The 72,089-nt window shown below is 32.8% G+C and overlaps 1 protein-coding gene across 1 annotated transcript; it reads right to left on the bottom strand.

The window, feature by feature from the left end:
* Positions 1 to 46,522: 46,522 nt before the first annotated feature.
* LOC127546259 (serine/threonine-protein kinase RIO1-like) lies at positions 46,523 to 71,544 on the bottom strand. The gene is given in 4 exon segments (XM_051973472.1): positions 46,523 to 46,734; positions 47,080 to 47,174; positions 70,023 to 70,460; positions 70,462 to 71,544. Coding segments are annotated over 4 exon segments (1,635 nt in total). The 5' UTR covers positions 71,352 to 71,544.
* Positions 71,545 to 72,089: the final 545 nt, after the last annotated feature.

Genomic DNA, 72,089 nt, shown 5'->3' with positions numbered 1-72,089 from the left:
GCTATGTGACCCTGGGCAAATCACTTAATCCCAATTGCCTCAGTTTAAAAAAAAAAAAAAAAAAAACGTTTTGCTACTGACCACTCCCTCCCTCAATATGCCTTCTCTTTTATTATCCCTTCCCTTTCCATATCCATATTCCATATCCATATCCATTCCCCTCTCACTTTCCAGCAGGGTAAGATAAATTTCTATACCTCTATTGAGTATTTATGCTATTTCTTATTTGAGCCAATTCTGATGAGATTAAGATTTACTCACTCCCCTTTTCCTCCCCTCACACCTTCCACTACAAAAGCTTTTTCTTGACCTCCTTTTTTAATGGCAGATAATTTGCACCATTCCACTTCTCATGCTCCCTGTCTCCCAGTACATTCCTCTCTTACCCATTAATTTCATCACTTAAAAAAAATATATATATATAATCATCCCTTCACATTCAACTCACACCCATTACTTTTGTCTATATATATTCCTTCTAACTCCTAACATAATAACGAGAATTTTCTAATGAGTTATAAGCATCATCCTCCGATATAGGAACAGACAATTATTAAATCCCTTATGATATCACTTTTCTGCTTATTTTTCTCCAAACTCCTGTATTTGAAAATCAGATTTTCTATTCAGCGCTAGTCTTTTCATCACAAATGTTTGAAAATTCTCTGTTTCATTGAATTACCACATTTTCCTTTTAAAGAAAAACTCTGTTTTGCTGGAATAGATGATTCTTGGTTGCAATCCTAGCTCCATTTTTCTTCAAAATATCATATTTCCAGTATTCCAGATCTTTAATGTAGAGCCTGCTAAATTTTGTGTTATCCTCACTATGGCTCCACTATATTTGAATTGTTTCTCCCTGCTTGCAATATTTTCTCCTTGATCTGGAAGTTCTGGAATTTGGCTATAATACTCATGGGAGTTTTTTTTTGGGACCTCTTTCAAGAGATGATCTGTAGATTCTTTCAATTTCTATTTTACCCTCTGTTTTAGAATATCAGAACAGTTTTTCTTGGTAATTTCTTGAAAAATGATGTCCAGGTTATTTTTTTTATCATGGCTTTCAGGTAAATCAATAATTTTAAAATTATCTCTCCTGGATTTATTTTTACAGGTCACATGTTTTTCCAATGAGATATTTTCCATTTTTTTGGTTTTGTTTTATTTTATCTTGATTTCTTATAAAATCATTAGCTTCCATTTGCTCAATTCTATTTTTAAGGAATTATTTTCTTCAGTGAGCTTTTGTACCTCTTTTCCCAATTGGCCAATTTTGCTTTTAAAGGCTTTCTTCTCCTCCTTAGCTTTTTGTATTTCTTTTTGCACCTCTCTCAATTCTTTCCCTAATTTTTTTCTCTATCTCTCCTACTTGATTTCAGAGTCCCTTTTGACTCTTCCATGGCCTGAGCCCAATTCTTATTTTTCTTGGAGGCTTTGAATGTAGGAGCTTTGAGATTGTTATCTTCTTTTTAATGCATGTTTTGATTTTCCTTGTCACCATAATAACTTTCCATGGTCAGAAACTTTTTTTTTTTTTTCTGCTAATTTTCCTAGTCTATTATTTTATTTTAAACTCTTTGTTAAAGTAGTTTCTGTTTCCAGGATGGAGGATAAACTCTCCTAAGCTTCAGAGATTTTGTGCAGCTGTTTTCAGAAATCCTTCTAGGAATCTGACCATAGGTACTCTTTTCTGCCTGGAGTTGTTAAGTGTGTCTCTGCCCTACTATAGCTGTGAGATCTACTATGCTGGCAGAGCCTGGGTCTCGGGTGATTCCGGCTGTACTGAGACTGCACACCAGACTCCCACCCCTTTGCCACAGACCCTCTCCATTGACTTTCAAGTCCTCTTTGGTGACTCTGGGACTCTGGAAGGCATCAGTACTGCAGCTGATTCAGAGATCAGGCCTGGGCCAGGACTGAGGGTAGTCTGAGGCTGTGCTGATATGCCCTGAGGGATTGTACATTGAATTCCCACCCTGGTATCACAAACCTTTTTTGCTGAGCTTCTATGTTGCTTTCATCTGGAAAATATTTTTCTCCAACTTTTGGGATGTTCTGATGCTCTAAAATTTGTTTAGAGTCATTATTTAAAGGAATTAGGAGCAGTTTGTGGGAGATATTCGGCAAGTTTCTGCTGTTACTCTGCTATTTTGGCTCTGCCTCTCATGTACAGAGCTTAAAAAACTAAAGAAAGGAATTATGTTTTCTCCATGGATGTAATAAATCAATGGAGTTGATTTAGAATCCAGTTGTGAGAATAGTCATATTCTCATGTCAGTTTGAAAGAGTTTTATCCAAGCATGCTTCCCCAAGTCTTCCAATACATTTCATTCTTCCTCCAAAGCTTCTGTCCCTGACAAGAATAAATAGAGCTGATTTTAGGTATTTGACCCACAAACTAAGAAAATTCTAATTTCTAATGTAATTCTAAAATTTCTAAGAAAATTATTTCACTGATTGACTATTAGAAGAACTGAAATGTGCATTCCAAAGGAGCTGTAGTAGTGCCCATTATCATTTCTAACTATTGATAGCTGTAAATTCAACTATATGAATTAAATCAGTCATATTCAAAAAATACTCAATTGTAATAAAAACATATCAAATGGATGTCTATAGAGTGAATGGAAATAGTGGAAGATTTTAGATTTTTAAAAAGGATCAATTTATATTTTGTTGGACTATATGTAATCTATATATATATATATATATATTATATGTCTCTCTATATATTTGTGTGTATTTAAATATATAATTTATATTCTTAGTATGTACACACATATCTTGATATAGGTCACACTACTTAAATTATTTTTGAAATACATATTTATGTATTTCTTCTTTTATGTGGTAGGCCATCAAAAATTATATTTGAAATAAACCAAAAAAAACCTTTGGAATGAAAATTCATAATTATAAACAATTGCTTTTATTTTTGTTTTGCTTTACAAACCAGATTCACTATCATAATAAAATGTATATCTAAAGCAGGAAGGTATTCTAGAGGTCATTTAGTCTAACTTTGCTTATTATAGGTAAGGAACCTGGATCCCCCTAGTATTAAGTGCTTTTGTTCAGAGTCTCATAGGTTTTAACTGATATAATTGATATTTATTCTCAATTCTTACAATCCAGTTTTAACATTCTCTCCATCACAACATTCTTAGGGGAAAGCCTATGGATATTGCAACAATAATAACTTGAAATTTTTGCTTCATAAATTCTTTCCAGTTTAGGAAACATTTAACCTCATTCATTATCCTCTGAAAACTTCTTCGGGTATTGTTTCCTGAAATTTTTGATCTTGGTATTTTGTTCCTTTATCATTTTTTGATAAGTAATTTATAATAAGGAGAAGAAAAAACCAGAATTTTATTTCTCTTGCTTATTTTGCAAAAATTTTAATGAATAAAAGTATTCAAATTCTTATTCTCTATATCACAAAAAAGTCTTTGACCAATTCAAAAGTGTAACATCCTTATGTTATTTGTATTCATATCATTACATTTTGAATCCTAGAGATAGAAATCATTATTTATTTTTTTATCATAGCAATTATGCTTAACAAAAATCAATTGTAAAAGCAAGATTTTAAATTCTCACATTTCAACTGAATATCTTTACTCTGCTTCATCAAGACTTGCTTGTTAAAGACTTCTATATCTTTGTTATCTTTTACAGGACATAACAGTTTAAGCTACATCTCTTGTCAGTAATGTGAAAATTACCAAATGACTTAAAATATCATCTATTTAATTATTTTTAAGTTGGTCAAGACAATATTTCTGGAATTTAATGGAAAATGTTGCTGAAGGGAAAGTGTTGAGAAACAGAGAAGCAGGGTAAAAGTGATTTTGTTTCATTATTAATACAAAGATTACTTCTCTGCTTGAAATTACCTACATTTGTAGGTACAAGGTGTAATTACTCATGGAAAGGAGCCACCTTTCATGGAAATTTGAAATAGATTATTTAAGCATTTAACACTAAAATTAATATCTTCAAGAGTAAAATTTTCCACTCCACACTAATTACCAGCTGACATCTATTTTAAAGCAAGAGCATACTTTGGCTTTTTGTATAGTTAGGTGAAATTCCATGACTCTTTTATATACAATATTTCAAGAAGCTGTGATTTTATTAACATAGGTGTTCTTTTATTCAAAGCAGATTACAACTCTTGTATGATGTAGGTAGACAATCTGAGAGAATTGCAATTTTAGAGATAAGAGTTTTGCTGCAGCCTGTCTAGTGAGGACCAATTCTTACCTATGCTAGGTTAGTCCTAATTCTTTTGTCAAGAAATCAGGGAACTTTCTTTTCCACAAGAAACATGATTTTAGATATAGTAGATTTTTTTCTTTGAAGGTTTGATTAGATGGCTTGTGATCCTAATTTGAATTTAGTGACTTTGTATGTAGAAAATTCTCCATAGCTGCTTATCCCATTCCTACTTTGGAGCAGCTAGGTGGTTCAGTGGACAGACTGCTGGGTCAGAGTGAAGAAAATATGAGTTTAAATTTGACCTCAGACATTTAATAGTTTAGTTGTGTTACTCCTGGGATTTTTAGATCCCTTATCTAGAGTTTGTAGATAACGCATATTCTGATATAGTACCAAATACTAGCATGTCAAGGAGAATTCCTAAACTATACTTAGGAAGGAACTCTTAGATCTGGCAGTACAAAGAACACAGAGCTAAAAATTAGATAAAACAAGAAAAAAGACTTCCTGTAGAAAATAGAACTTTAGCTAGGACTGAAACGAGCCAAGGAAGCCAGTAATCAAAGATTAGAAAAGAGAACAGTCCAGACATTGGGGACGGCCAGAGAAAAATGTGTGGAGCAAATATTGCTTTGTAGGAGCAACAGCAGAGGCCATTGTCACTGGACTGAATAATGTATAGTAAGTAATGTATAATAAAGTATAATAAGGTATAACAAGACTACAAATATAGGAGGGGACTAAGTTATGAATGTCTATGAAGATTAAGGAGAAGATTTTGTTTGATTCCAGAGGTGACTAAGAGCCATGAGAGTTTGTGGGAAAAGATGAGGTGGGGGAGATATGGTCAGACTTTTGCTTTAGGAAAATTTGGTGACTGAATGGAGGATGTATTAGAGTGAGGAGAGACTTGAGGAAAGCAGACTCATCAACCTTTTTAATAATCCAGACATAAGGTGATGAGAGCCTGCACCTGAGTGGCAGGAGAGTCAACAAGAGAATACATGGTGCATTCCAGAGATGTTGCAAACATGGAATTGATATTCCTTGGCAAAATAAACAGGTAAGCTTGGTACATAGATTGCAAGCCTGAGAAACAACAATAATGATATTGTTTTCCATAGTATTATTATTGAGGAAGTTGGAAGAAGATTTAGGGGAAAAGATCATAAATTAATTTGGATACAATTTAAGTTCTAGATATCTATTGGACATCAAATTTTAGATGTCTGAAGACACTTGAGATTTGGTGTGCAGAGAGGTCAAAGCAAGCTATATTAATTTTGGGGTCATCAGCAGAGAGTTGATAATTAAATCCACTGGAGCTATGAAATCACTGAGTGAAGTAAAATAGTGGAAGAAGTGAAGAGGGATAAAAAGAGAGCTAAGAATCCTGTGGAACAAATATATAATCATTTTAGCTTCCTTTTCTACAATATGAGATCAATTATTCCTCCTGTATGCATTGTCCTATAACCTGACATTTACTCTATGTTATTTCTCAGTCAATCATTTCTTTCCGTGTAATAAAAGCAGTGTAATTGAATAGGAAGATTGGTTGACTTGAAGTCAGAAGAATCTGACTTTTAGTCTTGCTCAGTCACAATTTGACCATAGTCAAATCACATCTCTTTCAGACTCAGTTTCCCTAATTGCAAAATGAGAATAATAAAGCATCTTTTTTGCAGGATTATTGTGAGAATCAAATAGTTCAAAAAAGTTCAAAAAGTAGTTTGAAAACTAAAAAAGTTTTCTAGTAATGTCTGCTATAGTTTTCAAAATTTTCCTGTAACATTTTTCTTCATTTACAAACCTATTTATATTTTTAGGTCTCTGTGTGTTCTAAAAGCAGAGCAGAAAAAGCAAACAAAACAAAACAAAACTCATCTGCTCTGTCACCCTCAAGTAAATATTTCTTCTTCAATGCCAAATACTAAGAATAATTTATACTTGTTGTTATCCCTTATTCTCTACTCACTTTATCTTTTGCATTTGGAATTTGTCTTCTGCCCAACTCTGTAATAACCACTGACTAACAAGATAAGCTTTTTTCAGTCTTCTTATTCCTTGACCTATTTCAAACATTTGACCTTGATGACCACCTACTCATTTCAATTCTATTTCCTTGATATTCTCTGATATTCTTCCATCTTGATTAAAAAAAACCCAACCATTTTGAATATCTCTTCACTGATTCCTTATAATCTTTAAACATTAATATTTCCCAAGATTCTTGATAAAATCTCCCACAACCAACAATGATTTATTAAAAGCTACTATTGATTCAACAGCAAAAAAGTGCTTATTATTTTCAGCTTTTGCTTCTATGTCTTTACTTCTTGCCCTTAACCCATATAATAACATACTTTCAGAATGAGTTACAGAAGTTGCTCATCCTTGAGTTAAATCCATGTTTTAAAAACAATTCATTTTATAACTTGCTAATAATTTGGGGATCTAGGAGAATTCAAAAAGACTAGTACCTCTGGTGCAAGGGCTGCTGACCCTTTTCAGGGCTGGTTTCTCCCTTTAGCATCCTTCTCATTACCCACATCTTAACTGTGACTCTAAGAAACCATAACATATACTGTAACCTTCTCCTGGTAAACTGTTCTGGCAGACAGAAAAAGGGAAGCTAAGGGTCTCAAATACATTTTTGAGTTGGGTGGGATGTTTAACCCAAGCATATAGACTTCATCTGGGAGAATGGGCAGATGAGAACAATTTCTTCCAACAATCATGAAAGAGGATGAAACAAGTGCTGTGAAGTCCTTAGAGCTTGGCTGAACATTGGAGATGATAAAATAACCCACTGTGTACCGAGCCATCACCAGTTACCTTGACTTTTGTACCAAACTCCAATGACTCTGAAAAAAGAGAGTTTGGCTGACAACTTTTTGCAACTCTGTCTCATTTAAATCAAATTTATGTATGAATACAAAAATAAGACCCATAATTTTTATCTGTCTCAGGTTCATATGGTGACAAAAAAAGTGATGAAACAGCAGGTTCAGATACACTGGGAGCTTTATTCACAATTCAACACACAGGTGACCAATGCCTTCATTTTACTAGACTGAAACAACAGTAGGATTTGCTCTCTCCTTGAATTTCTGAGAAACATTTCTTTAAATAAACTGTACTGTTTAATCTCCTAGAATGAGGAAGGAGTTTGAAAAGGTACTCTAAAATTATTTGAACCATGCAACTTAACCAAGGCCTGTTTTCTGTGGCAGGAAGGCATATTGTCCTGTTGTTGCAACATTCAAAAAATGTACAAAAAATTTATGTAGAAATGATTCCACATCATTAATACATGGAATGTGCACATGCCATGGATAACAAGAAATCTATTAGTCCTGAAAGATGAATAGCTCTTGTTGTGAAAGAACTCAGTAGCTATCACATCCAATAGCATCCCAATGTGAAACAAGGAAATGACGACCAGGTATAAAAATTGGAGCTGGATAAATATTTTTCTGCAATTACTACAATGAGGGGAAGTACTGAGAAGCTAGAACAATTTTCACAATGAAAACTAATCTATTCAACAAATTTGTATGCCTCCCAAAAAGGAGTGAATGACAAGTTCTGAAAAAATGATTGCCATTTTTCGGAAAGCATTGTGACATCATCATCGGTGTATCTGATTCCACATAAGATAAGATCAAGGAAAAATTCATGAAAATCTGGAGATCCTCATTATTAGTATATAGAAAGAGGGAAAAATAGAAAGAAAAAATAAACAACCACAAAAGGGGGAAAATAATATAGTGTGATTCACATTCAATCTTCATAGTCCTCTCTCTCTGCTTGCAGATGGTTCTCTCCATCACTAGACTATTGGTATTGCTCTGAATCATTTCACTGTTGAAAAAAGTTAAGTCCAACACAGTTAATCATCACATTATCTTGTTGTGTACAATATTCTCTTGGTTCTAGTTACTTCACTTAGCACTTAGCACTTAGTGTTTCCAGGTCTTTCTGAAATCAGCCTGCTATTTGTTTCTCATAGAACAATAATAATCTATTGCATCCATATAACATAAATTATTCCATTGTTCCCCATCTGGTAGACATCCACTCAGTTTCAGTTCCTTTTTTCTCCCAAACCATTTTTGCACATGTGGTCCTTTGTCCTCTTTTATGATCTTTTTGGTGTATAGACCCAGTAAAGACAAGGGATCAAAGGGTATACAGAATTTTATTTTGAACATACTTCCAAATTGCTCTCCAGAATGGTTTTCACAATTCCATCAACAATGTATTAGTGTCCCAGTTTTCCCAAATCCCTTCCAACACCTACCATTACATTTTCTTAGCCAATCTGAGAAATGTGGAACAGTACCTTAAAGTTGTTTTAATTTGTATTTCTCTAATCAATAATGATTTACAGCATTTTTTAAACATTTGACTAGAAATGATTTTAATTCTTTTTTTTTTTTTTTGCTGAGGCAATTTTTTTTTTTTTTGAGTTAAGTGACTTGTCCAGGATCACATAGCTAAGAAGTATTAGGTATCTTGAGTCCACATTTGAACTCAGGTCCTCCTTAATTCAGGGCTGATGCTCTATCTACTGGAGTACTTAACTGTCCCTGGTTTTAATTTCTTTATCTGAAAGTTGTCTGTTCATATCCTTTGACCATGTATCATCTGGGGCATCGCTTGAATTCTATAAATTTGAGTCAATTCTCTATAAATTTTAGAAATGAGGCCTTTATTAAAAACATTGAATGTAAATTCCTCCCTTCCTCCCAGTTTTCTACTTCCCTGCTAATCTTGGTTTCATTGGCTTTGTACAAAATCTTTTAAATTTATTATGGTCATAATTATCTACTTTGCATTTCATAATGCTTCTTCACATTCTTCTCTACAGATCTGACTATCTGTAGTCAGATAGAGGTAGACTCCCTTGTTTGCTTATAATATCACCCTTTATAAACATTGCCCTTCAATAAAAATTGTGGCCTAACAATTTGTAGTTAGATAAAAAAAAGTTCTAAATCATAATTGATTAGAAAATGCAAATTACAATAAGCTTGAGATGCAAAATTGGTTAGAGTGATAGGATGGGAAAATGGTGGGATGTGGAAAAATTGGAACATTTATAAAATTCTCAAGTGAGCCAATCATTTTGGAGAGCAATATGGAACTATACCTAAAGAGTTATTAAATTACCTAAATACTTTGATCAAGCAACACTACTAATTGGTCTATTCCCAAAGATGATTAGGGAAAGAAAAGAACCTATATGTTCTAAAATGTTTATAGCTCTTTTTATGATGTCAAAAAACTGGAAATGTCAGGGATACCCATCAATTGGGGAATAGCTGATCAAAATGAGCTCAATGATTTTAGAAAGAAAAAAACATGGAAAGATGTTCATGAAATAATAAAGAACAAAGTGAGCAAGATTATTATATAGAGGTACAACAATATTGTTTAAAATTATTGTTTAAAAATTTCCTTTGAGCAAATAAATTATTTCAACTATTATAAATATCTAAATTAATTCTAAAAGACATATGAAAAAAGACACTTTTTACATTCAGAAAAAGAACTGATAAAGTATGTATAGACTAGTTTTACATATATATGTAATATAAACATATATACATAAAATATGAATGTATGTTTAATGGTAGCAGTCTTTAGTTTGGGAGAAGAGAAAGGAAGAAAAAAATTTACATGATAATTTTAATGTATATTTAAAAGGAATAGCAAGTTGTGCATAGCAGATCTGCAGTTTCATGTGCAATCATATTTTTTTTTTTTTTGGTAAATTGTACTGTCCTAGAAATGCTTGTTTTATTCCACAAATTGAAAGTAATTTTTTAAAAAGAAAAAAAAGAAATGGCATGAATTAGGTGATGGAAATGTGGAATCTGAGGAATATCAGTGATCAGTGAGGAACTTACTCCACACATCAATCATAAAAGCCATTCTTTTGAACCTTCAACACAATGCTTCTAACTAATAGTTATAAGGGAATGTTTCTTACCTTACTATATCTCTGTAGCAAAGAACAGAGAAAGGAATCTTCTTCAACCACCCTCAGAATACACAGTTAATCACCAACTTGGGAATTTGTATCTGCCTTTCATTACATCTGGAGGAGGAAAATGTGGCTGAGCTCAAATAGGTCCTTATCTACCTTGCAGTCAAGATCAATGAGTATCACAGGCCTTAGACTTAATAAGAGGAAATCAGATAGTGAGACCAAGGAAAGACACATTCAGACTTTTGTAAGCATTTATTCATCATGTGGCAGCTACATTACAAAATAATCCCCTTTCAGCTACAAAGCCATTCATATTCTTTGTCACATTAATAGAACCACTGTGTCTGTATTCCCAAGAGATTTTTTTTTTAAAAAGAAAGAGAACTTACACGTACAAAAATATTTATAGCTTCTCTTTTAATGGTGGCAAATAATTGGAAATTGAGGAGAGGCCTATCAATTCAGAAATGGCTGCAGAAGTTCTAGTGCACAATTATGATGGAATACTAATGCAGTAAGAAATGGCAAGCAGGATGCTCTCAGGAAACAACAACAACAACAACAACGAGGAAAGACTTACACAAACTAATACAAAGTGAAATGAGCAGAAAAGGGAGAAAATTTAACACAGTAATAGTAATATTATATTACAATCAACTGTGAATGACTCAGTTATACTTGGAAATATAATGGCTCAAGACCTTCTCAAAGGAGCCTATAATGAAAAACACTATCCCCAGAAAAAAGAACTGATGGATTTTGAATATATATCTCAAAACATAATTGATTTTAAATAAAAAAATTGGTCAGTGTTTTCTTTTACAACATGACTATATGGAAATATGATTCATATTATTCAATATATATAGCCTATATCAAATTACTTGTCTTCTCAATGAAGATGTAAAGAGGAAGGGAGATAATTTAGAATTTTAGATTTTAAAAAGCAAATATTAAAAATTGTTTTTACATATCATTTAGATGGAATTACAATATTAGATAAAGTAAACAGAAAAAAAATTGATGACTCTAAGCTTTACCTTCTTTGCCCTTCACTTCTGCTGATTGCTCTGTTTCTTCAATGCATTACTATTTATGCTATTTCTAAATTTTGAAATCAGAAGCATCATTCTAAGCCCAGTTAAAGTGAAACTTCTTTCTTGAAATCTTTCTTTGTCCATAACTTGTGAGCTTTGTCAACATGCAAACTACTTAATTACTCTAATCTTTAGTTTACTATTATTTCAAAGGAGAATTTTATCTGAATAGAATTATTCAAGACCCATTGATTTAAAGTGAATAGAGTATTTGGCCTAAAAATTCCAGTTTAGGAATATCTGGTTTAACTTATCCTTATCACACACACATACACACATACATACACACACACACACAACTTCTGAGGTCTAAAGGCCTTTTTATTTTTTTTTAAGTATAAATTATAGAGAAGTTTCTAAACTATATTAGTAGAGGGAATTTCCTCTTCAGGATTTTTCCATATCAGTGAGATAAACTCTATATTAAAAACAAACTGCATCTCTCATGTCAACGAGTGCTATGAAATTCAAATGAGATAAAATAAATATATGTGATGCTTTTAAACTTCATAAAATATTATATAAATCTCACCCTTTGTTGTTATTTATGCCTCTATCTATAAACAATCTTCTCTCTTTGAGCTTTCTAAGTAAATTGCAGCTATTGCATCTACTTACTTTATTCTAATTTATATGTTAGTTGGGCAGATACCTGATTTTCACTAAGGAATTAGAAAGCTCTTTGAAAAACAGCACTATGCCATTTACTATTTCAAATCCTGCAATACATATCAGTATGCTTTATGCACAGTAGAAATTCAAATTACTTTTTTAAAAACCCTTAGATTTATGGATAGTTTTATCTATCTATTTATCTATCTATCTATCTATCTATTTATGAGATCTGTCTGAGTATTACCTATCTAGGTAACTTTATCTAAATATATAGGCATATATCTATATTTGTCACTATGTATTTCCTTTACTACATTTTTTAAATTAATGAAATAGTTGTATGTCACTGTTACAATTTAATGGCTGTTTTCAGGATATTTAAATTATAAAACAAGTATAGTGAGAGTAATATCACATAGTTTCATGAATAAATCCAATTGTCTTAATGAAATAAAAATGAAAATGAAAAGTAAGTGGGGAGAAAGATCAAGTTCTTATACACATCAACATCCAAGGAATTATTAGGTCTAGAAAGCATTTCAAAAATCCACTAGATTTTTTTAAAGTAGTATTTTATTTTTCCAAATACATGCAAAAATATTTTCAGTATTCCTTTTTGCAAAACTTTGTGTTCTGAGTTTTTCTCCTTCTCTTCCTCTTTTCATCCTCCCCAAGACAGCAAGCAATCTGATATACATTGAATTCTTCTAAAAAATATTTCCATATTCATCATGTTGCATAAGAAAATTGTATCAAAAGAGAAAAAATCATGAGAAAGAAAAAAAAAACAAACACAACATGAACAATAACAAAAATGTGAAAATACTATGCTGCAGAGAGCTGAAACTCCAAAAAGGTATCTTTGAATCAGACAACCTAGTTAAGACTAATTACCTATTAGATGTGAGATAATGACTCTATTAGCAAATATTTGGATAATGGCTCTCCTCACCATTGGTGTTTGCTGAATGTTTGGTGTTAAGATAATCATAGTTAAGGATTAGAAGGCTGGGGGAGAGAGGCCAGAGGCCTTTGGTGGTAGGACAAGGAGGAGAGAGATTGGTGACTCCAGAATCTAGAATGCAGGATTCTGCTTGCCTGTCTCTTTCACTTCTCGCCCTAAAGACCAAGGACTTTAGTTTATCCTGACTCTAGCTAACTCCAAGGCCCCCCAGGGAGCTAGCCCACACATTACACTAAGCTTTCATCCACATTCAGTCTCCATATTTCTCTCTCTGGCACATTCCATCCCAAGGCTATTGAAAGTGTCTTGTGTTACCTTATTGTTGAAAAGAATCAAGTCCATCACAATTCTCTTGGTTCTATACATTTCACATAGCATCAGTTCATTTTCAGGCTTTTCTGGAATCAGTCTGTTCATCATTTCTTATAGAACAATAATATTCCATTACATTCATATACTATAACCTAGTCAGCCATTCCCCAACTGATGGGCATCCATTCAATTTCTGGTTCCTTGTCACTACAAAAAGGGCTGCTACAAACATTTTTGCACATGTGATAGACTGACTTTGTAGATAAGGAAAAGAGACTCAGATGGATTAAAATATTAAATGAATTATCAAAGATCACTCAAAATATTAATTAATTGTAATGTCCAGACTAGCTTTTTGGAGGATCTCTGGGCGGGCCTTGGTCTTAGGTAGAGAAGAGATGAAGGGATGAGGATGTTCAAGGATGGAGTCTTGAATCTGAGATTGAGCTGGAGCACACACTCTCATTTCCAGTCCTCTCAGCCCTTAAATACCTTAGTATGATTACAACACTATAACACACTGAGCCTGTGCCAATTATAGAACCATTACATCACCAGAGTACACTAAGTATATGCCAACTAGAGTGACTACATCATTACATCAAAAGCAACTTAAGCAACCGTGGGAATTTCTGACAAGGGAGGAGAAAGTGAAACAGGAAAAAGTTGGTGTGGGGAAGGAAAACAAGAAGTTCTATGAGCTTTATCAAACACTGAAGGAGATGGAGGCTAAACAGGAACTACAAATCATGGAGGACAAGAAAGAATGGGAGACCATTATGTCCACAGAGAGCAGATTTCTAATTGACATAATCGTTCAGCTGGAGGAAAAGATGCAGAAGCCAGATGTAGAAATGCTACAGGATGTGACAGAAACACTGGAAAGGAGATTGGTTTGGCGAGATTTGGAAACTTTCCTACTGAATCTGGATGATTCTATGTCAATGCCGTGGTGGAATTTATAAAAATGTTTCACAGACATAAACTGTCAAAGAGAAGCACTTTCTACAACTTGTGTGAGGAGAATAAAAGGGCCATCAGAATTGTCCCTGGCTTCCCAATTAAGAAATGCCTTGCTTATATATAAATGGAAGTTTTCAAGTTGAGGACATTGCAGTAAGCCTCATTATCAAGGCTTATTCCCAGGATAAAGTGTTTAAAGAAGACTATGCCAGAATTATCACCTCTTTCAGGATTGCCATAAAGAATGATTAATTGTATAGCAAACCTTTTCCTTCAATCAAAAGACAACATGGATAAAAATGCCTTTACACAGTAGTTACATTGAGTCTACATGGTATTGAATCTATTGTATTTAATAAACTTCATTATCTTGTCAAACAACAACAAAACAAAAGAAAGAGGGAACCAAACCAGACATTATCAGAAGGTTCCCTCTGTGCTGAAGGGTCTTATTCCTTACCAGAGTTCCCCCATTATCTGCAGCCCTCTACAGTTAATATCTTAAAGCTCTGTTAATAATTATTCCCTAGGTCTTTTACAGATATTTACAGGAAACTTTTGTTAACATCTGAGTGTCTGAAAAGTGTGACACCCCTCTCCCCCTCATTACTTTAGTTTTGTGACTTATCCATGACCAACAACATTGTCCTTAATGTCAGTTTTATCTAAGTAGAAAGATCCAGGATACTTCCAGGAGATATATTCATTTCCTTAGCATATTTCAATACTGAAACAGTCATTTCTTAATGGTTCCTGAATTACAAAGAAAACTTCACAGCTTCTAAGCATATCTAACTTAGTCCCAAAGAGTAGGTCATACAGCAGAAAGGCTTATCGTTGTTTTAAATTTTATTATAATCAATAATAGCATTTCTGGAAACTAAAGTAAACATTAAACAAAGCCAATTAAGCTATGAGTACAAAAGAATATATTCTGTTTAGAGACCTCTGAAGTACTTAATGCATAATTAAGAAACTTGGAGTTAGAGTTGAAATTCTAATCATTTATTTTGTTAATCCACCAGCTAGCCTAATCAGTTGAATGTGCTAATTTAAAATATATGAAATATATTTGTAACAACAAATTAATCTGCAAATGTATTTCTGTCTTCTTCAAAGTAATTTGTTATAATAAACCTGTTATTCTGTTTCTTTGAAAAATGGTATTCTCATGTCTTTCTGATTTTGTATAATTTATTATTTTGACTTATTAACCTTCTAATATTTCTAGACAAAAAGAAAGGTTTATTAACAATATGCAGGTAAGTATTTAATAAATGTTTCAGAAACTTTTAATTTGAGGATATATATATTTGTTCTATAATTCATTACAATGGTTTATCAAAGGACAGTTTTTTTTTTTATGGGAACAGAACATTAACAGTGTTTGAGATCTTCATTATGGAAATATGGAATAAATAAACAAATTATATTGTTAGTTTATCAAGTTCAGTGCACATAATTTAAAATATATTATTATCATATGTATAATTTAATATAAATAAACAAATGATGATGAATCTATTTTTCAGAATAAATGCATTTGAGGAACTTTACCATAGCTTTATGTTATGATATGCATGTAGTGCTTTATTTAATGTTTGCTACTTGTTGATTTGGAATACCACTCCAAATAGATTCTCTTCTAGTGTTGCAGAGTCTGGACTAAAAAGGTATGAGACAAAATATAATCTAGAAACCAGCAGTAGAGATTATAAGGATACTCAGGAAACATCAGAATACATGCTATAAAATAATATAGTAATATAATATATAACATCAAGCTAACAAAAGAAGTGTGAATTATGTGGTTTCTTTAATTTGAAATGATGTACCAAATAACATTTTTTTTCTTATTTTTCTCAGTATAATTTCTTAGCATAAATGGATAAGTCCTGAAAATGTAACATAACACCATAAATAAATACCAACCAAAGTAATGATCATGGGATAATTTTTGATTAAAGAAATCTATATTGATCATCTATGAAGGCATGATGGATGATCACAAATTCTTAAGATATTTGAGTATAACTTGAATGTATCAATGAAGGCTAGTATCCACCTTTATAGATATCTGTTTGAAGGCCAAAGAACCTACTAAACAAATTTATGTACATCTCTAGTATTCTTCACATCTGAACCTCTAGGTATAATAAAATTTTGCTATTCAATTCAATTCAATTTCTTTAACATTTATTAATGAAACATACTACCTTTGTTTTCAAGGTAACAAAGAAACACAATTTTATTTTATTCACTTTTTATTATGAAATAATTTTTTTTATAGATGGAAAAGGTTGATAATAAATAGAGATTTGACCTTGGACTCATGAATTCCTGATTTCAGAACTTGCTTCCAATATATACTAACCACATAATTGTATGCTAGCCATTTAATTTCTCTGAGCCCAGGAATAGTGCCATCAAATTCAATTCAAAGCAGGGTATAAGAATTCCAGGGATGGAGTCGAAATGATGGAGCAAAGTCAGGAGACTGCTTGAGCTTTCCCAGTTTCCCTTAAAAACCTCATGAAACCAAGCCTCTGAACAGTCTGAAGAAATGAAACCACTTTTTAGCTCAAGATAGAATGAAAAACTTCAAGGAAGGTCAATCTCACTGGAATGAAAAGGGTGTTCAACCCTGCTCAGATAGATTGTTGGAAAGTTGATGAGAAGGTCTTAATCATAGCAAATCAACAGCTAAGACCCTCAATACTGGCTCAGTAGAGGAGTAAATCAGTGGAGCAGCCTCCAGTCCCAGCTCAGAAGGCAAATGCTGGGAAATTAGGCTGTTTCCTGAAGAGAACAGGGAAAGCTACTCCCTGCAAACACAGGGGGCCTTGTGCTCAAAGGCAAGGTTCAGAGATGCACAGAAAGCTTGGTCAGTGCTCCTTTTACCCAGTAGCAGAATTCTATCTTAAAAGTAGAATAAAGAGGAAATAAGAAAAGAAAAGAAAATGATCAAAAGATTAAAAAGAGGACCTTGACCACAGAGAGCTACTATGGTAATAGGGAAGACAAAACACAAACTCAGAAGAAGATAGAATGTCTACAGAGGAAATCTCAAAGAATGATATGAATTGGTCTCAAGCCCAAAAAGGCTTCTTGCAAATGCTCATAAATGATTTTAAAAAACAAATAAGAGAGATAGAAGAAAAAAATGAGAAAAAATGAGAGGTATGCATGAGAGAATCAACAGTTTGGAAAAAGAAAGAAAAAAAATTGCCTGAAGAAAACAGCTTAAACAGTAGAATTAACCAAATGGGAAAAAAAAAAAAAAAGATATACAAAAGCTAACTGAAGAAAATCATACATTAAAAATTAGAAGAGGGTAAATGGAAGCTATTAACTCTGTGAAACAGCAAGAATCAGTCAAAGAAACTAAAAAAGAATGAAAAAATGGAAGAAAATATGAAATATCTCATTGGAAAAACAGAAACCTAGAAAATAGATCAAGAAGGAACAATTTAAAAATTATTGGTCTATCTGAAAGACATGACTAAAAAAGAACCTGGATAGCATTATATCAGAGATCATTAAGGAAAATTGCCTACTATTCTAGAGACAGAGGGAGAAATACTCATTGAACGAATCCATTGATCACTTATGGAAAGAAATCCCACAAGCAAAATGCCAAGGAACATTATTGCAAAACTTGAAAATTACAGTCTCAAGGAAAAAGTACTGCAAGCTGCCAGACAAAACAATTCAAATATTAGGAAACAACAGTCAGAATTACCCAGAATCTAGCAGCTTATACAATAAAAAAAAATTGGAGGGCCTGGAATACCATATTGCAGAAAGCAAAGGACCAAGAATTGACTATCCAGTGAGACTCAGTATCATCTTTCAAAGAAGGAAATGGAACTTCAATGAAATAAGAGACTTTCAATCATTTCTATTGAGAAAAAAAAACAGAACTAAACAGCAAAATATAAATTGACTAGGTGCTATGTTTTCCGCTTCTGGCCTCATCTCCTGCCATATAATGTGTGGGGATGATTGAGAGTTGTCAACAAACATTTATTCTTCTCTCTTTTTGATAATTTTTTCCTAGTCTCAAGGGCTCATAACCAAATGGGAAAGACTACATGCAAATTAAGTAGAAACAAACTATATATGAGATAATTTTTATATTAACTCATATATCTTTATTTTAAGAAGATACATTTGGCAGCTGAGTGAAGAATGGATTGAAGTGGGAAGAGATATAGTGTACAGATCAATCAAAAAGCTATTTCAATAATACAAGAATGAGGTCTTAGGAGCCAATACCGTGACAGTTGCATGAATTAGGCATATGCACTCTTTCTACCCTCTCCCCACCATTTTCTGCCTCATACCTCCTACTCAAAGCTCCCAAAAGGATTCTGGCTTTTTTTTTTTTTTTTTGTCCAGATTCTTAAATGGATGACAGAACTAATGGCCAGGTTTCTTTCTTCTAGTGAATTTTTAGGACTTTTCTAGAACTTTTAGCACAATATGAGTTCCTCTAGAGTTTATTTCTCCATTAATTCTCATAATCAACAAATTCAGATTTTAAAGAGAATGGCATAAAAATAGTACAAATCACATGATATAAACATATTTTTATTTTAAAAATATATTATAGCTTCTTTGTTATTGCCTAAATACATTGTCTTTCTCCCCTATTTCACGCAATTTCTTTCCTTGTATTTCATAATATATCTCTTCCCTCTTTAGAAAGGACCTGGAGGCATATGTACTAAATAAACTGTATTTAACTATTCAGAGAATATCAATAGTGTACTTATATATTTTAATGAAAATTCATTATATGATTAGTTACTCTATGTTAGTGTTAAAATGATGAAATAATTGGTTTTATATTACATATATGGTATAAATTTAACTTTCAACTATTTACAGAATATATATTTTTAAGGAATTATTCATTCCATTGTATAGAAAAAAGTCAATTTTCCACAATTGATTGTTGGAAAAGAAATTTTATTGTGATAAATATTCTACTTAGGAGTTAATAAAATTTTTTATTTGAAAGAAAAAATATTTTCTTTATTTTTAAAATATGTGATACCACCATAATATAATTAATAGACTTGAGAAAATATCTTATGAAAAACAATCAAAGCTTTGAATCATAGAACTTGAATGCTAGTAGGGGTCTCTCTTGACATGATAAAGTATAGCTGAATCACTTAAGTGGTCAGTGTCAATATAGAAAGAGAGCAATCAATTTATTTAAAGGAAAATTTATTTTGAAAGAATGCCAATACATTTGTAGAAAATTTATAGCAATTTAAATTATTTTAATGTTGAAATTTTAGATAAATTTGATATATGCATGAACGTTTACCATTTATAAATTTAAGAATACATTAAAACCTTTTAGTTAGAGATGCTAGTCTAAGAATCATGAATGAAATAAAAACAAATTAAATCCTGAAATGAAAATATTTATTAGACTAGCACTTATTAAATACCTATTATATGAAAATCATTTTGCTAGACATATAACAAGGTAAAAATATTACCAAGAATCACTTCCTATCTTCTCAGTCTCAGTCTCAGTCAGATGTCACCTATGACTGTTGTTGCTATTTTATCTGACTCTTCATTATTCCATTTGGGGTTTTCTTGACAAAGATAAAGTACTAGATTCCCATTTCCTCTTCATTTTACAGAAGAGGAACTAAGGCTAACAGAGATAAATGACTGGCTCAGGGCCACACAACTATTACTTACATAGACCAGATTTGACCTTGCAAAGATGAATCTTCCTCGTTACAAACTCAATGCCCTATCCACTCACTATATGTCCTAGTTTCTCCATAAATGAATTGTGGGTGTGATCTAGTGAATAGAACACTGCATTTAGAATCAAAAGTAATGGATTCAAATGACTGTTTTGATACTTGTTTTTGATAGATTTTAGACAAATGACTTGCTCTTTCTATAACCAACTTTTATATTAAATAAAGCATTTGCATGAAGTCATCTCATCATTTACTTTGAGTTTCTATATCCAGTGATGAATTGATATCCATTTCCATTACAGCAATGTATAATATACATACCCATCCACATACAAAGTCACAAATTTGTGAGTCTGTACACACATATATATAATACATATATATATAAATACATACCTTTTATGTATGTGTGTATATATCTATATCCATCTATCGATCTACATATATATATATATGCATATATACACATGTATACATTGGGATTTAAATCTTGATCTTCCTGCTTTGAAGGAAAGCTTTCTATCTATTGGGTAATGCTGCCTCTCAAAATACTAAAAAAAATTATAACCATTTACTTAAAAAAAGTTTTTGGAGATTCTAAAAAAGGAAAATAGCAGAAGTGCTGAGATGCTTTTTGAAAAAAATTATTTCTAATCATTTTTGAGTAGGTATATCTCTGTAAGGAAACAGAAGCCATAAATTGCTAGGGTGATAAGTAATGTGGTTTATTTGGAAGCTAGAATTTGGAGATATGAGATTTCAATGGAAAATGGAATCCATATAATATCAAACTAAAGAGTTTGAATTCATTCACCAAATAGTGAGCCATCAAAGATTTTGAAGTGGAAAAATGTCATGATCTATGATTTAAAGAGTACATAGGAAAAAATAAAAATGAATACAGAGAAACTTGTGAACTCAAGATATAAAACTGGGATGGAAACATAAATGTACTATTATTTGCAACAAGAATATACTATGAGATTAAAGGAGCTACTGGAAAGAGATAATATAGAGAAAGGGAGAGATGGTCATGGAAAATGTTTTAGGGAATAGGTGGAAGATGGTGAAGAAGTAAGAGAATAAAGTAACAATAAAGGATAAAGACAAGGAAGCTGCCTTGCCATGGAAAGGTAAAGTTTAGAAGAAGGATTTATTAGTCCATTAAAAAAAAATGATTGTATGAAACATATAGTTTCTTGAATATTAAAATATTGATACTACAGTACCATCTCCCTTACTAAGTCTCTTAAATCTCCATAATTTTCTTAGATAGTACCTGGAAATGTAGAGAAAGAAAGTTTAAGGTGTCATTAGAATTAATAGGTCCTTTAATCAATATAGAAATTGAAGTCAGTGGATCACTGAACAGGAGCAAGATAAAACCACTCATGATATCTTTGGTAAAATGCAATAAGAGCTTTCTTGCTTTTTCCCACAATGCAAATATCCAGCTGGATCCATGACCAAATATTAAGATGAGCAGGAGGGTCTAGTTATTGATTCATATATTGTATATCATGTTATCCTCTTATATATGTAAATCAATTCAAAAATTGTACACAAACAGAAAGTAATTGACATGTCATAAAAATTTTACTTTAAAATTACTCACTACTTGGAAGAATAAATTCACATTCCATTAAATAAAGATCATTACAATTTTAATGGTCTGTCTGTTGCATTTTTGTAGTGATATAGTAACCAGAAAATTAAAGTCTTTTTATCTAATATACATTTTCACATTTTAGTGTTTTTGTGGCAGAAGATAACTGGGATTACTTCAACAGATCAGGTTCCATTAATGTGAGATTACCTGTGAAGTAGTACATTTTCTAATCTCTCGTGTGGAAATGTTATGCAAATTATTTGTAAATGTGAAAGCCTCAGGATCAAGACTGCATTAACCATCCTATTGCGAAAGTATGCTCAATAATTTACAACTCATCAAAGGTTGAATTGGATATAAATTGCTTCTTTGCAGTTTTAGAGTTCTGAAAAAAAAGCAAACAGCACCATCTTCTGGGTTATATGAACCATGAACTAGTTTTAAAAAACAGAACAAACATGTTTATGTTAATTTAAATAGAAACACCAAACATATTTTAGACATTACACAAATATACTATTGTTATTAATGTTATCTTAAAGGATAAAATCAAATTTACTTTCAAATTATCAAAAAATCAAGGCAAAAATAATTATTCAATGTATATGTATATACCTATGCATACATATATATGTACATATAATTTATTTTGTTATCCTAGTTATAAGAGGCAAAAATAAAATTTAAAAAGCAGGATTTTATTGAAATTTTCCTTTTGACATCAAATAACAATATATGAGCAACATTCCTTTATCTTTTCTTATTTATGCCACTAACACATGTGATTGCATTTATTTCCAGCTTCTTAAATCATAGCATATTATATTTTGTGCTAATGATGTTTCTATTTTGGAGGAAAAACAGAAAAAGAAAGCATATTTTTGATACAGATGATTTACTTAAAATCTAAATGTAAAAATGCAAGCTTTGCTGAGTAATTAAAAATTCTATCTAAAGAATGGTATCCTTATATGTCAGATCAAATCTATAATTATTAATAAAATTCTTATTATGTGCCAAACACTGCAATGAACAATATCAATACGCTTTCAAAATGAAAGTTTGAGGAACACCCAATCAGAAGGACTTGCAGAGTTGAATGATTTTTTAGGTTGAGATGTCTAGTAGAAAGGATCATGATTGAGAAAAAGTCCAGAGCATTAGGAGCAGAGCCCAGAGAAATATGAAAGCTAACATATTTATATCAAATAACTATTATTTCTAACTTTCTTAGGCAGATAATAACATGTTGTTATTCATTGATGCTCAGCTTGTCTCCTTTTATACCCTTAATTGTATACATGGCCAACATGCCCCTTATTAATTCTCTGAGATAAAATACTATGTTTTTAAACATTTATAAATCCAGTATAATAGTCACTGGCTAAATGCTTTATGAATTCAGTTAAAATTTAACTTTATTTCAATATTTTAAGAAAGTTTTGAATAATTTTGGCAACTACCAGAAAAGAAGAAATAAAATTACATATTTATAAAATAACTAGATCTTATGATGAAAAATTAAATAACTACAATTTAGCCTTTGGTTAAAAAAAGTTAACAATAATCTTTATATATTTAAAATGCTATAACAATTTGCAAGATTTTTATTTTATTAATTGGGCATGTGTAGAGAAATGAGGCTACATAATATCTTAGGACTGAGGACAAAATAAAGAAACACTTTCTAAGTTTAAGAATATATTATAGAGCAATTCATTTCCCAGAGAGGGCATTAGACCACCTTCTCTAGAGATTGTTTTATGTTTTGAATGAAAGATCATATTTTAAAATGTTTTAAAAAACACACATATATGTACATACACACACACAAAGAATGAGAGAGAGAGAGAGAAAGAGAGAGAGAGAGAGAGAGAGAGAGAGAGAGAGAGAGAGAGAGAGACTAGAAATCAAAAACTTTCCAAAGAAATTAGAGCTTCTGCTTAGAGGTCCTTTTCTGTGTTGGTGTTATACTCTAATGCATATCAAAAAAAGAAATTGTAATGTTTATGAAAAAATTAACATAAGTATCACAAATTTAAAGACAAGTTATACAGAATAAAATTGCAAGCTCATGTGAAATCATCTTTTTTATTATACTATATTTTAGAAATGCTTATGTTATTCCTAAGTTAAAGTTAAAATGAATAAGCTTATGAAAACACATTTTAGAAAGAGAAATTGAAATACTTCTAGAAATAAATAATTTGCTAATTAAAAAGGTCACAATATGACTAGCTTAGTCATATGAAAAAATATGATAATCTAGTGAAGCTACTTGAATTGAATTCAAGTCATCTGGCCTAGATGAATTGTATCTTAGAATACTGAGAGAACAGGCAGATGTAATGATTGATTAGTTAGTGAATTAATATGTTAACACTGGAGAAAGCTAAAAGTATCTAAAGTGATTTAGAGATCTAGATATGGCTAAATAGATTTTCCAGTTTAAAAAAAAAATTAGGTAGAAGAGGGAGTTAGTAAAATATAGGAATTGATTTACATTCCTGAAAAATGGGTTAGTCAAAAATTATTTAGTAGGCTAATTCTTTCTTATCCTGAGTTCCAATGTAGCCTTAGATACTTACTAGCTATGTGGCATTGGGTAAATTTGATATAGTTGAGAGTAATTGAGAGAACAGACATCTAGGTGGTATAGTAGGTAGAGGGCCTAGAATGAATTCCAATCTGGTTTCAGGTCCTTATTAACTATGTGATTCTGGGTAAATCACTTAAATCCTGTTAACTTCAGTTCTTATCTATGAGTGGGAGAAGGAAATACCAATCCACACCAATATCTTCAGTCATAAATGACTGAAAAAGACTGAACAACAAAAACTAGATTAGTAGATGCAATATGTTTTGGTGGAAAGGAAGATGACATCAGAAAGAGGAAGTATTGGGTTTAAATTCTGATTCATACATACATACATACATGTATGTATATATATATAAATCTATCTATTTATCTATCTATATATATCTAAAGTCTGCTGGGCATTCTTAATGCATCTAAGATATTAGATTAGTATAGAAGTATAATTATTGTGTGATCACTATATTTTAAAATGGATAAATAGCAATTTAAAAAGGACAAACACTACAACATTAATACTTGTCACAATTTAGTCATTAGTTGGGTAAAATTGTTTTAGAATTTTCACTTTCTTTTTCTCTATTAATACAAAAAATACTGAATACTTAAATACTGAATGATATGTAACTCTATTAGGGATGATGTACAGAAAATGTCATACCATTGATTTATAGGAGTTTTAAATAAATATTTAGTTTGTAAGAGAAATTAATAAGTACTTAGTGAAGTTAAATACCAAACAATATCAATATACTGAAGTTTTGTGCTCATTAAAAGAAGAGAAGCATTTTCCCAAACTATTCAGCAGGATAACATAAAAAGATTAGCAGTCAAATAAAGGACCTCATGCATTCGACAGTTAAGTGCTTCTAGAGAAAAAGATTGAGAAATAGCATTTTTTTGCCTTAATGGAAAACTTTTAAGCACACTTACACATTCAAGCTATAATAATATATTCTACAAAAAACTATAATTTATATAGAAATATGTATATAAATGTTTAATTAAATTCAAAATTTTGTATAATTATTTATAATGTCCAAAAAATAGGAGAAATTCATTATATAAGCTGTTTAATCAATAGAATTTGGCTTTTATGGAGTTCATTGGGGTTTAAAAAAAAACTTTGTATGTATATGTCTCATTTAGTATTGTGTCAGCCTTGTAAGGTGAATACCACAAAAAATGATTCTAATTTAAAAAGGATATACTAAGCCATATACATATTAAAAAAAAACGACCTATGAACATGTTTTGGTACTTTAGTATTTTAACCCAAATCTTCTTAATACCAATATCAACTTTTCATGCTTTTTATGCTCAAAATACATTAAGGAGCAACTTATAATCATAACAGCTAGCATTAAATGCTATTGCATGAGTTATAATGCATTTTACAAATATTGTGCCATTTTATTTTCAAAAATCCTTTGGAAGTAATACTATTATTATTCCCATTTATAGATGGAAAAAAAAAACTGAGGCTGACAAAGGAGAAGGGATTTTTAAAATATGTGATAGCTAATTAGTGCCTGTAGCTAAATATTGCTGACATCAGATTCAACAATATATCCTGTGTACCATGTACTAACCTATTTGTCCACTGTCACTCATGAAAAAAAGAACAATGGAGTTAGGTCTCAGTCTGATTTTGCATTGATCATACTGATATTGCTTTGCTCTTACTAAGTACTTACTAATTTGCTTTGAAAACCTAGCAAATATTGATTCAAAAGTCATAAATCAGTCAATTATTAAATGTGCTTTGAGCATGAAAAGCATGAATGTATTTATCAGATGATGTTGCTAAAAATCATAAATCAAATTAATTACTATTTATTGTGCATTAAAATGTGAATAATGTCTCTTGATCATATTATGATATGTAGTTAAACATATTAAGTACTCAGAGCTTTTCTGTAATAAAAGCAGAATAGTGTTTTTTTTTTTTTAAAGTGCTGTATTTTTAGTCAGAAGAAGTAGATTCAAATTCTACTTCTACAAATTTCCTACTTAGGATCATTGATTATGGACAAATATATTAATCTCTATGTTTTTTTGTTTTCTCACCTATATAATATAATTATTTGAATAAATGGCCTCTAAACTTCTTCCCAATTTTGAACCTTTGGTCTTATGATGTTATATGTCAAATAGATATGCTATGAAGGTACATATATCTCAGTGAAGAAAGGCTCCAAATATGGCCTTTAACATATTTAAAATTTAGACATTTAAAAACAATATTTTGGCATTGGCTAGATACAAACTGCATAGTTTAGAGATTTTCCAACATTTATGTACATGAAGGAATTTTCTATTCATAATTTTATTGTTGTTCATTCATTTCAATCACATCCATATCTTTGTAATTTTATTTGGGCTTTTCTTGGCAAAGGCAGTGAGGTGGTTTATCATTTCCTTCTTCCGATCATTTTACAGATGAGGGAACTGGATACTGTCTCTTTGGAATTTCATGACACCCTTCTTTTCTAGTATTCTCTCTACTATTTTGATAGCTCTTCAGATACATTTGTGAGACCTTCATGCAGATCATAGTTATTAAGCATAGATATGACTCTGTCATAGTGCCTCTTCTCTTTTCTCTGTACTATCTTGCTTGATGATCTTATCACCTTGTTTCATCTTGTTAATTTCATTATCTTCACTAGGTATATGATTTTGAGATATCTATATTCAGCATTTATCTCTTTTATGAATCATAGTCTTGTATCACTGCTTTTTGGATATCTCTAATTGTATATATTGTAGTCATCTGAAGTTCAACATGTACAAATATAATTCCTTAATTTTTCTAATATACTGTACCATTATATTAGCTTTCCTATTAGTAACATGGACACTATTATGCTACCAGTGCACTAGAATTGCAATCCTGGTGTTATCTTCACTTCTTCACTAGCAACCACATATATCAAATTGGTTACTAATAAAGTGTCTTATATACAACCTTTCCACCAATATGATCATCCCACTTGTTTAAACCTTTATTAAGTTATCAGAGTTATTAAGAGATGCATTTATGATCTCTTCCAGAACACTTGAATTTTTACAGAATAGTTCTGGAAACAAAAAAAAAAAAAAAAAAAAAAAAGAAAATTTCCAAATAATAAGTATCTAAGAATGGGATTCCATGTGTGAAGTTATGGTTTGTGGAAGAACATTTTGGATAGGTCTACTTTTCTTGCTGCTTTCAATTCATTATCAAATGGTATTATCTATGAATGCAAAAGATGTAGATTGTAATTTTATTTTTTTAATCATATTTTCTTTTTTCAAAAGCCGTGTAAAGATAGTTACTAACATTCATTTTTCTAAAACTTTGTATTCCAAATTTTCTAGTACTCCTTTACCTCCCCCATCCCCAACACAACAAGCATTCTGATATAGGTTAAACATGCAATTTTAAAATTTAGTTAGTTATTTTTAATACACATTTATTTATGAATCATGTTGGGAGAAAAAAAATCAGAACAAAAGGGAAAAACAATGGGAAAGAAAAAAAGAACAGACAAAAAGAAAGGCATGTGTCATGTGTTGATTTACATTTAGTTTCCGCAGTTCTTTTCTGGATATAGATGGCATTTTCTATCCAAAGTCTATTGGATTGCTGTGAATTGGTGAACCACTGAGAAGAACCAAGTTTTTCATAGTTGATCATCACACATTCTTGCTGTTATTGTGCACTATGTATTTCTGTTTCTGCTTATTTTGCTCAGCATCAGTTCATGAAAATCTTTCCTACTCTTTCCATAGTCAGCTTGTTCAATTTTTTTTTATATAGAACAATAATATTCCATTACCTTCTATATCACAACTTTTTCAGCCAACTGATTTTTCAATTTCTTTTTTTCCAATTCTTTGCTACTACAAAAGGACCTGCTACAATATTTTTGCAAGTGTGGGGCCTTTCCCCTCCTTCATGATTTCTTTGGTATATGGATTCAGAAGAGGCATTGCTTGATCAAAGGGTATGCAGAATTTGATAGTCCTTTGGAAATAGTTCTAAATTGATCTCCAGAATGGTTGGATCATTTCACAACTCCAGCAACAATGCATTAGTGTCCCAGTTTTCCCACATCCAACATTTATCATTTTCTTTTTCTGTCATCTAAGCCAGTTTGAGAGGTATGAGGCAGTACCTCAGAGATTTTTTTAAAATTTGCAATTCTTTAATCAATAGTGATTTAGAGCATTCTTCCATATAACTATAAATGGCTATAATTTCATCATCTGAAAATTGTCTCTTCATATCTTTTGATTAACTATCAATTGGAGAATAACATGTATTCATATAAATTTGACAGAGTTCTTTATTTTAGAAATGAGTTTTTTTTCAGAAGAACACTCTGTAATTCCCCCCCCCCCAGCTTTGTATTTCTCTTTTAATCTTGTTTCTGTTGGTTTGATTTGTCCAAAACCTTTTTAATTCAGTGTAATCAAAGTTGTCCATTTTACCTTTCATAATGTTCTTTTAGCTCTTCTTTGATCATAAATTATTTCCTTCTCCAAAGATCTGATAGGTAAATTAGCCTTGTTTTCCTAATTTATGGTATTTCCTTTGTGCCCAAATCATATATCCATTTTGACCTCATTTTGGTATGTGATGTGAGTTGTAGGTCTGTGTCAAGTTTTTGATATATTATTTTCCAGTTTTCCCAGAAATTTTTGTCAAACAGTGAGTTCTTATCCCACAAGCTGTAGGTTGGGGGTTTATCAAATATAGATTACAACAGACATTGATTATTGTGCTATGTGTATCTAATCTATTCCACTGATCCACCACTCTCTCTCTTAGCCACTATCAAATGGTTTTGATGACTGATGCTTTATAATATAGTTTTAAATCTAGTACTGCTAAGCCACCATCCATTGTTTTTTTTTTTTTAATCATTAATTCCCTAGATATTCTTGGCCTTTTTTCTTCCAGATGAATTTTGCTATTTTTTTTTCTAGTTTTATAAAATAATTTTTGGAGTTTGGTATGGCACTGAACAATTTAGGCAGAATTGTCATTTTTTATATTAGCTAGGCCTATCCATGAGCAATTGATATTTTTCCAATTGTTTAGATCTGACTTCATTTGTGTGAAGTATTTTGTAATTGCCCTCACATATTTCTTGGGTTTGTCTTGGCAGATAGACCTCCAAGTATTTTATATTGTCTATAGTTATTTTAAAAAGAATTTCTCTTTTTATCTCTTGCTGATGGGTTTGTCAGTAATATATAGAAAGGTTGATGATTTGTGTGAATTTATTTTATATCCTGCAACTTTTGCTAAAGCTGTTATTTGTTTTGAGGAAGATTGTGTATAATTTTCTAGAATCTCTAAGTATATCATCATATCATCCATAAAGAGAGATAGTTCTATTTCCTCATTGCCTATTCTAATTTAAAAAATTTTTTTTCTTATTGTTAAAGCCAATATTTCTAGTACAATGTTGAATAACAGTGGTGATAACAGGTATCCTTGTTTCATCCTGATATTATTGAGAATTAGTCCTGTTTCTCTCCATTACATATAATGCTTGCTATTGGTTTTGGATAGATATTGCTCACTATTTTAAGGATATCCCTCTTTATCCATATGCTCTAGAATGTTTTTAAATAAAACTTGATGCTGTATTTTGTCAAAAAGTTTTTCTGCATCTATTGAGATCATCATAAGATTTCTATTGGTTTTATTCTTAATATAGTGGATTATGGTTAAGTTTTCCTGATATTGAATCAGCCCTGCATTTATGGTATAAATCTCACTTGGTCATGTGTATTATCCTGCTGATAAGTTGTTGACTTCTCTTTGCTAATATTTTATTTTAAAAAATTGCATCAATATTCATTAGGGAGATTGGTCTATAATTTTCTTTCTGTGTTTTGACTCTTCCTGAGTTAGGCATCAGTGCCATATTTGTGTCAGACAGAATTTGGCAGGACACCTTCTTTACTTATTTTTCTAAATAGTTTATGTAGCATTGGAATTAATTGTTATTTAAATGTTTGGTAGAATTCACTTGTGAATCCATCTGATGTTGAAGATTTTTTCTTAAGGAGTTCATTAATGTTTTGTTCAATTTCTTTTTTCTAAAATAGGATTATTTAGGCACTTCATTTCTTCTTCTGTTCTATGCAATTCATATTTTTGGAACATGTGCAATTAAAAACAATCATTTCCATATTAGCCATGTTGTACAGAAAAAATCAGGTCAAAAGTGAAAAAAGTCATAAAAAGGGAGAACAAAACCAAGGAAACAAACAATAACAAAAAAGATGAAAATATTATGCTTCAATTTGCTTTCACTTCTCACTCATCCTGAGTCTATCGGAAATGCTTTGAATCACTGCATTGTTGAAAAATCCGAAGTCCACCACACTTGATCATCACATAATCTTGTTACTGTGTACATTGTTCTCTTAGTTCTGCTCACTTCATTTAGCATCAGTTCATGTAAACCTTGTCAGGCTTTTCTGAAATCAACCTTCTTATCACTTATGATAGAACAATAATATTCCATTATATTAATATACCATAACTTATTCAACCATTCCTCAATTGATGGGCATTCAATCAATTTCAGGTTTCCCACCATTGCATAAAGAGCTACTATAAACATTTTTGAACATATAGATTCTTTTCCTTCTTTTCTGATCTCTTTGGGATAAAGACTTGATAATGTAGTATAGCTGGATCAAAGAATATTTACCTTTTCAAAGTCTTTTGAGCATAGTTCCAAATTGTTCCCCAGAATGGTTAGATCATTTCACAATTTACTCAATAATACAGTAATATTCCAGTTTTCTCACATCCCCTCTAACGTTTATCATCATCTTTTTTTGTCATTTTAGGCAATCTGAGAATTTTGAAGTGGTACCTCAGAGCTGTCTTAATTTGTATTTCTTTAATCTGTAGTAATTTAAAGCATTTTCTCCCACATGATTAGAAATAGCTTTAATTTCTTCATTTGTAAATAATCTATTCATATACTTTGACCATTATCAATTGAAGAATGTTTATATTCTTATAAATTTGAGGCAATTCTCTATATATTTTAGAAATCAATTCTCGATCAGAAACCGTGGATATAAAATTTCTCCTCCCAGTTTTCTGCTTAATCTTGGCTGCATTGGTTTTGTTTGTGGGAAAAAAAAAAAAAAAAACATTTTTAATTTAATATAATCAAATTACCAATTTTTTATTTCATATTGTTTTCTAGTCCTTCTTGACCATAAATTCATATATTTCTCCACAGATTTCAGAGATAAATTAATGATCCCCTCTTCTCCTAATTTACTTATGGTATCATCCTTTATGTCTAAATCATGAACCCATTTTGTTCTTATCTTGATATAGGGTGTTAGATCTTCATCAATGTATAGGTTTTGCTATACTATTTTTCAGTTTTCCTATAAATTTTTGTCAAATAATGCACTTATTCTAGAAGCTGGAATCTTTGGGTTTATTAAATACTAAATTACTATAGTCATTCACTCTTGTGTCTTATAAAACTAACATATTCCACTAACCCACTACTTTATGTCTTAGCCAGTACCATATTTTTTTATGTCTACTGCTTTACAATATAGTTTTTGATATGGTACAGCTAGGTCATGTTTCTTTGCAGTTTTTAAAAATTAATTCCTTTGAAATTCTTGATCTTTTGTTCTTCCAGTTGAATTTTGTTATTAATTTTTTTCCAGCTTTTAAAAATAATTTATTGGCAGTTTATTTGGTATTGTACTAAATAAATAGATTAAGAAGAATTGTCATTTTCATTATATTAGCTTGGCCTACTCATGAGTACTTGTTATTCTTCCAATTGTTTAGATCTAAATTTATTGGTGTAATGTGTTTTATAGTTATGTTCACATAGTTTCTGGGTGTGTCTTGGCAGGTAACTAACATGGCACTTTTTTAAACTGCTATTCACACCCTTACCCTCTTTCTCATTTATTTAGAAGTTTCTTTCTCCTTCAAAATATGGTTTTAGCAATAAAATAGCAGTATTGTAATATGACTTTTCCTGTAAGTTGTGTTTTATCCACCACATGACACTGACTAATTATATAATCAAAATGATGGAAAGATGGAAATACATGAATATTTTATTGAATTGATTGTCTTCTCTCACCTTCCAATCCATTCCAGTCAATTTTTTATTCTAATAATTTATGTTGCCTTTTAGAGTGAATTGAAAGAAATTATAAGAATTTATTGATATTACAGGAAAATTGATATATTGTACATTCTTAGAAGCAGTAAGTTAGTGCAGAGGATGAGTACTGGTCTTGGAGTTAGGAAAAAAAATTATTTCAAATCTGGCCTCAAGTACTTTTTAACTGTGTGACACTGGGTAAGACATTTTATCTTTAATTGGTTCAGTTTCCTTAACTATAGAATGGGGAAAGTACTCATCATATATGATTTTTATGAGTATCAAATTTGATAACATCTAAAAAGCATTTTGAACATGAGATGTTATGGAAATGCTTATTTCCCTTCTCCCCTTAGTTACAAAAAGTAGTACTGAGAATAATTTTCTCTGACAATGTGATTTTTTAATAAATAAAATCAAGTATTAGAATTAAGATGTAAACATCTTTGATTTCTATATATGAAAACCATGAGGGATAATTAAATATTATTGTGGTATTAATATATTCTAAAATCAGAGATTCTTTGTTATTCTCTGAAGATCTGCGTTAAGGGCATTAAGAACAATGTGTTTGGGAGAGTAAAAAAAAAAAAAAAAAATGAATTCTTTGAGTAAGTTTATCCTGAGAGTTGGATTCCCTTGCTCATTTCCCTATTACCTACTGTAACAACTCCATGTAACTTCTTATAGAAATCCATCTACAAACTGCTTAATGTTTCCTTTTATTAGTATTTCTGCTTTCTAGATTATTGGACTCTAGTCCCCACATGCCGATATTTTCATCAGTTTTGCTAGTGAAGCACAACTAAAAGTCTGAGTAAATAATTAGTTCTTTTAATATATTTACAATTTAAATTGTGAGGTTGCTTATTCTGCAACAAATTTGTCACCAACCATATAGAATGTGTCTTGGATTTAAATTAAATTACCTATTTCAACCATTAAAAATGCAAGAAGGTAATAGAAATAGTAGTAAGGAGAGGTAAGGAGTAACAAGAAGAAAATAAAAAGAAGAGAGGAAGTAAAGGAAGAAGAAAAAAAGGAAGGAAGAAAGGAAGCAAAGAAAAAAGGAAGAAAGAATAGAAGGAAGGAAGGATGAAAAGAAGGAAGGAAGGAAGGAAAGAAGGAAAGGAGAGTGGAAGGAAGGGAGGAAGGAAGGAAAAAAGAAGGAAGGATGGAAGGAAAGAAGGAAAAAAGGAAGATGGAAGGAAGGTGGGAAGGAAGGAAGGAAGGAAGAAAGGAAGGAAGAAAGGAAGGAGGGAAGAAAGAAAAGGAAGGGAGGGAGGAAAGAAGGGAGGAAGGAAAGGAGGGATGGAGGAAAGGAGGAACGAAGGGAGGAAGGAAAGGAGGGATGGAGGAAAGGAGGAAAGAAGGAAGAAAAGAAGGAAGGATGGAAGGAAGGAAAGAAGGAAGAAAGAAGAAAAGAAGGAAGGATGGAAGGATGGAATGAAGAAAGGAAATAAGAAAAGAAGGAAGAAAGAAAAGGAAGGAAGGAACAGAGTGAGAAATAATAAATAGAGAAAAAAAAGAAGGAAAAAAATGAGTCAGATACAAGACAGGCTCCAGGCTTCATGAGGCTAATAAACAACTGAGAATTTTCACATAAACAAAAAACATCATGACTGCTTGGTCTAGCAATTCCCAAAGGGAATTATTCTTGTCCCTTCTGATCCCCTGTAACCTTTCATCTGGGAGGAGACTGTTCCTTTCTCCTCTCATATAACCTCCCATTTTTATTGTGGCACATAAATACCCAAGCTTTTGCCTTCACTGTTTGACTTACCTGTATTTTGTATAAAGGATTCCCAATGTGTAAGTTATTTACTTTCTCTTTTAATAAAACAATTAATATTCAATTTTTTTGGAATCATGGCAATAGTTTGACAGAAGGAAAAAAAAACAAGGAAGGGAGGAAGGAAGAAAACAAAGAAGGAAATAAAGAAGAAAGAAAAGAAAGAGGAAAGGAAGCAAAGAGAATAAAGGAAAGGGTTTCTAAGACTGACATTAAGTTAGAACAGATATAGAACATATTAGTCTGATGATTTATGAAATCTCAGTAAGAGACATAACAAATAGCTTTATTCATTCACTCAACAATTATTGATTGAATATCTCCCATGGTACTGGTTTACACACATGAGAAGAATGAATCAATTATTAAGTAACTTTAATATAGCAACTTGAATTTTATAAAGCATTTTCCTTGCTCTGAAATAGAACCCATATTATCCACTTATAGATGAGTCCCATGGGGCTCAGAGGTAAAAAAGTTTGCCCAAGGTCACAAAGTAAATATCAGAATCAGAACTCAAATTAAAGATACAATTTTTAAAATTAGGTAAACTTTTACTGGAGACTAGCAAACATGTTTAATATTTAGAGACAAAACAGGAACATCTATCAAAATTGCTTCTATAAAGTGAATATATATATATCTTTCCTAAATATATAACATATTCATTGTTTTAAAGAGGGTAGAATTAGAAAATAAATAAGTAGTTTTCCTTGTTAGGCTCAGAAACACAAAGTCCCAACCAAACCTGACAAGCTCAAAAGACCAAAGGAAGAAAAAGGGAATTGGGAGACAGAAAGAAAAGAAAGAAGGATGAAATGGGTAAAAAGAATGACATAAAAAAAGGAAAAATTTCAAAAATGAAAATGAATGTATTAGCACTAATTATAAGCCAAAAATGTGAGGCAGATAGAATTCAAAAGCAAAAATCCTTCTCTTTCCTAAAATAGTTTCATGAGATTTCAGAGGGGAGAGGATGTGTGTATACGTATGTGTGAGAAGTAACAACTTCTGCTGCCAGATCTAGTAGTGCTCTTCCCACAATCACTCAAATCAATTTTAAGCATCTTTTATTTAAAGAATAAATAATTAAAGCTTGTTATGGCTTATAATGATGTACTTTATTTTCTCTTCATCCTTTTCTAAGAGCTATGACTGGATCAATTTGATTATTGCTTCAAAAGTAGCAAGTGAATTGAGCATTGGGGGGTGGAAACTATAAAGATATTGTTAAGATATGGTAGATGGAGAGTAAAGTTGAAGTTTTCTTGAAATGGGAAATTTATGTTCTGCTGTGCATGTGACCCTCTCCTTTTTCTGTTTTTTTTTTTTTTTCTTTTCCTACTTTGTATTTAAGTTTTAAATAAATAAATACAAATATGCTTGAAAGTCCTCTATTTCATTGAATAACCATTTTCCCCTGAAGTATTATACTCAGTTTTGTTGAATAGGTGATTTTGGGATGTTACTACAGCTCCTTGGCCTTCCAGAATATCATATTTTAATCTCTCCCATCCTTTAAGGTAAAAGTTATCATAGCTTGTGTAAGCCTGACTTCAACTCCGTGATATTCAAATTGTTTCTTTCTGGCTGCTCGCAATATTCTCTCCTTGACCTTGGAATTCTGGAATTTGGGCATAATATTCCTAGGAGTTTTTATTTTGGGGTGTCTTTTAGAAAGTGATTGGCAGATTCTTTCAATTTCCATTTTATCCTCTGTTTCTAGAATATAAATATAATTTTTCTTGGTAATTTCTTGAAAGATATTGTTCAGAGTTTTTTTTAATCATGGTTTCTAAATAGTCCAGTAATTTTAAAATTCTCTTTCCTTAATTATTTTCATATAAGTTGTTTTTCTATTTTAATAAGTTTTTAAATCTATAAAACATAGGCATATATAATTTTCAACATTCACCCTTGCAGAACATTTGTGTTCCAAATTCTTCCTCCCTTCTCCTCACCACATCCCCTAGATGTCAAATAATCCAACATATGTTAAACATGTGATATTCTTCTATACATATTTCCATAATTGCTTTAGAAGAAAAATCAGATAAAAAAAAAAGAGAAAGAAAACAAAATGCAAGCAAACAACAACAAGAAAACTAAAAATACTGTCTTGTGAACCATATTCAGTCCCCACAGTCCTCTCTTAGGATACAGATAGCTCTGTTCATCACAAGACTATTGGGATTGGTCTGAATCACCTCTCTGTTGAAAAGAACCAAGTCCATCTGAATTGATCATATTGCTTATCTTCCATATTTCATTATGCTATATGCCTGAATCTGCCTGGTACTCACATTTTATCAGTATTTTGTGCCACTTTGATTGGACTTTTTAATTGGAGACCCAAGATCTCTGTTTAAAGAGGAACCTCAGCATTGCTTTTCTTTCCATTTAGTACCAGTTATATTGCTTTTGAACTTCTTTGTAACTCTCCATCATATCTCTTTGCCCATGAACTTTACTCCCTCCTATGCACACCCTTTTGCTTTTCATTTTATACCTTGTCCTCTCCTATTAGCTCTTTTAAAGTAAGAAATAGCTTCACTTTTACTTATCTGTACATCTCTTCTGCTTATCATAGTATCTGGCACATATCTGAGATTAAATAAGAAGTCAAGTAATTGTCTGACTGGCCCAGAGTTCTAAAGGGTCATTTATTTATTTTTTACATTCTGACACTTAACCTTTGTGTTATTCCTCAATATATTTATCATCTGCAAATTTCTCAAGCATATATTTGTAAATTTGTCTAAGTAATTGATAAAAACTGCAAAGACCTAGAACAATAGAATTCCTAAATTCTAGAACAATAGAATGAAAATTTCCTTCCAGTTCAGAATCTATCTTTTTATGATGCTGTCAAGTCTAAATCCATTCATATTACCTTCAAGAATAGCATGAGACATTTTATCAGATCTTTAGTTATAAACTGTCTATAGCATTCTTTTTTATTATCAAAGTCAACACTTTTATTGATTTAGTTTTTATTCATTTGACAACAATTTGAGTATTTAATTTCTTAGAATTATTTTGCATTTAACTAGAAAATGTGGTTCACATTTATATAAAATGGTTTCTATTTATCTCTTTTCTCTCTCTGAATTTTGCTATATGTTTTACTTTTCATTTGGAGAAATAGGGTCTTTGTTCAATGACAAATAAAACTAGATGGATTTTCTAAGTTATATATCTTTACTGGGTTAATCAGTCATCCCAGGCATCATTCTCTATATGGAAAGTGGAAAAAAAAAAGCAAATTAATAGCAATGTGTAAATATAAAGAAAAATTTTGTTTTAAAAATATTGAGTGAAATTGATTAATATTGAAAATGCAGTTTTATGATTTATGATCATGCAGGGGAAAATAAAAGTTAGCTAGATTTATCTAATTTTCACTTTAGAATTATCTATGTGCAACACTGTGGGCTCTACTTATTTAATCACTTGTACTTCAAACCAGGTCCTCCTTACTACTTTTATTTCAGATATAGTGAGTATTTCAATAGGTGAGGACCTACAACATTTCAGTTTCTTTGAAAGAAGTCCATTTTTAAAGAGACCTGGATAGCCTTTTGAAATGGGGTCAGAGAATATCTGTGACTTTGAATTATTCTCTTCCCTGAGGAATTTATATACTGGCTCTCTGGATTACATGAATTAAAGGGAGGCGTGGGAACAGCATAGCCCTGTGTAGAATATATCAATCTTTCTCTCTTCACAAGAAATCAAGACTCATTGAAGATTATTATAGAAATATAGTACGAAGTAAAAATTTCAAGGCTGCCACTACTTTTTTAAGTAACAGATATAGGAATCGGGGGTACCTCTTTCGGAAATTTCTAGTTAAATTTTGGAGGTTCCTGGAATAATTTGCATGATTTAACACACAAATCAGGTAAACAGAAATAAAAGGTAGAGAGACAAAGATTTTGAGCAACTTTGTATTCCTAAAATAGTAAGTAGGAAGGAGTTAACCAAGGGAGTGAATTCCTATTGGCCATAAAATGGAGCAGAAATTGTAGTACTTATTACATAGAGCAGCAACCTTCTAGCACATTTCTTCCAGAAATGCAAAACAGCAATACAACTTGATAACAGAGAAAGGGGAGAGAAAGGGGATGAGAGAGAGAGAGAGACAGACAGAGAGAGAGACAGATAGAGAGACACACAGAGAGACAGAGACAGAGACACACAGAGAGACAGAGATACAGAGAGAAAAAGACAGAGACACACACAAAGAGACAGAGACAGAGAGAGAAATTCCTACATGAATTATAAGGAACTTTCAGTCTTATTTTGTGCCGAGGATTCTTTCAACATAATATGTTCTGAGAAATGTTTTTAGATTTAGAGGGGGGAAACTGAGGAGAGAGAAAGGAGATTTCTGTATTCTAACATTTTTGATACTTAATATATTTATATGCAAGCTTTTTCTTTCTCTGGGAAACTTCATATGGCAATATCATAAATTACAAAACTTTTATCAGTCCCCAGGTAAACAGTGATCCCCTAGAGGAGATTCTTTGAATTTCTAATGATCCCCAGCTTCCTTATCCTTGTTTAATGGGTTGGGAAATTTCTATGATAGTTCTGAATAGTGTGTGAATTGTACTAGTCCCTGAAGGAAGGTAGTGAACCAATGAAAAAAGGAAGATTGATCTCTTGTTTTCCCAAAGTCTGTAGTATAATCCCTTTTGATGTTCTTTAATGTAAAAATAAAACCTTTTATGTTTTATAATCTTATGAATCTAAGTGATTTGATAAGAGCTTATGGTCATGCTTTGAAGCAGTATTATATGCCGGAGTTTCTAGCTTCTAGTTGATTTGGGAAATATGAACTAGATTAGTGAGATTATTGAGCTGATAATCACTTTTTGAAAAATGACATTTACGAAAGTCTCCAAGTACTACATTGGTGGAAAGAAGTAAACTAAAATATATAGAATTTCTCCATTTACCCAGGTTCTGCATTTGAAGGAATCTTCTAAGACAAAACTTTCACCTGTACTATTGTGTTCAATCAGTTGGGTAAATTACCCCAGAAGCCACTCTAAAGCTTCTCCAGATATTTATGAGATGGGAAGAGGACATAGTGGTACAAAAACAGTAGCCACCCTAGAGCTTTCATCTATGACACAGAAGCAAATAGGCAATTCCACTGTATTGTCACAGATTCATGCCACTACTATAATAATTCATGGATATTATTCTAAATGAATTAAAGTAAGATTCCCAAAAAGAACAATCTTTCTCCTGGGTCCTGGCTGTTATTCGATAATCCTTTTATTCTCTTACTTGTTAACTATCCTGATCCACATGTCATGTCTTCCAAATCTTTCTCTATCACAAATCCTCCCTATTCTTCAAATTTACAAGTGATCAGTTTGATTCTTAGTTCTCAAAGAACAATTAAGGCAATCTGAAGTGAATTCCTTTAGCTCCATTTCTCTCTTTTTTAAAACTTCTTTGCATTATCAATCACTCTGTCCTCCCCTCGGTGTTGTAAAAACATATCTCATACTACTCATTGAAACTAGTTTCTCCATCTTTCCTCTTGATTCTATTCTGTCTCCTCTCCTCCAGTATCTTTCCCCAGGAGTAATCCCTCCTTTGTTACATATCTTTAATCCTCATCTTGACTCTTTCATTCATTTTTGCCTCTGAACATAAGCAGGTTTCATATTCTTTGAAATAAATAAAATGCCTTTTCTCTTTTACTCTTATTCATCTAATTCCTTACTTTTCCTTGTCATGGTATTACAAAGTCAGAAAATTCCCTGAGCGTTTAAAAGGTATATCAATGAAAACCTTCAAAACTAAATAAATGGTCATTTTGTCATTTTTGTCAGTTCAGTGAAGTATATAGTCTTTTGGTGTTTGTGTTGGAATATGTCAGATTGACTTTAGATATTCAGAGAAGAGAATTCCTGTGACGATGTGTTTGATTAGACATTGATGTTGTATTTGAGTCAGTTTGATATTGTAAAGTAACTTTAAGACAAAATAAGTGACTCAATCCAAGAGTTTGATGCCTGCAATTGTGAAAGCATAGAGAGAGTTTACACTCGAAGTTATACTCCTTTGTTGTTTTAGGCCCTGGGATTAGTTGTGTTTCTGAGGAACTATCGAAATGAGCTCAGTTTTGGGGACACTGAAAACAAATCCTTATCAGATCCAAAATACAAGGATGAAAATATTCCAAGCAGTCATCATGCCATATGTTGATAAATAGACATATTAGTAGGAAAAAGTTCCACCTAGAACTCAGGGTTTTTGCTCCTGTGAAAGCTGGAAGAAGAAAAGTATGATGCACATAAGTTGCTATAAATTTCCTAAATCTACTAATATGCTGACTTTTCTTTCATAACTGACCTCAAAATTATTAAATCAATTAATTTATACATCCTTCCTTCTGCTATTTTGCATAAACCTTAAACTCTCTGGAATATTTTATTTGTTCATCTTCTCCTTTTATTAAATATGTTCTTCTCGTTTGGTTTTAGAGGTATCTCTGTTCTGGTTCTCCTCTTACTTCTCTGCTTCACTTTCAAGTTTCTCATCCTCTCTTGAACAATTAAATAAAGATGTTTCTTTATAGTTTGTTCTTGGTCTTCTTTGATATTTATTCTCTCTTTTCAACAATTCGCTACTATAGTTTCAAATATCACCTCATTGTAGATAAATCTCAAATCTATTTCCTTTGACTTTTTTTCTGAACTCCAGAATTTCCTATTTTGTCACCTTAGCCCATCCCTAATTGGATGACACATATCACTATCAGTATTTTTCTCAAAAATCAAAATTGATTTCTGCCCTTACTATTTCTGATTCATGACCCAGTACTTATGCTTGTAAACATGGTATTATATATGATTTTTCTTTTCCCCCCATAATCCCTCAGGTCTATGTCATTGCCACATTCTATTGATTGTTCTCTAAAATTTCTCTCACATTTTCCTTTATCTCTATGTCTTCAACTGTCACATCCCTAGTTGAGTCCTTCATTATCACTCACCTAAAGTGTTTCAATGTATCCTTATATTTTTTCTAATTTCATTCTCTGCCCTCTAATCTGTCTTTTATACCATTGTCAGAGCATGTCTCTGTGTAAACATGCAAGCATGTCTGAACACACAAATATATGTACATGTAAATATATGTGATGCAGAGAACATATTAAGTAGTAGGTTATTTATATATACATGTACATATCATGTATACATGCATATACATATATACAAATATATTATTATGCCATTTTTGTATGCAAATTCTTAAGTGAATCTCTATTGCCTACTAAACAAAATTCAGTATTTTTTTGCTTAATATCTGCAGGGGTCCTCAAACTTTTTAAATAGGGGGCCAGTTCACTGTCCCTCAGACTTTTGTAGGGCCCAACTATATTAAAAAGAAAAACTTTGTTTTGTGGGCCTTTAACTAAAGAAACTTCATAGCCCTGGGTGAGGGGGATAAATGTCCTCAGCTGCCCCATCTGGTCTGTGAGCCGTAGTTTGAGGACCCATGATTTCTAAGGTCTTATCTATTTTGCTACCACACTATCTTTCTAGATTTTTCTGATATTATTGTTCTCCATCTACTCATTTGGAAAGACTGAACAGCTTTCTACCCTGTGTGTACTCTGTGAGCCCTTTCTCTTCCTTTGTTCACATTATTTCCCATACCTACCTCACCCCTTTCACTTATTCAATTCTTATTGCTTTTTTTTTTTTAAGTTTAATGCATTTAACATATTTAACATATATAGGACTGCTTGCCATCTAGGGGAGGGCGTGGAGGGAGGGAGGGGAAAAATCAGAACAGAAGAGATTGCAAGGGATACCCTGGCATGGGTTCTGTCAATAAAAAAATTATTATAAAATAAAAAAAAAGATTAATGCATTTAAAAATTTAAACTTCTTCAATGGAGCATTTATGACACTTTACCAATGATTGTCTATACTTGCAGATGTGACATAAGATTACATTGCTATAAAATGAATAATGGAAAGAAAAAAAAAACACAAAAGGATCTAAGGATCTAAACTTAATCAACATTCAGTTAAGGAGACATTCAGCACTAATATTATATTTATGAATTAAGCCATTGGTGGATTATTTTAGATCAGTTGTTTCAAATCAGGCTACCTCTTCCTATCCTCAAATTCTTTTTTTGTTTTTATTTTTACACAGACCAGTGATGATAAAACTATCAGGAGCTCCTGGTTTCAAAATACACCTAAGTATCTTAACAATTTATTGTTTTTGAAAGTTAACAACTCTGATATGTTAAATTTAGGGGATCAAACAACTATTATGTGTCAGAGACAGACTGGAACACAGGTCTTCCATTATGACAGTGCCTTTGATTAATTTATTTTAATTGTAATTATCTATGAAGGAAAATATAACTTAACAATTACTACCTCTTAATTGTAAGAAAATGTTATTAAAACATGTATTTCAATAACATATTTTGGATTCTCTGATCTTCTGGACTAAGAAATACTTGTTGTTTTCATATATATAAAAGTCTAATATGATACTTTAATACTTTTTTTTTCTCATACAGTGAAAGTAGGACTTTATTTCCTTAGGGGAATAACAGTTTGCTTGTTCAATCTTTGTTTCAATGCACATTAATTGGATAATCAATTCTTTATATGTATTGTGTAAAAATAAAAGTAAAATATGAAATATCATGAAGCATTGAGATTGGCATAATATCCTATATCCATTTCAACCTGTAGATAGCAGCAAAATACTATTAACTGAAAAAATTATGCTTCATGCTAGTGAAATGTTAAGAAAATAAAGCACAAACATAATGCTTAATTCTTACCACTCTGAAAAAGAAATAACTACTTAATATTAAAAATGTATTAATATAATTTTAGTAATAAGTGACAAATTAATATATATTTAGAACTAGAATTTTTAGAAACAAGTTATTTGAAAGCTTAATATGTCCAACCCCTAAAAATATAAAAATTATTGCTACCAATTTCCCAAGAGAAATATAAACACCTTTGGTGATAATTAAGCTACCAAATAACCACAGATTAAACATGGTATTGTAATTCATTGTTTAGTCAATAATTTTTGTTATGACATTCAATTGATAATAGAGAATGTATTATTTTGAATGGTACTTTTGATGAAAGCAACCTTATGTGGATTCACGAGAGGGAAAAATTCAAGAATTTTGTGTACTGGAAACACACCGAGGAAGTTGAAAAAGATTTTTCAGGCCTAACTATATCAGTCCTAAAACTATAATATATATAATATAAAGAATGCTCATCAAAACCATTTGGTACTGCCTAAGAAATAAGTGGTGGATTGGTGGAATAGGTCAGATTGACAAGACCTAATAGTCAATAATGATAGCAATGTACTCTTCAGCTTCTGGGGTAAGAACTCCTTATTTAACAAAAATTACTGATAAAATTGTAAAATAGTATGTCAGAAACTAGGCATTAACTAACATCTAACACCCCACACCATGATAATATTGAAATGGATTCATGATTTAGACATAAAGTTGGTAAAATTATTAGCAAATTAGGAGAACAAAGAATAGTTTACTTATCAGATCTATGGAGAAGGGGGAAATTTATTGTCAAAAAAGAACTAGAGAACATTATTAAATGAAAAATACATAACTTTGGTTATATTAAATTTTAAAAATTTACATGTAAACAGACACAATGCAGCCAAGCTTAGAAGGAAAGAAGAAAACTGGGAAAATATTTATATCCAAGGGTTCTGATAAAGGTCTAATTTCTAAAATATATAGAAAATTGATGCAAATTTATAAGAATACCATCCATTCTCCAACTGATAAGTGGTCAAAGGATATTAACAATCACTTTTCAGATAAAGAAATTAAAGACATTTCCAGTTTTATAAAAAAAAAGGCCCTAAAGTACTATTGGTTAGAGAAATGCAAATTAAAATAAGTAATCTCTTTGTACCTCTCAGATTTACTAAGATGACAGGATAAATTTTAGAAGTGGGAAAATTGGGACACTAACAAATTGCTGGTGAAGTTGTGAAATGATCCAGTCATTCTGGAAAGTAATTTCGAACTATAGCCAAAGAGTTATCAAACTGTGCATATCCTTTGATTCAGCTGTGTTTCTACTGGGTCTATATCTCAAGAGATCATAAAAAAAGGAAAAGGACCCAAATATGCAAAGATGTTTGTATCAGCCCTTTTTGCAGTAGCAAGGAACTGGAAACTGGGTGGATGCCGAATGCCTGAATAAGTTATGGTCTATAAATATAATGAAATATCGTTCTATAAGAAATGATCAGCAGGGTGATTTCAGAAAGGGCTAGAGAGACATACATGAACTGAAGCTAAATGAGGTAACTAAACCCAAGAGAACATTACATACATCAACAAGATCATATGATGATCAACTCTGATGGACATAGCTCTTTTCAATAATGAGATGATTTAGGCCAATTTCAATAGACATGATGGAGAGAGATGTCTACATCCAGAGAGAGTATTATGGGGATTGAACATAGGTCACAACATAGTATTTTAACTTTTTGTTGTTGTTTGCTTGCCTGTTTTTCCTTTTTTTTCTCCCCTTTTAATCTCATTTTTCTTGTGCAGCATCATAAATGTGGAAATATGTTTAGAAGAATTATACATTTAACCTTTATTATACATTATATATATATACATATACATAATCTTCTATTGAAGGTGGGGGTGAGGGATGGAGAATATGTGGAACACAAGATTTTGCAAAGGTAAAAGTTGAAAATTACCTTTGCACATATTTTGAAAAGTAAAATGTTATTATTATGAAAAAAAGAAAAAAAAAGATCCTTCAGATAATTAATGCAATAAGTCACTTTTATTGTGAAAAAAAAATCAAATTAACTATCATTAGAAAAAGCAAAAACATTCACAATGGAAAAGATTCCAGCATGTGATAAAAATTAACATATAAGGAAGATGAGGGCTACAGTTTATTTTTCAGGTTTGAAAACTCTATTTCATATGGGTCATAAAACCACAGATTCTAGGTTAGGTCACTCCAATGGAATCATTCTTTATATAGTCTATGTTACCCATTGTCTTGCATCCCAATTTTTGAAATGAAAATTTTCTCATTCCATTGTAATATGGAGAGTCAATGGAGAAAAAAGAATATTCTCAGGGAAATGCATTTCAATTCAGATTTGTCAGTCATTTTTCATTAGTTTCTGATTCTCTCTGGATCCCATTTGGGATTTCAGTTTGCAATTTCCTTTTCTAGCTCATTTTACAAAGTGGGAACTGGGGCACATAAGATTAAGTTACATGCCCAGGATTATACAGCTAGTAAGTATTAGAGATCAGATTTGAAGTCAAGGAGACTCACTTTCCTGACTCCAGGCCAGACTTTCTATCCACTCTTTCATTTATCTGTGTATTGTACTATCTACTTTCTTTTAATAGCATCAGAAGTTCCTATTGAAAGGAATTATACTGTTTTGCTTTTTAATTCATTCATTAGTAATAATAAATTATTTAACTTTTCAGAGCCACTGGCAACAATCCAAGATTACAGATTGTGGAGTGAGTGTTGATTTGAATTTGCACAGGGAATATCCTTTCTGTTCTGTATGCCCACAAAATATAGGGTCAATAATAATAATAATAATAATTAAAAGGAGATAAGAGACTAAGGATTACAAAACACTGAGGAAGACTAAGAATATATCTGTTTAAATTTTTTTTATGATTGGTTCAGTAAATAAGATTTTTGAATCACTCATTATGTTCTAGACTTGCTGTGCTCTGGGAATACAACTACAAGGAAAAAAATTACTTTGCCTTTAAATACACTTGTATACCAATGAAGGAAAAATCAAATAAAAAGAAACTGAAAATAATGGGACAATATGATAAAATGTGGAGGCATGGTAGAGACAGCATATGCACACGTCTGTGCATGCACACCCATAAATATATATATATAAATACATACTCACACACACACACATATATATATATATAAAATACATACACACACATACACACACACACACACACATATATATATATACATACACACACACACATATATAAAAAATATCAGGACCATCACTATAAATATTAGATGACCTCTTTTCTTTGATTTCAACAATTTGCATTAAATAGACACACCATAAGAACAAGAATAACTAAAAAAGGAAATAATTAAGGAGAATGAAAAAAAGTATATGTCATCAGGGAATATGTTCAATGTCTGGTGGCTATTATTTACCAAGAGTAGACCCATAATGGGCAGAGGCAAAATGGTGGAAAGTAGGTCCTATTTTGAGCTGTTCCTGGCTTCCCTTAGATGAAAACCAGATCAAGACATAACCCTTTTCCCCCAACACTTTCTAGGCCTTTCAGGAATACCTCAACAATACTCAGACTACTCAGACACATATACAATAGGAAATGTTTCATCTTCAATTGGTTCCTTTATCTCTCTAACAGCTGTTATCTTAATAATCTTTATCATCTGAGAAGCTCTCGCATCAAAACGCGAAGTTTCTTCTGTAGAACTAACCACTACTAACATCGAATGACTCCACGGCTGCCCTCCCCCCATCACACATTTGAGCAACCTATATTCATTTAATCCTAAAATGAGAAAGGAAGAAATCGAACTCTCAAAAAATTGATTTCAAGTCAACCCCATAACCTTTATGACTTTCTCAAGAAGATATAAGTAACAACCATTACATAACTTTGCCATAGTTAAATTATAGGTTTAAACCGTGGATAGGGGTTTTTGGAGTGACAAAAGCCACACATATTTGAAATGTAACAAATTTCTAGCAGAAGATATCTTGGAAGAACTTCAGAAAAAAATCTGTTTCAATCGAGGATAGAAGATGGAGGGAAGGGAGAAAGGGGGAAAGTGGTCAAGTGCAGGCACAGCTCAGGGACCCAGGGAGGTTTGGTGTCCATATTTAAAGAATTTGCCAAGAGGTTCTTTGCAAAATACAGCAGCATTGGCTATTCTGTGGTGGTTCGGAAGCCAGGGGATCAGCAGACTAGCTGTGAGACCTTCAATGCAACTATAAAAAGCAAAAAATGAACCCTGAAACCCTAGAATAGTGCAGCTATTGGCCATGCTCATCCAGCACAAGAAGGAAACCACAGCACCAGGCCCAGGGCAGTGTGAAGCCACTGTTTCCTATAGAAGAAGCTTGGGACAATCTCTACTTTGCACTAAGAGCAGATCTTTGCCTTTAAAAATGGGCAAAAATCCCAAAAAGTACTCCGACCATATTATGAAAACAGAGAACAACTCCTTGAAAAATAGAATTTGTGAAATGAAAAATAAAGCCCAATGAACAAAACAACTAATTTAAATGTTCAGTTGGTCAAATGCAAAAGGAGATAAAAAAGCTAACTGAAGAAACTTAACTCAAAATCAGAATTGAATAAATGGTAGTGAATGACTAAATGAGACATCAAGAATCAAATCAAACAAAACCAAAAAAAAACAAATAACAACAACAACAACAAAAACAAAAACAAAAACAAAAACAAAAACAAAAAAAAAAAAAAACAACACAAGAAAATATAAAATACAAGAGAACGAAAATATAAAATACCTTTTTGGGAAAAACAACTGACCAGGAAAATAGATCCAGGAGACACAATCTAAAAGTTATTGAACTGAGGGGTTCCAATAATTATTGAATAAATTCATCGATCACTTCCTGAAAGAGACCCCAAAATTAAAACTCCAAGGAATATCAGATCAGGGAGAAAATATTACAAGTGTGAATTATTGTTCTATCAGAAATGACCAGTTCACTGTACAAGGCAACAAAAGATTATGTGATAATCAATTCTGATTTGATGGATGTGATCCTTTTCAATAATGAGGTAAATCAGGTCGGTTCTGAAGTTCTTATGATGAAGAGAGCCATCTGTACCCAGAGAGAGGATTGTAGGGACTGAGTGTGAATCACAACATAATATTTTCACTGTTTTCTTTGTTGTTTGCTTGCATTCTGTTTCTTTTTTCCTTTTTCCCTTTCTGATCTGATTTTTCTTGTGCAGCATGATAATTGTAGAATTATGTATAGAAGAATTGCACATATTTAATATATATTGGATTACTTGTTGTGTAGGGAAGGGGATGGGAGGATGTGAAGGAAAAAAAATAGAACACTATGTTTTGCAAGGATGAATATTGAAAATTATTTATGCATATGTTTTGAAAATTAAAAGCTTTAATGAAAGAAACCTATTTTAGTAAAGGAATTATTACCTGTTGTGCTGAGCATTTATAGGTGTTAATTGATCTAGTAAACAGTAAAAAAGAAGCAACAAACACTTATTCCTTGTCTCAAAGGAATAATTTAAATATATTTTCAACAAAGTATAAGATGTCTTGTATTTTGTGGGCTTTCAATCAAGGATTGTAAGAAGGTGTAGAACAGAGAGTGATTGTTTTTCCTAACAAAGGATATTAAGTTGATGCCTATACAACAACTGCCCTCATTTGAAGGACTCAATAGTGAGAATGTCCTTCATATGATGCATGAAGAATTGTTAAGCCTTCTAGTTGCCTAATGAAAATCCCCTAAAAAAGAACTGCCTATATAACAAAAGAAGCACATTTTGGACAAGGTGAGACCTAGACAAGCAACAACATGATTCCATGGTTAAGTTTGGCTTTTCCTTCAAAAGGTTGTTCATACAAAGTCTAGTTTTTCCTATTAAAAATACTGATTCACTAGTTACACACAATTTATTAAAAGTTCCTTGAATAAACAAAATTTCAGAAAATCTGTTCCTGACCTCCTAGCAAAAAAAAAAAAAAAAAAACATTACTGCTAATTTGGAACAAGCTTATGTTTTATAGATGAGGCCTTTTTACTTCCCAAATATTTTCTTTTATTGAAAACATATTTAGATAGCTGATTTATAGTAGAAGTGGTGAAATGTTTGCAGACTCTGAGTGTTCCCATTCATGCTGATGAATGAAGAAGGACTAGGTAATTTTTAAAAGGAAAATAGCAGAGCCTGGTGAGGAATAATCATAAAAATGGGGAAGGATTCTGTCTGTTTTTTTTTTTTTTCATCCCTTCTTGTCACTTACTTAAGTTGAGACTCTGGTAGTCAGGATATATTGTCAAGAAATCCAATACATTTTACTCTATTCAGTAAAGGATAGAATGAGGTTAACATGCAAAAAGATCTCAGGTGATAAAGACTTTGAGTAAGAAAATTGGAAAAGATGAAATGTTTAAAATATAGAGGAAAGCTAAACTAATTCCAGCTATCTTCATCCTTAAAGTGAAAATCCTTTCATTTACAGCTCCTACCTAGAAACACTGGAAATCTAAACTTCTAGGTCTTTGCCATCCCTGCACTTTGTAGAGTTAGTACAGGATTGAATTGAGAATTGAGAGAGTAGAGGGCAGGGGAAAAAAGTGGAAGAGGAAATTTGGAGTTAACCTAAGACTTTCCCATTACTATTGTTTAAAATAAACCACAATCTGACTGGATATTTTTTCAAAATATTGGCCTTTGGAAAATTTTGCAATGACACACTTTTAAGAGACACAAAGGTCATAGTTGGTAGGCAGGGGGCAAAACTGAGTTATGTGATAAATGGTTATAATAACCATCATTAAATTGTTATAAGGACATGGGGACAATGCACATAGAAGGCGGGATAAAAGAGTGGGTAACAGGCTTTTGTGTTGAGAAAACCCTGCAGTTTGTGCTGATACGTTTATGTGTGTAAATATGCAAAATCAAATTTCAAGAATAAAAGACTTTCTAGTTCTCAGCACACAGATCATGGATATTAGGAACGTTGATATTTGTGAACTGGAGCAGAAGTCCTAAAAAGGAAAATTCTAAATCACCTCCTATTGGACTATGTTGAACTGATATTCAGAAAACAAATGAGTAGAAGGTAGGATGTAAGAAGCAGACATAAAAGTTTACCTCATTTATATTTATAGTTTGGAATGTTCAGGCTAGTTTTCTGGAGGACTTCAGGATCAGCCCGAGTCCTTGGTCTTAATGGAGGACTGAAGGAAGCCGGACAGCCACCATGAGGGTGGTCAAAAATGGAATGTGCCATTTCCAGTCCTTCTCAGCCCTTAAATACCCTATTACAATTACATCGTTATAGCATACTGAATATGTATGAACTAGAGAACCATTACATCGCCATACTAAGCATAAATGTGAACTAAAGGACAATCATCTCATCAGTTCCATTGAGTTAATACCTTGTTTCAAGAATATTTCTCTAGAGTTCTAGTCCTCTACAATAGTCAGTGTAATTAAGTTCTCTAACAGGTTGAATTACTTTGGATAGCCAACTCAGGTAAACATTAGGAGTTGGGGAAGTTACATGATTGAATTATCAGGATCCTCTGGAAATTTTCTTCCAATATTCATCAATTTTGAATTGACTGATTCAATATAAGCATGTATAAACTTGAAATATCCTTAAATGCATGTGTCTGTAGTTTCTTTAGTCTTTTTTTCCAAATTAATCTTTTATTTTATCAATATAACTAATTACTTCATTGTAAAGATCACATCCCCTATATACTTCAGTCAGAAGTCTTCATGGCTTGTCTCTAGACAAATATACAGATATGTATATGTATATATGCATATATACACATAAACACATTTAATATATATTCAAGACACACCATTATTATGCATTACATGTAATATATTAAATATTTTAATATATACTAGACAATAGTATATTTAATATCATATATAATTTACATTTAATAAATTATATTTATTGAAATCTATGATGAATGCAAGAGTTGTGGAAAGAAAGACTGTTAATGAGGCACTGAACTTCCTGGAGGTTAGTAGATGATAACTTACAAAATTCTGATTGTATCACAGATATGTGATGAGTAAAATGCTAAGGAGAATTAGTTACAATGAGATAGTTACAATAGAGAATGAATCTGTGTATCAATGGGGAACAAGGAATAGTTGATATCCCCTGACTAAAATAAGCAAGTCAGGAAGTGGTTGTGGGAGGTTAAATGAAGATACAGACAGTGCTGGAAATGACAGACAGGGTGTCATTAATCCACTTTAAAAATACTTGGAAATTTAAGAATAAAACTCAAAATTAAAAGGAATACTAAAGGTCTTATCCAATTCTTTTAAATATGAAGAAACAGTTCAGGACAGAGAATCAATACTGGGAAGTAAAGGTATTGTTACTCTTCTTTCTCCAAACAAGAGACCAGGCTGGAGACATATTAAAAAAATTTTCTACTCGTTTCTAGAAATTTAAGTCTGGGGTAGAATAGACTGGTGTTCTCTTCCTTTGCTTGTTGCACTAAGCACTAGAGAGGAGATCTGGAATGAAGAAAATAATTAAAGACTTAAAATAGGCAATGAGGCAATGAAATTATCGTTTATTGCACATTTTATTCTGGTATACCTAGAGAATTTTAGAGAATCAATTTAAAAAATTACTTGAAATAATTATCAACTTCTGCATAGTTTCAGTATATAACCCCCCCCCCAAAAAAAAAAAATCACCAACACTTCTAGGTACTGTCAAGAAAATCCAGAAGAAAGAAATAGAAAGAGACAGTCTATCTAAAACAATTGTAGAGAATATAAAATTTAAAGTCTGGGCTAGCTCCCTTGGAGGCTTCAGGTACAGCTGGAGTCAGGATAAGTAAAAAGTCCTTGGTCTTTAGGGGGAGAAGTGAAGGAGACAAACTGCCATGAGGCTGGCCAACGAGTTCTCTTCTCCGCATCCTCCCTCAAAGTGAAGATCTCTAACCTCTGTCACCCTTTAATCCTTGCCTACAATTCTCTTAACCCCAATTATTGAGCCAGCATTAACTATAAGAAGAGCAATTCCAAACATATGCTAATAGTCATTGTCAAATAGGTAATTAGCCTAAAGCCCTCAGTTGTCAGAATCAAATGCAACTATTCAAAATTTCAGCCCTTTATATCTCCTGCTTTCTTTTGTTTTAGAACACAGGTGGTCGCACCCTCCCTGACTTCTCAGAAAGAGAGATGAAAAACACCAAAGGGAAGTGGGGAGTCAGGCCAGATATTGTTGGCAGGTTTCTGGGCTGAAGAGTCTTACTAGAAACAGGTATACACAAACCCATACACAACCACATAGCAATAAAGCACAGGCTAGCAATGATGACTCTCCCCACAGCTGGTGCAGGCTCAATGTGGCATAACAAACATGAATTGTACATACAAGTATTGAAATAACAAACAATATGAATCAACAGGGTGTTGTAAAAGATTTCCAGAAGTCCTAGAAGGAGGGTATGTAAATAACAATCACACATATGCCTCCTTCAGCATCCAAGAGATAGTCCAAAACCAATCTTTTGTCCATTACTTCACGTGTCAGGGAATCCAATGATCCCTGAAAGTTTTTGAAGTCCTACAATAGTCTTTTTATGTGTTAAGGAATCCAATGATTCCTGAAGATTTTGAAGTCTTGCAACAATATTATCATTTCTCAGATAATCCAATGATTCCTGAAGGTTTTCAAGTCTTACCATAGTCTTATTGTGTCTCAGAGAATCCAATGATTCTTGAGGGTTTTGAAGTCCTCCAACAATCTTTTCATGTCTCAGGGATTCCTATGATTCCTGAGGGTTTTGAAGTCCAACAATTTTTGATGTCCACGAGTCAGTCACCATAACTGCCATGCTCTTTCAGTGATGGGCACACTCAGCGATGGAACAATCTGATGTTTCTTGAGTCTTCTCCTTCGTTTCAAGGGTCTGCTCTGTCTCTCTGCAATGGATGAGGCGAATACAGCTCGTTGACACCCATCTGATTCCTGCTCCATCTCTATAGATGGAGATCTCTACCTCTCCCTGAAGCAGGTAACCTATCTGGTCCCTTCCATTCACCACTTTCTGGATCTCTCCACATCACCTGGCAATTATCTAAAGATAGTGGAGCTACTAGCATTGGACACTGCCCTTCCAGGGGGTTATAAAACCTGTCTATCAGACCCAGTGCAACTTTGTCAAAAATCAGGAATAGTATAAAGAGTTAAATTTAGACGTTCTCTAGGGTTACCTGTGGCTCTACCTTTCTTTTGTTTTTGGAGGAGCATCTTAATGTCTCTGTTTCTCCTCTCTACCACTGCCTGTCCTTGAGGATTAAAGGGTATGCCAGTGGTGTGTAAAATCTTATACTGTGCACAAAAGTGTGAAAAATGTTTAGAAATATATGCAGGTCCATTATCTGTTTTTATTGCTTGTGGCACACCCATAATTGCAAATGATTGGATAAGGAATTCAGTGACCACTTAGGCTGTCTCTTTTGCTGCTGATATTGCAAAAGTGAATCCTTCAAAGGTGTCTACCACAACATAGGTAAAAAAAACAGACAACCAAAAGATTTATAATGGGTCACATCCATTTGCCAAATTTCATTGGATCTCAAGCCATGAGGGTTCTTCCCTGGAGGAGCTTAGGAGCATGGAAAGGAAGGCAAGCTGTTCAGGCTTTTACTATGCTCCTAGCTTCTTCTCTTGTTATTCCAAATTGCAAACATAAAGCTCGAGCAGCCTGATGATATTTAGAATGGAATTCTTGGCTTCTTGAAATAAAGGATTATTGGCCATCATGGTTAGAAGGCTATCTGTCTTTGAATTATCATCAAAAATAGGACCTAGAAGTCCACTATGAGAGTGAACATGCAAGAAATAAATCTTACCTGGATGCTTTATCACTTCTTCTTGAAGTTCCTTAAAGATGCATCTGTAAAGGTAGTTGGTCCTTTAAGAGGAACTTTAGCAACCTTTTCTTCAAAAATCCATTGCCCATTATGTAATATTCTGATTATCTTTAATGGTGACCCATGTGTAAAATTTGGAGCCGTGGTCAATAAAATTTGCCACTCTGGGATGATTTCACAGTATACATTAATTTGTGCATTAGTATAAAAGGTATATATCTTATCAGGTCTTATTCCAGATAATTGTACTGCTCACTTAATAGCCTTTAATGAAATTCTAGCCACAAGCACTGGGTAAGGAGTAAGGCTTTGTTCTGGTTGTGCTGTGAGGTTCACCCACTCTATCACACTGTCTCCTTGATGAAGGACTGCTGTGGGTGCCTCTTTTGTAGCAAAAATTGATATTTCCAAGGATTTTTGAGTGACTCTTTCAACCACTTTGGATAAAGATAGTCCAACTTCTCTTAAAGCCTCTTGAGCTTCTTTTGTAAGCTGGCATGGTGACTTTAAAGCACTATCTCCCCTTTAAAAATGGTATATAATTGTAGGGAATAGATAAGGTAAAGAACTTACAGGAAGGTATGAATTCTTTTTCTGTATTTTATTATTTCTGTGTTTCCCCTATGACTTGTATAATATGTGCAGGCTCATATCTACTTGAACCTTTGCCAGCTAGAAACATATTTACTTAACCTGATCTGATGACATTTATTGGTATTTGATAATTATCAATATTTAGTCTATTAACTGGAGCACTATTTGCTTGATTAAGCCTGAAGGCCTGATTTTCTGTTTCCTAGAAATCAGGAGATTTCAGGGAAAGAGAAACCTTCCATTCCAATCTCCCCAAATAGCAACAACCAGTTAGATACCTCCCCCTCCCCTTCTCAATCCTCTCTTACTTGTGATGTAATTTCTTGTATAAAAGCTATGTATCTTTACTACTTCTTTAGCCCCCCTACCGCGAGCTTTCTCTTTCTTATCTCATGATGGGATGACTCATCCTCCAGAGGTTTTCAATAAACAACTTTTCTGCCTTCTACTGAATGATCTCTGAGTAATCATTTTGGGTAAGGGTCTTCTACATCCCTCATATAATGGTTGTGGACACTGGCACATCCATTGGATATCTCCTATCAATTTCTTAAAGTCATTTAAGGTGTTTAGCTTCTCTGTACTTAAGGAAAGTTTTTGTACTGTAAGCACCTTAGAGTATACTTCATATCCTAAATATTGAAAAGGAACATGTCTGAATTTTTTTCCAGAGCTATATGCAATTTGTAGTTCCTTAGTGTTTCTATGGTCTTTTTTAGATATGCTTCTAACATTTTGTTCCTCAGGTGCACATCCCAATATATCATCCATGTAATGTAATCACATTACTTTTAAAAATGTTTTTCTTACTGGAGTAAGAATAGCAGCAATATACATTTGGCACATAGTAGGGCTGTTTTTCATTCCCTGTGGCAAAACTGTCCATTCATATCTTTTATAAGACTCAGATAAGTTAATGTTGGCACTGAAAAGGCAAATTTTTTCATATCCTCCTTATCTAGAGGGATAGATCTCCTTAATGTCTATAACCCAAAGAGGCCATTCTTTAGGCAATTGAGTAGGAGATGGAAATCCAGGCTGAAGAGTTCCCATTGTATCTATCTGTTCATTTACTTTTCTTAAATCAGTCAACATTTTCCATTTTCCAGATTTCTTTCTTACAACAAATACAGGTGAATTCTAAGGACTTAGAAAAGATTGTAAGTGTCCTTGGTCAAGTTGCTCCTGTACTATATTTAATAAGGCCTGAATTTTATTGCTAGCTAAGGGCCACTATCCTACCCACACTGGTGTATCAGTTTTCCTTTGAATGGGAACAGGTGAAAGTGCTGGTAGGCTTTCAACAGAAGCCCTGCCTAAAAAACTGAAGTACTCATTTATAATCCTAATTGTTGTAAAATGTCTCTTCCCCACTGATTGATGGGAATTTTTTCAACTCTACAAGGAGCAAAAAACTTCTGTTTCTCCTTCAAAAGTCCATCTCAAAGGAGTAGCACTAACTTCCTATTGATCCTCCTATGCCAGACATGTAAGTGTCTGCTTTAATCTTTGGCCAGTGACTGGGCCAGTTGGTACTTCTAATGATTGTACGATCTGCACCTGTGTCTTACCAATTCTTCTAATGGTAGGCCATTTATATAGATTGTGAGCATAGGTTGATCAGCTGTTACAGTTGCTGTCCAGTATTTTCCTGAATTTTGTTGCTTGGAGTCAGAATCTGGGCAACTCTCACTAGATTGCCTATTACGAGTCTGTATCAGTGAACCTGATGCTACTACTTCTCCTGGGTGATAAATCACACATTGTCTACCTGTATTAGTGACTGGGATATTATCCTCACATTCCCCAGTTTCCCACATCAGTGTATGGATGAACAGTGTTTTATAAGTACTCTCAGGAGTTGAAATGGTCAAGTCTACTGTACCTGGAGGCAAGGGATCCATAAAGTGGAGAGGAACAGATTTCACCTCTCCAGGGGAAATCTCAGTACTCCCAGCTGCATACAACTCCATTCTCCTCAATTATAATGCCTTTCTCCCAACAGGTTGCTTCCTGGATGCTTGATTATATAATCCCTTTCTCCCATCATATGGCTTCCTGGCTGATTGGTCATGTCTGGTTATTGCACTTCTAGGCACTCTCTGAGTGTAGCATCAGCTACCATCATACCCCAAGTATTTTTTGTCTTGGGCCCTGGGGATGAGGGGATGAGGGCCCCATTTCCCTGAATCAGTCTACATTCTGAGGCCCAATGGAAGCCTCTGTTGAATTTTGGACATGGGGTTTTGGGTTTTGTTCTCCCACCCTGTTTTCTCATTCTGTCTCTAAACTAGCATTGAGCTTTCAGAGGCTCTACTTTACCACACTGAAATCATTGATGAGTCTCTCTGGAAGTCACTTGCCAAAAGGGACCCTGTCTACCCATGTTTGGATCTTGGGAAGTCTGCATCATAGTCTGGCTATAAAAGGCATTTGTGCCCATTGTGGCACAGCGTCTTATGATCTCCTCTAAAGGAGCATCCTTGTGTAGTCTTAGTATAATTATTTTACTAACCTCATTATTAGTTTCTTTAGCAAGTTGCCTTATCATAATGTCTGTTGCTGTATTTTAACCAATAGTTTGTGTGACAGCTGTCTGCAAATGTCCCACAAAACCAGCAAAGGGTTCATTTGGCCCTTGTGCTATTTTTGTGAAGGCCTCTCCTTTGTCCTCTTTATCTGGGATAAAGCCGCATGTTTTGATAGCAGCAGAAGCAATTTGCTCATATACTGCTGTGGGGTAATTAATCTGTACTGAGATGTCTACATAAGAACCTACACCTGTTAGTTGGTCATAGGTGATTGGAAGATTAACTCCACTTTGACTATTTCATTGGGCTTGTATCATACAGAGTTCACTATATTCAGAAAACCACAAGTTTTTTTTTGTTGTTGTTGTTTTTTTTTTTCCAGTTTCTAAGCATGTCCTTCCTAGAGATTTCCAATCACTAGGGGTTAACTTCATAAGCTAAATTCTATAATAACATCATAACCTAAGATGATGTAGTCCCATAAACAATGCAAGCCTTTTTCAGGTCTTTGATGATTTCTTGATCAAAAGGAGTGTATCTTTTCCTTTCTTGACCTGAAGAGTTAGTTAAACTGTTGAATTACAGGATACATTTCTATTCTCAAATCAGCTGTATTCTGCCCTTCCTCTGTGGCTTTAAGTAGTGCCTTTTTTAAGCTAGTCATAGCAGGGGGTGATTGCTGAGGGGGAGGTGCTGGTGGTCTCACTGCCCCTCCCATTCTTCCTCCCTCCACTCAGGAAAATGAAGTTGATGAAGACATGTCACAGGCTGCTCAAGTGTAGGCAGATTTGAAGCCACGCTGTAAGTCCTCATGCCCTCTGGCAATATTACCATTAATCTGTCCTTTGTCTTGCTTTTTTTCTTCATGCTTTCTCATCTGGCTGTTCTTAAAACTTTTCTTTTTTCTATAACTTGCAGGATTCTTTAAGGCCAATTGTATTATGTTGTACATATAGAATGTTTCCTTAGAAGTTGAATCAGGCCTTTATCATTGTAATATTCACATAGTTGGTCTCCTACTAGTTTCCAGTTATCTGCCTCTATTTCTTCTTCTTTGAAGAACCAAGCGGATGTGCATTCTAATGTATACATTAGTCCACCAATCTGCTTCCAAGTTACAAGCAAACTCTGTCTCTTTATCAGTCTGAGTATACTTCCTGTAGATCTCCCTCATGGTGAAGGTGGGACAGAATCTTTTCCTAATATCTGCCCCATTTCAGCTAGAAAATGAGAGTTACTAGTTTAATTCTTAACAAAGTAAGTTCCTGTTTGTCTATTAAAATACTCATCCTATGTCCTGGTCGCCTGGGACTTCTTCAGTGAAATTAGAGTCCTTAGCCCACGTTGAGTGCCAAAATGTGATGTCCAGACTAGCTCCCTGGAGGCCTCAGGAATGGCCAGAGTCAGGATAAGTAAAAGTCCTTGGTCTTTAGGGGGAGGAATGAAGGAAATGGACAAACTACCACAAGCTCTCCATCAACTTCCCTTCTACTCCTCCTGATGAAAAGTGAGGGATCTCTGACCTTTGTCACCCCACCCCTAATCCTTACCTACAATTCTTTTAACCCCAAGCATTGAGCCAGAATTAACAGAGAGAAGAGAAATTCCAAACATATGCTAATAGAGTCATTGTTGAATAGGTAATTATCCTTAAGTGCTCAGTTGTCTGATTCAAGTGCATCTATTCAAAGTTTCAGTCCTTTACAATACAATACTTGGATATCTCCCTGCCAAAACAAATGAGATATTATATGAACACTTTTATAAAACAATTTTTATAAAAGCAACATTAAGTAATTGAAAAAAACTAAATGCTAATGGATAGACTGAGACAATTTAATATAAACACAATTTTATCTACATTAATTTATTTATTCAATGCCATGATAATCAAAATAATAAAGAATCTTTTAGAGCTAAAAAAAAATAGACATTCCTCTGAAAGAATAAAAGTGTCAAGAGTATCAAGGAATCAAAGGAAAAATATAAAGGAAGTTAACCTAATAGATCCAGATTTTAAACTATATTACAAAGGAGGAGTTGATGAGCAAACAATAGGTTGTAGGGATTATGGGAAATAAAATAAATAATTTTGATTACTTGACATTAAAAAGCTTTTGTACAAACAGAATTAAAGAATACAACATAAGAAGGAAAACAGGATGCTAGGGAAAATGTTGCTCTCAAATTCTCTGATAAAGGAATAATTTCTTAGACATGTAGAGAGTGAGGTCAAATTTACAAAAACAAGAGCAATTTCCCAGTTAAAAAATTCCCAGTTAAAAAAATGAGCAAGGTAGTATCAGAAGAAGAATTTAAACTACTGATAGGTAAATGAAAAATACTACAAATCCCTACTGATTAGAGAACTGAAAATTCAAACATTTCTGAAATAAATTCACAGCTTTTAGACTGGCTATTATGGAAAAGGAAAGTGACAAATATTGGAGCTGATATGGAAAAATAGTGATACAAATAGTTCAATAACTCTGAACAATAATTTGGAAGTTTGTCCTATGAGTTATTAAACAATTGACCCCATTAGCCATCAATATTATGATTTTGATTCTATTCCAAAGAGATCAAAAAAGGGGGAATGGCTTATTTGTACATTTATAGCAGTTCTTTTTGTGGTGACAAGAAATTGAAAAGTGAGGGAGTATGTATCAATTGGAAAATGGGTGAACAAGTTGTGGCAATTATGATGAAATACTATTATTATATAAGAGACTATGAGAAGGATGGTGTCATGGAAACCTGGCAAGATTTACATGAATTAATGCAAATTAAAGTGGACAGAACCAGAACGTTGCACAAAGTAACACTTATAAGGATGATCATCTGTGAAAGACTTAGCTACTCTGGTTAAGGCAGAAATCTAAGAGAATTCTGTGGGACCAATGATGAAAAATCCTGTCCAATGTTATCTCTATGAAAATATATTCAGGCTGCTTTGTACAATAGGTTAAGTCTTATTGTGCCCAGATATCTCAGTTATTGGAGAAACTCTGACTCTATATTTTTGGGGTTTTTATATTCTTTGGGTACCAGAAAGTTACATTGAAAGAAACTAGGAACAATCATGTCTCAAGGACAAGGTAAACTAACTTTCCTGGAAAACAGCAACCCTTGTCTTATAATCTTACCCTTGAAATCATGAATAACATCTTTGACCATCACTTTCTTCATCTATAAAATGTGCATTATATCTTCAGCACAAAACTGACAAATCTATCATATAGCTCACATGAAATAATGTAAGTAAAGATTTGAAAGAGCTTTCTAAATTTTATCTATGATTATGCATTTATAGTACCATTATTTATTTCCACCAAAATACCATACCATGAAGTAGAGAAATATAATTGCTCATTTAATAAAAATATTCAGGGCACAACAATGTCTTTTCTTTTTGTTGAATCTCTGTGTGGAACTCACAGAGTAACTGCTTTCATAAAATGTATATTATTATGAGTTGAAAAAAAAAACAGTTCTAAACTTCTGTGAAATAGTTCAACCCTGAACTGCCTTTTATAGATTTCATTTGGCTTTAATTACATTTTGCACTATATTTTGGCACTTAGGAAGTGATCCTGATATTTTAAAAGATAGGTATTTCTTAGATAGTGTGCTGCTTGTCATTTAAATGAACAAAGTAATGAATTGAAAATGGAGAAAAGTCATTGAAGCATGAGACCATTTAGCAAAATATTTATATATCCATAGAGACCCTTGTTTTTTTGGAAAGGTTATTTGAGTGTAAATGTGACATTTTAAATGTGTGACTGTGATAAAAACTGAAATGCTCTTAAGCTATTTATCACTTAGTAATGAAATTTCATGTTTATCTTCATTCTCATTCTCATTTAAAGCAATCTTGTCCATGTAATTATTAGTTTTGAATATGACCTTCTCTTTTTCATGCAATTATCCTTTTTTTCTACCAATTCATGACCTAGATATAAGCCTATTTTCAATTTTTCAATTAAATTTGCATAATTTTACTCAATTGTATATATTTGGTATTAGACTTGATTCTTTTTGCTAGAGACAAGTAGGATTTGAATGGGAAACTTCAAGAGTTTCTTTTTATATAGCTTTATTATAGGACAATTTCAATATCCTATACCCTATCTTTTAGTAACTGGTGCTTGTCTTGGTCAAAGCATTAGCAAAATTTTTTTAAAGGGTCAATTATTCTTACAACTGTAAGAATGCTAAAGAAAAATGAAGACAAACAGGATCATCAAACAACAAATCAATCAATCAAAAATAATAATAAAATTTTTAGATTGAGTATTATGCAAAGCCCTGGAAAAAAAAAGACAAAAGAGATATTGTTATTACCCTCGAAAAGCTGGAGTGTTCAGCATATTTCAAGAATAATACACTGAATAGTTACAAATTAATAGGGATGGGGGAACCTCAGTTGGGAAGATCATTGAAGATTCTTGTAAAAGGTGTTTAATGAGAAGAACCTAAATGTCTTGGTGCCATTAAAGCTTAAAAATTAATACTGTCTTTTAGGACACTATAATAAAAATATCTGACAAATGTATTAAAGAGGTGCCAAAAAACCTGTTGTTACAATAATCTCCAAGTGATATAGCACAGGGAAGACAACCTCCCCCCTCACCCCCATCTAAAACTGCTGTAGTCAGAACCTGACCCAGTGTACCATTAACAGAAGATCTCCATCTCTCAGAGTTAGGAAACTTCATCATTTTGAAACTATAGGCTACAGGGATACCAGCCAGATGACTTCTTCAAAAAGAATCTATAGATGTAATCAGGGAGTTTGTATGGGAAGGATGCTGGTGAGACATTCCATATGGTATGTTTTCTAACAAATTTTAGAGTTATGACTTTCTTTTTATCTAGTCACAGACCACCAATACCTTTCTTTTAGACCTTTTACCTTTCTCAGAGCAGCTTCTTCATCTATTCATATATAGACAATATAAATCTAAAATATCTCCTTGTTTTCTTCTTTCTATTTTGAAAAATTTTGACTATGCTTATGCCAAATATGTAATGGCTCTTATTCAGAAGAAAATGAGCTTTGAAATTAGTATCTAGCCTTCATCTCCTTATCTGATATTATGCTTGCTCTTTTGCAGCATTTCATGTTTTTCTTTTTTTTATTTTTTATACCATCTATTGTCATTTGGAGAAAACCAGTCTGAACTAATCAGAAATTGCTCTGCTAAGAAATTGCCTTCTGACACCATTGCTTTTTTTTTTTTAATTAATACCTTTTCCATAGTAAAAGTTCAATTATCTTACTTTGCTCCTTGGCATTTTTGTCTTCCCTGAAGCCAAGTGGGACCATTTTGCCATGCTCAAAGTCAAAGATTGGAAAGTAAAACAAAACAAACAAACAAAAAACAGGAGCATTTGAATGGGATTGAAACCATCAAATTTCTCACTTTTTCAGAAGCTATTGTCAAAGTCAGAGCAGCCAGACAAAGTAATTCTTCCTCATGGCCTCGTTGACACAGCTAGGTCATGCAATAAAGTGCCATGTATGAAGTCAGGAAGAGAGAAGTTCAAAAATGGTCTCAGAAACTAGTTGTGTTTGTCCTAGTGATAGTGACTATGATGTGTAAAGAATAACAACATCTAAACCGTAGGGTTGTAAGATACAATTGAGATTATATTTGTAAAATACTTGACAAAATTTCTTGCCCATAGTAGTCAATATAAAAATCTTGCATGCTAGGCATTATTGTATAACAGTAGCTAATAGCAGTAGGAGTAATAAAAGTAATAGTAACAGAAGCAGCAACAGTAGTAGTTAAGGTATGATGTAGATCACTAGAGTTCTATATATATAACTCTGATGACTTAGCTTCTGGCAAATTTAAAATTTGATATATAGTTCTAATATCATCATATTTTCTTTTTATGAGTAGTAATTATAGTCTTTCCCCCACTTTTGTAGCATCTTTAACTTTCAAAAATGCCTTTATGACCTTGAAAGTAGATACACCAAGTACTCTCTTTTCTGATATCCACCAAAGAGATGAACAAGGAAATTCCCAAGTCTTCTTTAAAAGCTCTTTTCTGAAGCAAATGGAGGACTGAGTTGTATATTTTGGGTCAGGGGAGGAACTCTCTTACTAAATTCCTTTTCCACTGAGGTAGTTCTTGGTATACCTGAGAAAGGATTGGGCCTGATATCAGAGTACTTCAAATCCAACCTCAGACACTACCTTAGTGGAAGCAAGTGACTTATCCTCTCTTTTCCTCCATTTCCTCAACTGAAAAATGGGTGTAAAATCAACACTAAGAACAGTAAAGCTTTCAGCATTATTGTAAAGATCAAGTGAGAGAATAATTGTAAAAACAATTATCACAATGTCTGCCACATGTTGGATAATTATATGATCATGCATGTGTGTGTATATGTGTGTGTAAATTACCCAATTATGACTATATAAAGCATACTAATAACACACATACTAATATTTTACCACATGTGAAAATATTTTATAATCATCTGAATATATATATGTATATATATATACATACACACATGCATATATATATACATATTATGCAACATGTACTATTTTGGTTATACATACATATATACACATATATACACACATATAATATTATGTAATACTAATTTATTAGCTCATTGCACACACGCATACAAATTCAATTCTTTTCTCTCAATTGAGCCTTAATCTTCTCATATACACAATGACCTGTAAAACTTCAGTTTCCATAACTAGGACTAGGACAGCTGGAAAAGTACGACTAGTCACTTCCCTTCTTAGAAAGGCAACAATTAATTTTATATAAGCAGCATTTTGAATCTTATTTTAAGTTTCACAACTGTCCGCCTTTCACTAGCCATTTTAGAAATAACTAAAGAAAATGGATTATCATTCCTACTTTATAAAATGGCTCAGATCTGTTCATTCTTAGCAACAAACTTTTGAAATAAAAACATAACTTGCTCCCAATTTAATAGGACCTGAATCTCCATAATCAGCAGTAAAGACAAAGATTAACAATTTATATCAACCCTGACTAATCATGAATGAAAGTGTATACAGGTTTCACCTAACTTGCTTTAATCCCTCTCTTCTAAGAGAGTAATGTAAAATTTAATTGAGAAAAAAAGTTTGATATTTAACATTTAATATTTAATTTGGAGATTTGCTATCATAGCTACAGTTTTATTTTAAGGGAGTTTAAGGCCTTTTTAGTTCATGCCTAAAATTATTTATTAAAGGTTCATCATTTCATAAAGGGGAAAATTATATATGTACTAAAGAAAATGCCATGTCAGGGCTGAGGGGAAAAGTCATTATTCATAAGGGTCATGTTGTGATTCAGAACACTATAAAACAGACCAGAAGTTTCAATGAACTTTGCCCCAAAATGAAATAAGATGAAATATGTTGTGATCCCTTTAGAGAAGGAATAAATCAAAAAAATTTTTATGAGTAAATGGCTTCTAAATTCTGCAAAATCTCTTTGCAGGAAATATTTACTTGCTTAAAGCATATTTTAAATCCTTGCAGACTATTTTTACTTAAATGCCAATAAGTCTGTATTTTTTTCTCTTTGGAAGATAGAAGTATATCACTTGTAACTCTGGTTAAGGAAATAATTGTTTATCTGAATTCTCTGACTCTCAGTAGTCCCACATTAGAAGGTCATAATTTCTAAGAGAGTCCAGAGTTCTCAGCTCTTAGATCACTAGCTCAAGAAATCTTAAGTTGATCACACACTTACTACAGGAAAGAGCAGAGCAAGAAAGGAAAGGTATCTCCTAGTAGAGACAGAATCAATTGTCTTTGCTCTTTAAATCTCCCAGATATATTGGCTTTGTTTACCCAGAATGTATTACAAACTTAAGGTCATATTATTTTTTACTTTTAATTTTTTTAAATAATAGCTTTTTGTTGGAAAAATATATGCCAAGATAGTTTTTAACATTCACTCTTGCAAAACCTTATGTTCCAAATTTTTCTCTCTCCCTTCCCTTCACTTCCTGCCTGAGACAGCAAATAATTAAATATATCTTAGACATGAGCAATTCTTTTATACATATTTCCACATTTATAATGGTGTAGAAGAAAAATCAGGTTAAAAAAATGAGAAAGAAAACAAAAAGCAAGTAAACAACAAGAAAAAAGTGAATACTCTGTTGTGATCCACATTCAGTCCCCACAGTGCTCTTTCTGAATGCAGATGGCTCTCTTCATTGCAAGTCTATTGGAATCATCCTGAATCACTTCATTGTTGAAAAGAGCCAAGTCCATCAAAGTTGATCATCACATAATCTCTTGTTTTTGTGTTCAATGTTCTCTTAGCTCTATTTACTTCACTTAGCATCAGTTCATGTAAGTCTCTCCAGCCCTTTTTGAAATCATCCTGCTGATCGTTTCTTATAGAACAATAATATTCCATAACATTCATATGCCATAATTTGTTTAGCTATTTCCACAATTGAGGAACATCCATTCAGTTTCCATTTCCTGATCACTACAAAAAGGGCTGTGAGAAATATATTTGCATATGTGGGTCCTTTTTCCTTTTTTATGCTGTCTTTCAGATCATGTTTTATCTGAATGTAACCCAGTAATGGCACTGCTGGATCAAGGGTAAGAACAGTTTTATAGTCTTTTGAGCATAGTTCTAGATTGCTTTACAGAATGATTGGATCATTTCACAACTCCACCAACAATACATTGGTATCCCAGTTTTCCCATATCCCCTCCATCATTTGTCACAACCTTTTCCTATCACTTTAACTAATCTGAGAGGTGTGTAGGGGTACCTTAGAGATGCATTTAATTTGCATTTCTCTGATCAAAAGTGGCAATCTCATATGCTGAAGAGATCTCTCCATAGCATATCAGTTCTTAAAGCAGATAATGAAATCATTCCCAAGAAGCAGAGCAACGTTTTAACTAGATGAGGGACAGGTACTATTGTTTGAAGAACACCTAGAGTATGCAGCTGTGATGCCTAAAAGCAAATGAACTCTAGAGTTAGAGTAAGACAGGTCATGTGAAAAAAAAAAGTTAACAAGAAAAAAAAAGATAAGTTGCTTTAAATCTGTCAGAGTGAAGGAAAAAGAAGGACAAGAAAATAGAATGAGATAGCATGAAACTTAAAGGTTTGGTACTGAGCAAATAGTGTTTCAAGTCTTATGTTTATGCAAAGAGAAGATAAGAAAGAAAGAGTGGAAAACACAACTGCACCTACACTCACATCCTCCCCTCCCCACATCCACCCACATGTGTACATATGACTCAAATAATGTAGAGCAAAAGACACAACTAACATTTAAACTGTAAATGTTAATGGGATGGATTTATTCATAAAATTGAAGAGGATAGTAAAATTGATTAGAAAGTTTAATCCAAAAATATGCTGTCTACAAGAAACACCTTTGAAAGAGAAAGAATGATCCAGGTCATAATAAGAAAATGGAGTAAAATCTATTAGGTTTCAGTTGAACAACAACAACAACAGTAATAATGACAATAATGCTTTCAGACAGAGAAAAAGTAAAAAGCGAAGACTAAAAGTTAAAAACAAGGAAATAGGATATTTTGGAAAGATGCCATAGAAAATTAATTAATGTCAATATTTAATAAATATGACAAAATGCCACTGCATCTAAATAAATAAAGGAAAACACATGAATGAAGTAAATGGAGAAATAGGGAAATTATAATTTGGAGGTAATTCAGTGTACCCTCATTAAGAGTTAAATAAATCTATTTTAAAAATAAACACAAAAGAATTATTAACCTAATATTTTTTAGTAAGCTAAAATATGATAACTGGTGATGCTGAAAAAGGAATAGAGAAAAATAATAAATGAAGTAAGTGGAGAAATAGAAGGGAAATTATAATTCTGAGGTAACTCAGTGTACCCTCATTAAGAATTAAACAAATCAATTTTAAAAATAAACACAAAAGAATTACTAACCCAATATTTTTTAGTAAGCTAAAATATGATAACTGGTGATGCTGAAAAAGGAATAGAAGAGACTATTCATCAATTGAGTATATCAGTTTTAAAGAAATTAATCAGATTTAGATGTAAAATAATTATAAATAAATATAAACAACAGAAATATTAAACATCTCTTATTAACAAATGCAAAAAGGGTACATTAAAGACCATGAAGGGCAATATTATTGTTAGCATACTGATCAGGGATATTGGGAAGGCTGAGATTTGTAAATTCAATTAGAATCACTGCAGAGAAAAATGTTGAGCTCCTTACAATTGGGCTATGTTATATTGTCAGTAATTATTTCTACAACTTTGACCTGATATGTTTCCTGATCTCAAGTACTTAAGTATAACGCTTATGGATTTTTACTAACAGTCACTGTGAGTTACATCCTACACCATGAACCTCATTATAAATAACACTCTCTTTTCAACATATCTAGAAAATATATCAGACAAAATTCTAATCAGGAAATACAAAAACAAATAACCTGGTTTTTTTTGTTTGTTTGTTTGTTTTTTTTACCAACCTAGGTCATACTGGGGATAGGTGGAAATGTGCTGTAAATTCCTGATGAAAAGATTAGAGTTTTATAGAATATAGAATATTCTCTGTGTGTATTCCTTATATTTGTATTATCACTATACAATTAGTAAGGATTACAAGTATCATTTTCCCATGATGGAATGTAAAAACTTTAACTCCATTGAGTCCCTTATATTTTCAGTTTCCACTTTACCTCTTTATACTTTCCTTGAGACTTGATATTGCAAGTCAATTTTTAAATTTAGTTTGGGTCTTCTCCTTATGAATACTTGAAATTCTTCCATTTCATTGAGTGCAATGTTTTTCCATTGAAATATTGTGCTTAAGCCCTTTTTTTTTTATAATTGCAAGGAACTGGAAACTGAGTGGATGTCCCATCATCTAATGGAGACTTACATGAACTGATGCTGAGTAAAGTGAGTAGAAGCAAGAGAACATTTTGTACAGCAATTTGTGATCATCAATTTTGATGTATGTGTTTCTTTTCATCAATGAGGTGATTCAGACCAATTCCAATAATCTTGTAATAGAGAGAGACATAAGCATTCAGAAAAAGGACTGTAAGATTTCGATCATAACAAAGTATTTTCCACTATTTTTGTTGTTGTTTGCTTGCTTTTTGTTTTCTTTCTCATTTTTTTTCCCTTTTTGATCTGATTTTTCTTGTGTAGCATGATAAATGTGGAAATATGTATAGAAGAGTTGTGCATACTTAACATATATTGTATTACTTCCTATCTAGGGGAGTGGGTTTAGGGAAGGGACAGAGAAATATTTGGAACACAAAGTTTTGCAAGAGAAAATGTTAAGGGGCTGTAGCCATGATAATGGATAGTAGGCACTAGTTTGTCTGACTCCTCTAAGTTTTACTCAAATTAATACCAGATAAAGCCTCTGAACTGGTTTTGAAGTGACAGAACCCACAAATATTTGAAGTATAACAAATTTCCAGAAGAAGATACTTTGTAAGAACTTCTGAAAAGTGTGGTTCAATTGGGCAGGGGGAGAGGCTGTTGAGTCAAATGTAGTGCAGGGAGCCTTGGGCAAAGAGCTGGGGTGGGGAGCAAGGGTGGGGAGCCAGGATACTGGGACATCTGTGCATCTGGGAATATACTGTGAGGCTCTTAGGCAACTTTGTCATGGTTATAAGCCAGTGGTTCAGCAGATTAGCTGTAAGACACCCAAGGCAATACAAAAGGCAAATTATGAGTCCCTGAACCCCAGAACATAGGAAATAGCTATGCCTACCCAACACCAGAAATCAATAAATAACACTGGTCCCAGGGCAAACTGAATTGGCTATCACCTCTTTATGTTAAGAGCAGACCTCATTAAAAAAAAAAAAAAGAGCAAAAAAGCAAAAACAACTCTGAGTATAGACAGCTTTTATGGAGAAATACAACAGACTTCAAACCCTGAGGATACAAGCAGTCAATAATCTTCAAATGAAGCCCTAAATAATATGATAGGAGTTGGTCTCAATTTCACAAGGCTCTCTTGATAGAATTAAATTATATTTCATTAAGAGGCAAAAAAGACCTACAATTAAAGGAAAGAAAGAAGAATGAACATTATGTGAATCATACTCTCATCAGATTTGCCTCAAAGAGAGAATATCAGATGCATTTAGTCTCACAGAGAAACTTGTCTCATGCTATAGGTAAGTAGGAATGGGAAAGAGAAAAGGAAAGGGGAAACTAATAGAAAGGAGAACAGAAGTAGAAGGGGAAAAGTATAAGAAAGGGGAGGGGCTGCAAAAGAGGAGGATCGTTTGAGGAAGATGTTAGTCAGAAGCCAAATACAGGTGAGGAGAGAAAAGGAGAATGAAAAAAGAAAAGTATACCTGAGTGAAAACAAGATGGCAGGAAATACAATTAGCAATTTTAATTGTGAATGTAAATGTGATGAACTCTCCCATAAAATGGAAGCAGATAGCAGACTGGATAAAAAGTAATCTTCAAATTTGTTATTTACAGGAAACTCATTTAAAGGAGAGTGACATTTAAAGTAAAGGCAAAAGTCTGAAGCAGAATCTATTATGCTTCAACTGAAGTTAAAAAAAAAAGCAGGAATAGCAATCCTCATCTCAAATCAAGAAAAAGCAAAAATAGATCTATTTAAAAGAGATAAGAAAGAAAACTATATCTTGCTAAAGAGTACCTTAAATAATAAAGTAATATCAATACTAAACTTATATGCACCAAGTGATATAGCAGCCAAATTACTAAAGAAGAAATTAAGAGAGCTTCAAGAAGAATTAGATAGCAAAACTATACTCAATCTTGCTGTTTCACAACTATGTTGGAATCCTTACTAACTGCTAAGTAATTAGAGTTGATCTAATCTTACAAGAAGATGTTTTGGCCAGAACCTGAAACAAGGTACTAAGTAGAACTAATCAATACAAGGCTTGTGTTCACACCTTTACTCATTGGAGTTCAATGAGTTCATACCTCCCTTGTAGCTCTTTGGGCCAGAGAGCACTATGGGAGAAAACCCATAATCCCTCTCATAATTTTTAACTTCATTCAAAGTTCTAGGAATATAAGCTCGTTTAAATACTTCTTCATCCACATGATCTTGATTGGATCTTTGTTCTTCTGTCCTTTGGGCTGCTATTTCCATGGCCTTTAAGAGGTAATCATCCATGTTGTCTTTTGTGATAGAAGGATCTGTGATAAATTCAAAGAGCTCCCGTACAGTCATCACAGCAACACCGTGTTTTAAAAAAAAATCATTGACATTGGCACAGTCTTTCCTTAGGAATTCCAAGGCATGTGGGTGATCATGCTCCACAGACTGAGACACGTCAATAATGTATACATTTCCATTACAGTACGGCATGTTAAATTCACTGAGATCTGCATGGACGAGTCTGGCATCCTGATACATTGTTCTCATGTACTGAATTACTTGAAGATATAACTCCCGGGCCTTCTGATAACTGAGCATTTTTCAAAAGAGGAGCAGGCATGTCATCTTTACCAATGAAGCTCATGACAAGAACATGATGTTTTAGCATGATAGGTTCTGGGCAAGATATTTTTGCTGTGTTTAACCTTATTAAATTTCTCATTTACTTTTCTGCCCAAGTCTGTACCATTTTTCTGGGGTTTCCTTTACAATATCCATGACGAAACCTGAATTCCCCACTTACATACTTATCCCTATCCTTGAACACCAAAATTGAAGTTTTATAAATCTTGATTGCTCTGTTCTCTCCATCTGTTGTACTGGCATGATACACATTAGCTTCTTTTCCTGTGCTGATGCAACCATTTATTTGTGATATGACTCCTCTACTTAACATCTTGAACAAAGTTATTCGAGTTCTTGAATCTAGCACCTGTTCCACAGTTGCTCTGTCCGCCTTATCTTTAACCCGGTACATGTCTGCCTCCTTTTGCCTAGTCTTTTCAGTGACTTTATTTATAACAGAATCATCAAGATTAAGTTTATCTAGATTAATTTTATTCTCAAATTTTCTTAAGGCCTTGTCTGCTGGAGTTGACATTTTTGCCGAATTGAAGTGGCTAGTTTGTCGGTTGGCCTGTGTGTTACTCCCTCCAGTTGAAGAGCCCTTAGTAATTTTCCCAACGTCATCATCCCAGTCCCAATCAACATCATCGTCATCATCTTCATAATCTTCATAATCCTCTTCTTGAATTTCATCATCAACCTCATTCAAAATCTGGTGAGAACTTTTAGATGCATCTTCTTCCTCTCTGCTTGTTTCCATGCTGGTCATACTTCCACTATCAGAGGAGTCCGCATCATCGAACTGCCCCGGGACGGCTTGGCTCATGAGCTGCTCCCGATAGTTCATTGCGGAAGCAGGATGTTCTCGCCCACCAGGCCTGGATGGAGTCGGGATGGGATTGGGGACTGACGCTGTTCCGCGCTCCGTGGTTCTAAAGGTCTTTGCGCTAATCCTCGGGGACACCACTTTTACGCCACACACCCTCTTTCATGTAATTGCCGGCTCACCCGACTCTTCCGCCCAGGCAGTGTCTTCCCCGCGTAGAACAGAACGGTGGAACTCGCGAAGTACCGTGAGCCGAAAGGGACAAACAGTAAAGTCCCAAAACGACACCACCAGTTGGCTAACTATAGAGAAGATAAACGGCAACTCCTTTAACCATCCGCAATCTTGGGACAAGTGCTAACAACCGCCAACTTAGTTATTTAAATTACTACGGCAACTCCTCAGGTCAAAAAGAGAGAAAATACACTCCTTTTAATTTGGGACGCAATAGGCAAAAAGGAGCTGTTGTACAAATCACTTTTGACCAACTAGCTGGTGAAGGTCAGTATGCAGAGAGTTCAGAACAGATTTATTATCCCATAACAGTCTATGAGCAAATTTCTAAGGCTGCAATAAAAGCTTGGAATTCTCTCCCTGGACAGAAAGATGGAAATAATGCTTTCACAAAAATAGAGCAAGGTCCCAATGAACCTTTTGCAGATTTTGTGGGACGTCTGCAAACAGCTGTAATAAGAACCATTGGAGATAATGCTGCCACAGAAATAATGACTAGACATTTGGCTAAGGAAAATGCCAATG

Source organism: Antechinus flavipes, chromosome 1 (assembly GCF_016432865.1).
Source record: "Antechinus flavipes isolate AdamAnt ecotype Samford, QLD, Australia chromosome 1, AdamAnt_v2, whole genome shotgun sequence".
NCBI classification, from domain to species: domain Eukaryota; kingdom Metazoa; phylum Chordata; class Mammalia; order Dasyuromorphia; family Dasyuridae; genus Antechinus; species Antechinus flavipes.
Note: the sequence above shows the minus strand (reverse complement) of the source record. Positions and strands in the feature narration are given on the sequence as shown.